Genomic DNA, 72,089 nt, shown 5'->3' with positions numbered 1-72,089 from the left:
TTTAGACAACGCTTTTGCAGAAGACATTGATCAAGATAGGATATATTCATAAATTGACATGTTGAAATGAAATCCTTTTGTACAATTAGTGAAAAATACTAACAGATGTAAATTTCATTTAAAAATATAATGTGACATGTAGAACATAGGATCAGAGCTCTGACTTTCAGAAACAAAATTGCCTCATTGTATGTGCTTATACTTAAACACATTGCCAATGTAACCAAATAAAACTGGAATGTTTTTTGAAATTTTGCCTCCACTAGTAGAGGAGAATTTCCTGTGTAAGTGCACATTTTTAATACCTCTGTAGAAAAGAGCCCATGCCAAATTGTGTTCAGACATTCAGAGCCCTGTTCAGAACCATGCTACATTCATGAAAAGCTTTGCAACGCAATAGGCTTATTCTTCTTTTTTATTCTGTTTGAAAGTGATCCAAGAAAACAGACTTGCATTGTGTAGTTATACATGGTTGGCCACGATAACACTAATGTTTGTTGAACATCATTGATAGGGTCACTTCAACAAAATCAACACAGCTGTTTTGGAAGCTTCTAGATTGGTCCATATTCATCATGAAAACAACCAAATCTGAGATATTTATATTTGTTACTCTATTACATAACATATTAAATGAAAGAAAACATTGAGCTGTTTAATCAATTATTTTGGTACATTAATTCTTGGCTATAGCATTCCAGTGGCTAGGTCTCTTATTACTGGACTTTTCTTCTCTTTCTATCTTTAGTTGTTTCCTCTTCCACTAATCCACACAATGACCTTCTACCTCTATTTAAATGATTATCATAGCTCCTCGGTGCTACTTATTGTTTTCCTATCTTTGTTTATCTAGTAATATATTATTGATGTTTAGGTAATCAGAGTGAGCCATAAGACCTTAAGATCTTTACTACTAATGTCTAGAAACAGTAAAAAGGGAATCTTTTGAAATATTCTTTTTTTATTGGAGGGGGGTCCGGTCGTGGGGCCTGAACTCTGGGCCTGGGCGCTGTCCCTCAGCAATTCAGCTCAAGGCTAGTGCTCTACCTTTTGAGCCACAGCACCACTTCTGGCTTTTTTTTTCTGCTTATGTGGTGCGGAGGAATTGAACCCAGGACTTCATGCATGCAAGGCAAGTGCTCTACCACTGAGCCACCTTCCCAGCCCCTCTTTTGAAATATTCTTAATGATGAATATTGGGGAAATATCTATGGATGAAAAAAGGATAAAATATTAAAGACAATTTGTTTCACTTAATTTGATGTTTGGCTGTGTATACATTCTCTTGTTTCATCCCAAGGTAAGCTAATTTTTGTAGCTCTTGTTCTGTAAGGTAAATTCTATAATGCTACTTTTTTGTTTAAATCCTTTCAAGGAGGTCATTTAAATTTAAATTGAGTTTTTGCATAGCTGTCTTTTAGTGCTTTGCTACAATAAAGCAAAACTTTAGTCTGATTTCTGTAATATTTATAAGTAATCTAAAACAAGTTTTAGAAGGAAGACACATAATCCATGAATTTCTTCACTAAACTCTTCATCCTTTCAAGGCATCCTTTCGAGTTTCTTGAGTGGGACGGTTAGATTTGACATGCTTAAATGCTATTTTATCACAAAATAGATGACATTATTCAATAGCATTGCTACCAATCCAATGAAAAGATGAATAATCTATCATTTAATTGGCCAAGTTTCTACCTGATATTGTCAAAGGCTCAGCCAGACTGATTGACGGAAAACTAATTACTTAAGGAATTACAACCTATCTGAAGCCTACTCTTTCTGAAATAAAGCCAGTGAATTCTTTCATACCTTTTATCGGAGTGCAACTTGTTACCTTAAATTTGAAATGAGTTAAAGAGACAGCTTTATATTGTTCTTTAAAAATTATCTTATTTTAAAGTTGCTATACAGAGGGATTACAGTTATATAAGTAAGGTAATAAGTACATTTCTTTTTGAACAGTGTTAACTCGTCCTTCATTTTCTCCTGTGTTCTGTTCCCCACCATAGTCTCCCCTTCCTTCAAATTGTAAAGTTCATTACCAACATTGTGTGCAGTGAGTGTCGCTGTTACATTGGTTTACCCTTTGTCCCACCACTTCTGTGGTTTTCCTTCCCTTCCCCAAATCAGATAAACATATACAAATCAAAGGTTACCAAAATAAGAAACAGTGACTACAGGGAATAATCCAGAGGAGAAAAAAAAGACAAAAAAAATAAATGCAACCAGTGCACTAAAAAATGGAAACAGAAAAGAAAGAAAGAAAAAAAAACAACCACACACACATACAAGAAACCTTTTATTTCCATATTATGGAGATCATTTTGGATTAGCATCATTTTATATGATCCAATGTACATAGCTATTGGAGTATTGTGAACTTCTACTTGGACTATCCTAGGCATATACTAATTATGAAGGAAACTAATTATGAAGGAAAAAATGAAGGAAACCATGGAGCCTATGTTTCTCTGGGTCAGGCTTACATCACTTAATATAAGTTTTTCCAAATCTTTCCATTTCTTTATGAATGATGCCATTCTTTCTGATGAAAGCATAGAATTCCATTGTGTATATATACCACATTTTGTTGATCCATTCATCTAGTGAGGGGCATCTGGGTTGGTTCCATATCTTAGCTATGGTAAATAATGCTGGAATGTGGTGGCAACATTAGTGTGGTTTTATTTGTGATTATTTGGGAAAATACCTAGAAGTGGGATTGCTGCATCATAAGGAAGCTCTATGTTTAGTCTTTTGAGGAACCTCCATACTGTTTAGCAGAGTGTTTGAACATGTTTATATTCCCACCAACAGTGTAGTAGCATTCCCTTCTGGCAAATCCCATCAGTCTCTATTTTTACTTTTTTGTTGTTGATAATGGCCATTCTAAGTGGGATGAGGGAGAATATTAATGTAGTTTTGATTGGCATTTCTTTTATGGCCAGAGATGTTGAATATTTTTTCATGAGTCTATTGGCTATTCTTATTTACTCTCCAAAGGGGTTTCTTTTTAATTCTTTAAGCCACTTATTAATAGCGTGGTTGTTCCTTTGAAGTTTTGTTGTTTGAGGTTTAATTCTTTGAGTTCTAAGTATATTTTTGATATGAGGCCCTTTTGTGAAGATCTTCTCCCAATAGGTCTGTTTATCTTGCTTAGCTATACCTTTTGTCATTCAGAAGCTCTGCAGCTTAATGCAATTCCATTAATTCAGTCCTTGTTTGATTTGTTGTGTTTCTGGATCTTTATATAGGAAGTTTCAACCTGTATACCAAGGAGCCTTAGTGTATCCCCTATCCCTTAATGTAAAATTTTCAGGGTCTCTGCTCTAACCTGGAGGTCTTTGATAATTTTGGAGTTGATTCTGGTTCAGAATAATATATAAGGTTCTAACTTCTGCATTGCCTAATCTTCTGTCAAGACTTTTTACTTTTTTTAAATTTCTTCCTTCTATTTTTAAAATAATTTTTATTGAGATTAAGTCATTACATAAATTTCACAGTATTGTGGGATTGTGATACTTAGTTAAAGTCACAAACACATTTTAACCTTCATAGGCCAGTTGTCATTATCATCTTCTATAATGTTCATGAATTCTATGAGCTGTGACAATACAACTTCTTCCACATCAGGTGATAAGTACATTTCTTTTGTTTTGCTTAGTATAAGCTGTTCACTCTTTACTTCTCATTCCCTCCCTCCCACCACTGCCCTTGAGTTGCTTAGTTTGTTATCATCAATGTCCAGTGCAGCTGATGGGCCCTTCTATTGTATATTTTCCCACTTCCTTTGGATTCTGTGCCCTCCTCCTGGCTTCCCTCAGATGCTCATATATATATGTGGTCAAGAGCATGGATTCAGTTAGAAATGATATGACAAATTGAGTGGAAGTCCTGTGTTTCTTGAGTCTTTTTTACTTTATCTTATCTCCTTGCATTTTGAATTTAACAACCACAGCAACCATTTGTCTCTCTGCTCTTGGATTTCCTTGCTCAAGATGATTCGTTCTAGTACTATTCATTTTTCTGCAAATACCATTATTTTATCCTTTCTAATGGCTGCATAATATCTCATTATATACAGGTACTATAATTTTTTGATCCATTCATTGGTAGTGGAGCATCTGGGTTATTTTCATATTGTGGCTATTGTGAACAGTGCTGCAATGAACATGGAGATGCATGTGTCCTTGTATCCTGGTTCCTGTTGCTCAGGGTATATGCCTAGGAGTTGTATGGCTGGGTCATAGGGGAAGTCTACATTTAGCTTTCTGAGGTACCTCCAGACTGCTTTCCAAAGTGGTTGTATCAGTGTACATTCCTACCAGCAGTGCAATAGGATTCTTTTTTCTTCACACTCTCACTAGCATTTGTTGTTGGTTGAATTTAGGACATGGGCCATTCTGATTTGGGAGGGATTAGTTTCTTGTATCCCCTGTATATAATGGATATTAGATATTATAATGGACTTGTCTTATATATTGCTGGTAAATATTTTTTTTCCAAATTTGTTGGCTGTCTTTTTAGTTTGGTAGCCCTGTTTTTAGCTGTGCAAAATCTTTTTATTTTAAGGTAGTCCTATTTGTCTAGTCTCTCTCCAATCTGTTGTGACCCTGGGATTCTGTTGAGGAAGTTCCTGTCTGTGCCTGTAAGTTCTAGTGTCTCTCCTACTCTGTCCTGCAGTAGTTTCAGGTTCTATGCTAACTTCCTTAATCCTTTTTGTGTTGATGTTAGTAGTGCATGATGATAGGCTGGGCTCCACTTTCAACTTTCTGCATGTGGCCGCCAAGATTTCCCAGAACAAATAGCTATGCTTTGTTACTGAGAATTAACTTGATTCCACTATGGTTGGATAGCATACAGGGATTATGTTGATCCTCTTGTATTTGCTTAAATTCTTTGTATGAACTATGATATGACCTGTTTTGGAGAAAGTTTCATGGGCTGCTGAAACAAATATGTACCGGAGTTTTTGGGGGTGTTAAACTCTGTATATGTCAATTATGTCCACTTGAGATATGACATTATTTAATTCAGAGGCTTCTTTGCTAATCTTCTGGTTGGTAGACCTGTCCTTTGGTGACAATGGAGTATTAAAGTCTCCTAGTATCCGGGTGCCAGTGGCTCATGCCTGTAATCCTAACTACTCAGGAGGCTGAGAGCTGAGGATCATGGTTCAAAGCCAGCCCAGGCAGAAAAGTCCTTGAGACTCTTCAATAAACTACTAGAAAACCGGAAGTGGTGCTGTGGCTCAAGCAGTAGAGTGCTTGCCTTGAAATGAAGAGCACAGGAACAGAGCCAAAGCCCAGAGTTCAAGCCCCAGGACCGACCAAAAATAATAATAATAAATAAAAATAAAGTCCCCTAGTATTATTTTCTTTGGATCTATTTTTTTTCCTGTAAGTCTGAGAGTATTTGCGTAACACATTTGTGTGCACTAATGTTTGGAGAGTATAACTTGATAATGGTGATATCCTGTCTTTGGATTGTTCCCTGTATTAATATGCAGTATCCTTCTTTTTTTATTCATTTTAATGAAAAGTTTATTTTGTCAGATATCAGGATGGCAGCTTTTACCTTCTTGCTGGGAGCATTTGCATGGTAGATTTTCTTCCACCCCTTCACTCAGAGTTTGTTTTTATCTTTGGCTTTGCGATGGGTGTCTTGAAGACAACAAATGGATAGATCTTGTTTTCTGATCCAATATGTAGTTCTCTTTCTTTTGATTGGTGAAGTGAGGCCATTAATATTTATAGTTATTTTACAGAGTTGCATTGTATTTCTTGTCATTTTCCTGCTTTCCTAAGTTTTTCTTCTTTCCTTTCCTCCTGTGCTTACTTAGTTGGTATTCTTGTGATGCCTGTTTCACGTGGATCCCTCAATCTTGATTGTTCTTTTTCAGATTGTAACCCTCCTCTTAATATTATTTGTAGTGTTAGCTTTTGTTTATGAATTCATTTCATTTTTATTTACTATTAAATTTTTTTGTTTCTCTGTGAAATATGAATGCTAGCTTCACTGGCTATACCAGTCTGGGTTGTCAGTTATTCATTCTCAGGGCTTGGATGGTACTTTCCCATTCTGATATTTTTTTTCCCATTGTAGTAGAGCTTCTTCTTTGTTTTACTTCATTCAAGATCATTTCTTTATTGTTAAAATCTAGCGTTTTTACTACAATTGTGTCTAGAAGAGTTCCTCCTGGGATCCTGTTTGCTAAGTGTTCTTCATGCTTCAGTTATTTGGGTAAGATTTTTTTTTATTTTAAGAATGGAGAAATTTTTGGTGATAATCTTATTGAATAAATGTTGCATCCCTTTATTCTGGTATTCCTCACCTTCATCTATACCTTATATGAAGGTTAAATTTCTTGGTACTGTCTGCTTATTCTTGGACTTCCCTTTGGGATATTTTAGTGCTTTTTTTCTATATCTGTGACTTTTTTTCCCAGTTACTGCATTTTGTCTTCAGTACCTGATATTCTATTTTCCATTTCATTCACTCTAATAACTATGGCTTCTATTGTGGTTTGCATGGAGGAAATTGAACCATTTATGATTTCTTTGTCAGTTGTCAAAGTATTAATTTTGTCTTTTAATGAGTTGTGTATTTTGAGTGCATCTCTTGTTTGAATAACTGGATCTCTTTTGATAATTCATTTCTTTGTTCTTTAAATTTCTGATCCATTTCTCACTTTAATTCTGGAGTTATTGCCTCTATCAATTCTTGGATGTAGCCTTTGTCTTCCGTTTCTTTTTCATTTTCATTGGAGTTCTTCTCTGGGTGTCTGCTGCCCTTTGGGGATGGTTTGCTGTCTTGGCTGTTGATGAATCTTGTAATTTTTTGCTGTGATTTTTGCATGAGGATTCAGGGATTATTGGAGACAAATCACAAACTCTAACTGGTTGGCTGCATTCACTTGGTTCTGGGTTGGTTCCTGGGGCAACTGTTGAAGACTGCTGTCAGCTCTGAACTGGCTGAGAGAGACTTTGCCTGGTCTCAGTTCTGTTGGGAGAGAGGCCGACCTCTGCTGCTAGTCTGACCCACATAGGGCTCACGCTTGTTAGATTCTGGTGGGCAGACATACTTCTCCCTCTGCTGAGGTGTGCCTTCAGTTTCTGACTTCAGTCAGGGACAGGCAGTTTAGACAGCTCAGGCTCCTGTCTGGAATACACTGGAGGGGCTCATTCAGTCACCTGCTGGAGCCCACCGACAGTTCCCAACTGTAGCCAAACACTGGAAGCCTACACTGCTTGCCCTCCCTAACAGGGGTACTCTTGGCAAAACCTGGTGGGATGGATGTATTCCACCAGTTGCTGGAGCCCACTAGAATTTCCAGAATTTAGCCAGGTACTGGCAGCTCAGCTGCCCAATCACTAGCCTGAGACACACAGATATGGCTCTTTCTGCCACTGGCTTCTGAGGCTTGAGGGTGTGGTTGCTGACTTCAGCCAGGGACTCACGGACCTAGACTGATGGGTCTCCTACCCAGGACACACAGGTCAGGCTCCTTCCTTCACTGTCTGCTGGGGCCTATGTGCATGGTTTCTGACTTCAGCCAGACACTGGCTATATTTAACCTCCTCTCTGGGGCGTTCTTGGTCAAGCCTGGCAGGCTGGGTGTGCTCCATGGATTGCTGAGGTCCTTGCACAATTCCAAGCTTCAGTGAGACTAGTAGCCCAGATGGTAGGGGGAGGGGGTCTGGGTTAAACTCTAGGGGTTACCACCAGTGTTGGTATCCTGTGGTGGGGGTTTGGGGGTGGGGCATGTTCCCTGTGTGATACTCACTTATCCTGGAACTGGTTGGGGGCGATCCAGTGGTGCTGTGGCAGATCTCTGTTTCTGTGCATTGAAGGTCACTGATTGTGGGCTGGGCCAGATGGTAGTGGGAGCTCCGGGACTGGGTTTTATAAAATCTTGTCTCTCGCTTCTGTCTCTGTTTACACTGTCTGTGTCTGTGGGAGTTTTATGAGCTGGCATTTAAGAACCACTGTGTCTCTGGGGCTGTGTCCCAGTCCCAGCTACTATGGCATCTTGGTGCATATTCCTGCTACCAGGGAGGGGTGGGAGAAGGGTCTTTGCTCTTTTCTATCTTTGTGTAGATTCTGAAGTTTTTTTTTTCCTTTCCTCACTTCCTGTATTTCTCTGGGTATGACCTTTTTGCTTTTGTTGGTCTCTTGGGGAAACTGAGTATTGGAACTCAAATTCTCTATTTGGTTACAGAGAGCTGTGGTGTTTGCCTACTTTCCCATAGCCATCTTGGGTCCCCTAAAAAATATGAGTTCTTATCTCATGTGAGGGTTAAGGAGGGCTCCCTGCAGGTCATGGAGGTGAGGGGCAATCAATTTCTTCCTTCTAATTGGACTTTTTTATGCTTTCAATTTCTTTGTTGACTCTTTGTTTTGGATCATGTGTAGACTTAATTGCTTTCCTCATTTGATTTTCATAATTCTCTTTCAAGTCTGTTAGCTGAGTTGCTATATTTTCATTGGACTCCCTTTCCCTGTTGGAATTCCTTCACCTTTCTGTTTGTGGATTCCATGAATTTCTCTATTAATCTTTGGCTAGCCTCATCATGCTCATACATAGCTTGGTGCAGGCTATCAATCTTTTCATTCAGCATGTTTGCCAGTAGTATTTGTAAAGCATTTTAAAAACTCTAAGTTTTTCATTAACTGCTCTATTGCCTGTTTATGTTGAGTGGTACTTGAGGTTCCTTGACGTCATTTTTCTGGTGTTTCTTTGGCTATTTCTGCCCATTTTGAAAAAAAGCAAATCCAATATCAAAACAGAACACAATGTTAAGATAAAAATCAACCCAAAACCCTGGAGTTGCACAGATTTTAGAGGTTCGCAATTATGGATAGGTATTTTCTCTCTACCTCTTCTCTTTGGATATAGGAGATCCAATACTACAACAGAACATAATTTTATGATGAAAACCAATCCTGAGCCTTGTAATTGCACTGACTTTAAAGTTTCACAATCATAGATATATATTTTAGCACTCGTTCTTTTGTTAGGGGAGGGGTATTATGGTTCAGGAAACAGGGTTATATATACTTGTCATCAATGAATAAATCTGTCAACATTTCTAAAGCAATCTGAACAAAAAGGATAACATGATGAGCCACTTTGAAACCATCAAAATGGATACAGGTATAGTCTAGATCAAAGCCAAACAAGTAGAAACAACAAAATAAAGAAAATGAAAAAGGAGCAAGGAGCAGAAATAAGGAAAACAGGTTAAGGTGAAATTAAAAGAAAGATTAAGAAATACCATAAAAAATAGAGGAGAAGAAAAGAAATCAGTTTGTTTGAGAAGACAGAAATAAGTTCTGTCTTACAAACTTGGAGTCTTTGTGTACAACCTCCTAGCCTAACTCACTGGGAGAAGGGAACCTGCTTTATGTGGTAACACAGGAAGGGGTTACTTGCTTTGCTTTATGTAGGTGGGAGTCTGTACAAACATGTTTCAGTGTGGGCGTGATTGTGATGTATGGAATCAGTGGCTTCTCCCACATAGGCTTGCTCCTGAAATTCTCTTTTGGCCCAGCCTTGAACTGCTCTTGCCTTTTGCTGACTAGCCAGTGTTTTTGTTTTGTTATCATTGTTGATGTTCTTCTTGTTTATTGTGTTTTGTGGGGTTTTTTTCAGTGAGATTTTACAGGTTTTTGACTTTTTAATTACTGTAGCCAGCTAACCTGCATATGACTAGAATATCTTCGTTTGCACCAGAGGATCAGGGCTGCCTCTTGCTGTGGCTGTCCTGGAAATGTTGTCTCTTCCAGGAAGGAGCTTCCTCCTTCTGGATGGGGCTATCTTCCCCTGGGAGTAGCTGTCTCTCACTAGCCAAATTGCTTTGCCCTCTAGAAAAATGGCACTGGAGTTGGTGGCCTTCAGGCTGGTTTTACCTGCTAGTTGCTCTAGCCAGCTATATGCCAGTATCAAAGATGGCATTCTTCTTAGATAAGGACAAACTTCTTTTTAGAAACTGCTCTCTATGTGGGATTTTATTTAAGCTACAGATTCTTACAATCACAGAACTGAAAAAAATAATGTCCAAGCCTAGATAATAAATGGGTAGGAAAGAAATATGAACATGCCATGATGATATGAAGTATTAGTCAGAAAATCACAGTGAAAAAACTATCAGGAATAATTTCAAGTCAAACTGAAAACTATCATACATCTAGAAAATTAAGAAAAAAATCTATGCTAGCCAATCCTATGCAATTTGATTACAACATATTTTTAATTGCAATATACCAGCCATATGTGGGGGTGATTATATTGTAACATCTTCATGCATGTAAACAGTGCATCTTAAACTTCCATCACACTTTGGCTGGGAAGGTGGCTCAGTGGTAGAGCATTTGCCTTGCGTGCCTGAGTCCCTGGGTTCGATTCCTCAGCACCACATAAGCAAAAAGAAAAAAGCCGGAAGTGGTGCTGTGGCTCAAGTGGTAGAGCGCTAGCCTTGAGCTGAAGAGCTGAGGGACAGTGCCTAAGCCCAGAGTTCAGTCCCCATGAATGGACCCAAAAAAAAGAAAGAAAGAAAGAAAGAAAGAAACTTCCATCACACTTTCTGAACTCTTTCTTCTAAGATATAGTATCTGCAACAAGGTTCCCTCTTTCATTTTCATAGTTTCCAACATTCTATTATTCTTCTCTCAGGCACCCTCTTTCTGCCCACAGTCTATTTCTCTTTCCTCTCACCCCTTATTGATCATTGGCTTTTTATCACATTTCTCTGTGATACTTATACTTATATATATATATATATATATATATATATTCTCTCTCTATATATAGAATGTTACACAATTTTACTAAACATCCTTCTGTTTCCATTCTTTATTTTCCCAATATTTCTTCTTCTTATTATTATTATTTATTGTAAAGATACTGTACAGTGGGTTTACAGTTACATGAGTAAGATAATGAGCACATTTCTCATTAAGCGTTGTTACATCCTCCTTTGTTTTTCTCCTACTATACCTTCCCTCCCCACCTCCCCAACTCCTCCCCACCACAAGTTGTAAAGTTTGTTTTCAACATAGTATCTTGTACGTCTCATTGTTACAATGGGTCATCCTTTATCCTCATTTCAGCTTTTTGTTATTTCCCTTCTCCTCCCCAAATTAGAAAAATGTATATACAAGATTCAGGGCACTATTTCTTTTCCAAACATTATAAACATCTTTTGGTGCTACAAATTATCCATGGTCATCCATGCCTGTATAAAAATTTTGGCCAGGATTCAGTACTGTGAACATGAACTCATATTATAAACTGGTGTCATATGCATTATGAAAACAGTAGAAAGTAAATTATTTTTCAAAACTTCACAACTTAATTGATTTCAACAAAACACAAAGAAGTATGTCATGAAATGAACTGACATTCTTCACTCACAATGGTTCAAATGAAATTTATTTGCAAAAATTTATTATTGTAAAAAATGTTTTTTGTTTATGGGTGCATCAAATCTAACAGTGTCATTTTATTAAACTTTGTATTCTCTTCCAACAGTTTGATTCCAACAGTTTGCAAATATTGACTCCTATTATAGAAAAAAATGCCTGTTGTAGTGCTTGAATTTGGGGCCTGGGATCTGTCTCTGAGCCTTGCCCTGTTCAAAACTAGCGCTCTTCCACTTGAGCTTCAGTGCCATTCCAGCTTTTTCTGAGATTATTGGAGATGAGTCTCACAGACTCTTCTGCCTGGGCTGGCTTTGAACTGTAATCCTCAGAACTCAGCCCCTGAGTAGCTACAATTATAGGCATTAGCCAACATGCCTGGCTGGAAAAATTCTTAATATGAGTTAGTGAAAAGAAGTTTTAAAGAAATTGTATCACCATAATATAACTAAAACCATTGCACAACTTGATAAAGATATCAGAACATTATTCCAAGTACCATAAATCTGAACAGAAGGAGAATTTTGTCAACTTATTGTCAAGTTATTTGATTTGAGTAATAGGAATTTTAAGAAATTTACTTAAGAATCATACATCTAACACCCTGCAGAATAAACCTTTAATCATAAATATTTTATTTGCCTTTCAACAACATTATTTTGTCCATTTTGAAAAGCCTACTGAGCATCTCAAAAGTCTGTATCCCTGGAGTGATGAACCAATCAAGCTCAATATACTCATCTCTTCTTTTACGTTCCTTCAAAACTAAAAAGTACCACAATATCCCAGGAGAACAACCTCCTATGGGAAAGCCAGCCTTGTGATAGTGGAGAAGACTCCCACTGGATCCTGTACAAACTATCTCATACAGAATTCATTTTTACCATTCATACATAAATGATTTTTATTTTTCCATGTTTGTGTCTTTGTTTCTTGTTGTTGCAAACATTCATCCAGTGAATTGAGCTATTGACACTGTCTTAAAGAAAACTACACACTGTGAGATTTAAAACTCAGAGGAGCTATTAATTTTCTGGCATATTTGTGCTTATTACTTTACCAGTCTAATTTTCCATTATTCATTTTTGTTTCAATCTTGATTTTCAAGAAAAATCATTTCGTTTTATGTTTAGAAAGTGGAATTGATAAAATACTCAGAATAAGGAGAAGGACTTTTTATTGAAAAGTGTGTGGTTATTATATTAAGGACATTGCTTAGAAAGTTAATTGTCTATTTCTCATTTTCTGGTCAAAGTTATGATTAAGAATAAGGACATCTAATGAGATTTAAGTTAACATTCCCTTCTAAACAATTATCAATTAAATTGGAAATATAACTTAATCAACCTTTGTTTTAGTTATCATCTTTACTCTGCTAATATTTATTATTAGCTGTGCTTTATTTCATGATATTTACAAATAATGTAATATGTGCTCAATTTCTTCCATCATTTATCATTGAACGAATAATATATTGTCAGATTCATTGTCCAACTAATACATATTCTATCAAAGGATTCCCCCTCTTATCAGAACATACAACTTCAGATAGTATATCCATACTGCTTCTTTAAAAAAAAAAAAGAAAGAACAAAACAAAGGCATAATGCTGGATACAGGTTGACCCATTGCAACAATGAGACGAACAAGACCTTAGATCAAAAAAGAACTTTACAATTTTGGTGAGAGGGGCAGGGAAAATAGACGGAGGGTGGGGTGGAGATTTGAAGGGATGGGAAGGGAAAACAAAGAAGGAGGCAACAATGCTTGATAAGAAATGTACTCATTACCTTGCCCATGTAATTCTATCCCCTCTGTATGGCATTTTAACAATAAAAATAAATAAATAAAAATAAAAATAAATAAATCTTGAAAGACCATTTAAATATCAATATTTTAAAATAAGTTACACATGGTAGTAAATAGGCCAAGCAGGGAATTTACATTCAAAACTAAGAAACGTGCTGAGTGCTGGTGGCTCATGCCTGTAATCCTAGCTAGTTAGGAGGCTGAGATCTGAGGGTCGTGGCTCAAAGCCAGCAGGAAAGTCCATGAGACTCTTATCTCCAATAAACCACTGGAAGTGGCACTATGGTTCAAGTGGTAGAGCACTGACCTTGAGCTGAAGAGTTCAGGGACAGAGCCCAAGCCCAGAGTTCAAGCCCCATGCACTGACCTAAATAAATAAATACTAACAAACATGTACTGTAACATGGTGTTTCTAAATTTTTATTAGATCCTTAAGTTCAAATGATTATTTCAGAACATATCTAGGAGATGTGAACCAAAGATTTATTTAGCAATTCTATTCTGGGATGACTTTTCATTTCTCTTTAAGCAAATATTTACAATAGCTTAAGATGAAATTTTCTCTACCCACTCAATGTGACTCAAATATTTACTACAGTATGGTAGTAATTCAAGATGAAGTAAGCATATTTCTTAGCATTATCTAGTTTATCATCCAGATCATTCATAAAATCTTCATAAGATATAAACATCAGAAGAAGATTCAAAACCTTATGAGGACATCCAACAGTATATGTCACTGAAATAATGATATATCTTAAATTTCCAATTTTCAATAGTCATTACAATGCACTTTTTAACTTTTTAAATATTATACTTAGTTGTACATATGTATTGAGATAAATATGCAGAGGTGAAAATGATAGGAAGAGTGACATTGATGAAGATGAATTGTACTCGCACCTTGTTGAATTGAAACCCCTTTGTAAAACTACATCAGGTCCAGATGTTCACAAGAAAATCCTTTAAAGTATGGAGGTGTGTCTTTTTCTTTGATTGTTATCTTGATTCTTTTTATAGGAAAATATAATACAGAAAGCTCTGTCAAACAATCCTTGTGTATGTAATTAGCAGCAGGAATATATAAACATTGTAACAAAGAGAAAACTTTTTACCAAATCAAGCATTATTCAGACACTTTCCTTTGCTTAAAATCTACATATTATAGTAGTCAGAATCTTGCTAGGAAACTAGTCAGTCAGAGAAAATGTGTCCATGTATATTTATTTTAAAAATACTGGAAGTATATTTGGTAAAGGAGACAAAGTGAAAGATTTGATGTTACCTTAAATGTATTATGTGTTTAGTTAGACTTGCAGTGTATGTTTGTTTGCCCTAGATTTTGATACCTCTTCTTTTTTTTATTTTTTATTGTAAAGATACTATACAGAGGGTTACAGTTACATGAGCAAGGTAATGAGTACACTTCCTATTGAGCATTATTACCCCCTCCATTTTTCCCCCTACCATCCCTTGCTTCCCTACCTTCCCCGAAGTTCATTTTTTTTAATTGTGATTAAGTGATTACATAATTTCCAAAATTTCACAGTATTGTGGAATAATGATGCTCATTTAAAGCCACAAGTTCATTCTAACTTTCCTGGAGCAAATTGTCTATCACAGTCTATAACATATAACGGTGTACACATATACACCATACATGTCATCAGCAGCATGGGGATATTTAGTAGTGGTTCGATCAGATGAGTGGGACTTCTTTGTTTCTTAAGTGCTGTTAATTTTGTCGTATGACCTAACATTTTGGATTTAGCATCCACTTATCAGGGAGACCATGTACCGTTTGTCTCTTTGTTCTTGGCTTACCTTGCTCAACATGATTCCTTCTAGCTCCATCAATTTCCCTGCAAATGGCATTATTTTGTCATTTCTAATGACTGCATAATATTCCATTGTGTATAGACACCACAATTTTTGGATCCATTCATCTGTGGTGGGGCATCTGGGTTGTTTCCATATCCTAGCTATTGTGAACAGTGCTGCAATAAACATGGAGGTGCACGTGTCCTTGTATATTGGTTCCTGTTGTTCAGGGTAGATGCCTAGAAGTGGTATGACTGGGTCGTAAGGGAGGTCAGTCTTTAGCTTTCTAAGGACCCTCTGACTGCTTTCCAAAGTGGTTGTATAAGTGTACATTCCCACCAGCAGTGTAATAGGGTTCCTCTTTCTCCACATCCCCTCCAGCATTTGTCGTTGGCTGATTTGTGGATATGGGACATTCTGACTGGGGTAAGGTGGTATCCCAGGGTTGTCTTTATTTGCATTTCCTTCACCACCAGGGATGATGAACATTTCCTCATGTGTTTCTTTGCCATTTTTATTTCTTCATCTGAGAAATCCATCTTTAGTTCCCTTGCCCATTTAGTAATTGGTTTGTTAGGTTTGGGAGGGATTAGTTTCTTGAGTTCCCTGTATATACAGGATGTTAACCCCTTGTCTGATATATTGCTGGTAAATATTTTTTCCCAATTAGTTAGCTGTCTTTCTAGCTTGGTTGCAATAGATTTAGCTGTGCAGAAGCTTTTTATTTTAAGGTAGTCCCATTTGTCGAGTCTCTCTCCAATTTGTTGTGACCCTGGGACTCTATTCAGGAAGTTCCTTCCTGTGCCTATTAGTTCAAGTGTCTCTCCTACTCTGTCCTGCAGTAGTTTCAGAGATTCAGGTTTAATGTTAAGGTCTTTAATCCATTTTGAGTTGATGTTGGTGCATGGTGATAGGCTGGGGTCCACTTTTAGTTTTCTACATGTGGCCGCCCAATTTTCCCAGCACCAGTGGTTGAAGAGGCTGTGTTTCTTCCATTGTATGTCTTTGGCTCCTTTGTTGAATATCAGCTGGCTGTAAGCCTGTGGATTTATTTCTGGATCTTCTCTTCTGTTCCATTGGTCTTCAGGTCTGTTTTTGTGCCCGTACCATGCTGTCTTTGTTATTATAGCTCTGTAGTAGACTTTGTAAGTTCGGCATGGATAGCCCTCCCATGTTGTCTTTATTCCCTAGAATTGTTTTGGCTATTCCAGGTCTTTTGTTGTTCCATATGAATTTTTGGACTGTTTTCTGCATTTCAGTGATGTAAGTCATTGGGATTTTAATAGGAATTGCATTGAATTTGTATATTAATTTTGGCAGTATTACCATCTTCACTATATTAAGTCGTCCTATCCAAGAGTATGGGAGGTCTTTCCATTTCCTAGTGTCTTCTGCAATTTCTTCCTTTAACTTTTTATAGTTTTCAATAAATGGTTCTTTTACATCTTTGGTTAGGTTAATTCCTAAATATTTTATTTTTTTGGAGGTTATTGTGAATGGGGTTGCTCCCTTTATTTCCCTCTCTTCTTGTACATTGTCAGTGTACAAGAAGGCAACTGTTTTTAGTGGGTTTATTTTGTATCCTGCTACTTTGCCGAAGTGATTTATGATTTCTAAGAGCTTGGGGATGGAGTTTTTGGGATTGTGAAGGTAAAGTATCATGTCGTCTGCAAAAAGGGATAGTTTAACTTCTTCTTTCCCTATACAGATCCCTTTAATGTCTTTTTCTTGACTTATTGCCCTTGCTAAGGTTTCCAGGACTATATTGAAGAGGAGTGGAGACAGTGGGCATCCTTGCCTTGTTCCTGATTTTAGGAGAATTGGTTGTGATGATACCTCTTCTTTATGAGTAAAAGTATGCACTATTTTCCACTGGAACATACTGGATACCACATTTTATTGGGAAACATCTTCTTGCCTTCTGCACCTATTGTATACCTGACTCTGAAATCTGGATACATTCTTGCCTCTGCTTTGTAATTACACTAATCCCTTCATAAATCTATTTGGCATCTTTGAGTAAGTTTATTTTACAACCCTGTTTCATAATTATGTGTTCAATTTTTGACCATGCCCAAATATATGCTCAAATATGTCATGCCTTCACATACATAATGAGAAAAATAATATGAACAAAATGCTTCATCTGAAATTTTACAATGTTGAATGGAGACCAATACTTCATATAATAATTATTCAATTAATACCATTAGTTGAAATATATAAACACAATTTTAAGAACAAGCTTAGAAAATTAAATCACAATATTGTTTATAATCAACACAGATTAACAACTAAATGCAAAGCTTTCTATCTGACACTCATAGTGGTAAATTCAGATCATAAACATGTCTTTATTATTCATGACTCTAAAGTCCTCAGGGATACTATAATTCCATAGTACATCATATTTTCCTCATCCTATCATATATATTAATGCAAAAACCAAAAGCAAATTGGGAAATTATTACTCTTTCAATTTCAACTCAAAAATACCTTAAGCTAGCAAACGTAAGACTCAGTCATGACTCACTTCATATAATTCAAAATTCAATTTCTTTTTTTACTGTAACAAATATACAACACTAATAATCAAATGACAGGAAAAGTCACTATTTGTTAAAATAATGTCTCTTAATTAATGTAAGTAATTTCCTTTTTTTACCACATTGTGTCTTTTATTTTTTTCTTTTTGCTATTTTATTGGTGTTTTATTTTGTTTATTCAATTGTTTTATATAACTATTGGCTCAGTAACTTTAGAAACGTTTTGGAAGGTTGCAGTGTACATCACCAAGAGGGAGACAACCCTATCAGTAAATTTTGTTCTACTTCAGTCCACATGGAAATTTAGTATTCAGTGTGCAAATTTTAGTTTTATCTGGAAAACTAAGAATTAAGTGTTTTTGAATCTGATAGTCATTTGAATCTGATAGTCATTTGAAGTATGTGGAATTGACACGAGTAACTTTGGACTTTGTGGAAATAAGTTCATTACTTCTTATGTCAAATTGCAAGGGTTGTCAAACTTAAAAGTAAAACTCATAAACATTGTTTGAAAGATGACTCAATGTCCATCAGATTAATTACAATCAATTATTTAGAAGAGCAATTGACCATCCTATTTAGAGAACATACTTTTGATCTAGGTTAATTCACATGTAACAAAATATGAGATGAGTTATTTGAGAATGAGTGCATTCAGAGAAATATTTATATGATAATTAATGAAGTGCATATTTACTTCATATAATCAGTTTTCTTCAGCCTACATGTGAAATTTAATTAGAGTTTCATTTGAAGGGCACAAATGCTTGTCTCTGACAAATTCTACTTTGAATCTCATTTCAGGTACTTAATAAAACCAGCTAACTAGATTTCTGTTCTTGATATTGATGTGTATATGCTTTACTCACAAATCTTAGGTATGGACATCTACTTGGAGACTTATTCGTATTTTAAGCAAATCATTTTATTTAACATTCCAGAATTTTCTCAGAGACATTAAATTTCCTTCTCAGTGTCATGTTAAACTTTCCTTACTGTTCTCAGGTAAAATATCTTGTTAAACTGGACAAGTACTTGTCATTTTTTATGATATGAACACTTTATTTTTAAAATTCTTACTAAGAAGTATCTGAAATTCAAAAACTCATGCCATTGTGCTTACTAGGCAGATGCCCTGCCAGTTAAATCAAACTATACAGCCTTTTGGATTTAGTTGTATTTTAGATCAAGACATTATTTTGCCTGGACAAACCTATCTCTCTACTTCGAGTGTAGCAGCTACATCCACAGGCATAAACCACTATGTTCAGTTTGTTTTTTAAAAATGTAGTCTTCCCTAAAAACTCTGCCTGAGTTCTTCTGGAACGGTGATCCTGTAAGTCTTACCTTTCAAGTAGTGGGAATAAGAAGGAATCATAAAGCACTTTATGAAGAACTTTAAAGCACTTTAAAGAAGAATTTTGTTCATTAATATATGAAGAACTTCTTCCAATTGTATTTCTCATTTAAAGAGCTGGCTTTCACACTCCTACTTCTCTTTCTTTGTTGGATCCTGTTTACTACATAATAAGTATTCAAAATCTAGTAACTTAAGAAATATTTCTTCTGTCTGTTTCTTTGCAGCAGTACTAAGATTTGATTTTCTGGTTGGCTTTACATCTGGACCTCTAACAAGGCTGCAGGCAATATGTCAGTCTGGGATGTAGTTCTGTGAAGTTTCCAAGATGGATTATTACCAAAGACATGGGCTGGAAGCCTTAGTTCTTCGGCTTTTATAGGGCTGCCAGAGTCTTCTTAAGATATGATAGCTCTCATCTCCCAGAGTGAGTGCAGTAAGAAAGAAAGCAAGAAGAAAGCTGCTATATCTTTATTATCTAGTGCAAAGACATCACCCTGAAACTAGCAATGTAGAAAAGTAATAGAGTTGATCCTTAACATGCAGAAAGCCCTGGGTTTAATTCTCAGTACTTCTGGGTTTAATACTCAGTGCTCTGCCAAAATATCAGAGAGAGCACAATAATTAATTAGATGCTAATTGTTCAGCAAATATGTGTACAAAAGTGAGGTAGGTAACTAACTTTGAAGATTAAGCCAATCATATTATGGGACTTATCTTAAACCACACACCCATCAACTAGTTGTTGCAGCCAATGACCCTACTTTTTCCAAGGGTCATTTTAAAGCTATACATTTGAATTTGTATCTTTGTAAAGTAGATATTCCAGGGCATTCAATGAATTAAAACAAGGGTGCCTTTCACTTGCACTGAAGCTTGAGTGACTGTGAGTCAATAAAAAGAGGCTTCATTTAACTTCGTATGAGTTTCATGAAATAATATGCATTAAATATTTCATATGATGAATACTCCACAAAAAAGGACTGATGAACATTAGTTCTGGTTGTTGGATGTGTTGTGATGGTCATCAAATGATGCCAAGAGGCACCTCTATTTATATACTTCTCTCACTCTTCTGAGCTCCTATCATTAAAGTACAAAGGGAAAACACAGGTTACATACATTCCCAAGCTCTTTTAACAAGCTTTATTATGTGTGTGTGTGTGTGTGTGAGAGAGAGAGAGAGCGAGAGAGAGAGAGAGAGAGAGAGAGAGAGAGAGAGAGACAGAGAGAGACAGAGAGAGACAGAGAGAGACAGAGAGAGAGAGAGAGAGAGAGAGAGAGAGAGAGAGAGAGAGAGAGAGAGAGAGAGAGAGAGAGAGAGAGTATCATGGGGAGAGCATGGGGAAATAATGATTTTTTCCAGTTTACTAACCCATGGGAAAATATATCCCTTATTCTGAATTTTCTATTTTGTGGTTCTCATGTATCAGAAGGAGAAAATTTTGAGCTTCTCATAAAATTTAGCAACATTGTGAAACAACAGTGCTTGATACTGAGAAATCCTCAGGTAAAGTGTACTGACCATCTTATTTGAATAAATAAATATAGTTTCAGGAAAATAATAAGATCCCAAATGAATATGTAGTATTGTATTCAGATTACAAAGCTTTTTTCTCCAATACACAGTGCTATGACTAGCAGAAACACACAGACAAAAGGAAAAGTTCACACTGAAATAATATTAAAATTAGATCACTGAAGTGAGCACTTACATTACATATTTTCAAAACACTCATTTAGTCTATATTTTCAGAGAAATGATTTTATTCTGTCTGGCCAATGTGGAACTATTTCTAGGATATAAAAAGAATAAAGACAAAAGGTAGTGAGTGAGCCAGGCGCCGGTGGCTCACACCTGTAATCCTAGCTACTCAGGAGGCTGAGATCTGAGAGTCGTGTTTCAAAGCCAGCCTGGGCAAGAAAGTCCGTGAGATACTTATCCCCAATTAACCACCAGAAAACCGGAAGTCGTGTTGTGGCTCAAGTGGTAGAGCGCTAGCTTTAAGCTGAAGAGCAGAGGGACAACACCCAGGCTCAGAGTCAGAGTTCAAGCGACAAACGACCGACAAACAAACAAACAAAAAAGGTAGTGAGTGCTCTCATTTTCATACACTTACTTTTACTAAATGTTAATTGAAAATGCATTTTCAGTTATACTTTTTTTTCCATTGGAGCAGTATTCCCACACATATTCATTTCCAAAAGTATCCTGAACACAATTTCTTAACCTGAATTTTTCAAAACCTGTGTAATTAAGTAATGAATAATTAAATTACAAGATATTAATTAAAGTGATATAATAGTCCACCCAGGGAGCCAAAGTATTTTTAACTGATGTGACATAGAAGCTGATGTTTAAAACTGGTCTCAGCAGTGTTATTTATATATTTTATTTAGACTTTACCTGAAGCAATAGAAAAAATTTAGAACAATATTAACTCAGAGTATATTCCTTTCCTGATATTTTCATCTCAGGATCAAACTTTCAGTAAGAGTTGGAGATTAGATATATATTATAAAGTGAACAAATCAAATTTTAATAAAAGAAAAGAAAGAACAAAACTGCTTAAATTAGATAAACTATATTTCCATATAATTTTGGACAATAAGTTTTCCATTGTCATTATATACATGTTCAATATTACAAGTCACAATGTGGTTTTTATTTGGAATATGTATCTGGTACTGGTTTTGGATTGGTTCCATATGAAATAATAGCAGAAGAAAGAATATTCAAAATATTTGAATATAGAGTAATAAGTCTTCTGACCTGCTTATGAGAAAACTAGGTTCTTTGTTGATCTATCCTCTGTCCTCTTCTGATTCTCATTCCACTCATCCAAGGTATTATGTCAAGACAAAAAAATAAAACATCTATGTTCTTCGTGGTATAAAATATGGACATTTGTGAGCAACATACTTCAAAGTTCCAAGGAAATTCTATAAGACCCACAAGTCATGTTTGGACTCTTGTTTTTGAGTCATGACTCATATACTCTCAGTAAAAGTATCATAGCCAAAATGCCTCCACTGTAAATTTCTTTTATTTAATCCATTCCACATCATGAGTATATAAAAACCTACTGCATTTTGTTATCAAATCAATTTGATTTATAAAATAGTAGGAAGATACAGTACCTGTGGTTGATATGGCTCATGTGTTTACAAGGGAACTACACAAAATGTACATATCTTTGTAGATATGGACATTGTAGTTATAAACATTATGAAAATGTCAAATGGAAATAGTATAAGTAAAAGAAAAACAATAATGAAAAGATACATGAAGAATATTGCTACAGATTCAATACTTTGTCTTCTCATAATTGACATACTAAAGAATAATCATCGTTGACTTATGATTACATTAAAATACCAATATATGAAACAAAGGAAATAGTTCTATGAAAAGTAATCTAAATATATAACCACATTTGCTCATGAAAATAGTATCACACACAATTACATATATTTATAAATAAGAGTTAATAAAAGTTAAAGCCTTCAACTCTGAGGAAGAGACAATATAACAATAAAAGCCAGAATAAAGGAGACATACAGTAAAAATTTCCGAAGTAGAAATATCTGTAAGGTTTCACTTAAATCTGGCCTTTCATAACTAGTGGCATTTTTCAGTCTCTATCTACAGCATAGGCTGAATTATCTGAATTGTCTCATATATTTTGCATTCTATAACACTAAATATTATAATAATCTTATTATGGGAAAAGATCTCAAGGAAAGAAATGAGAATAGAAGAAAGATAAATTTTTGCTATGAAAATTCCAAGGTAATTACTTGTTATATTTGACCTTTATAAATAATTTACTAACAAAATGTATTTTTCATTCCAGGTGTAAGAAAAAAATATATATCATCCTCTGCTTTAGGATCTAGATTTATAGATCTTGATCATTCTAGCAAATATTCTTTCTCAAAGAATAATATATCTGAATATCAATACTAGTTGATTTTTATATATTTTGAATTACCACTCTCTAATGTGTCCTATATTTTCTACTTGAACATTCTTCTAGTTTTAAACAAAAAAAATTAATATCATCTAAATACAGTATCTTTGAAATTGGCTTTCCTTGAGGTTTAGAATTGTTCCATAATATGTTATGTCAAAAATTCCATTTTTTTCATAATCCGGAGTTGGTACGTTTTAATATGAAGTATTTTTTCTGGAGAATAAGTAACAAGTATTATGACCTCAGTAGTAAGATTTTTAAAACATATAATTTAATTTTATTGTAAAGGTGATGTACAGAGGGGTTACATTTTCATAAGTAAAATAATGAGTACACTTTTTGTCAGATATTGTTACCTTCTCCCTGGTTTTTCTTCCACATTCTCTCAGTAGTGGGTTTTGAAATGCCTGTATTTAGTTTGTTTGATTTAGCTAACTGGTAAAGAGAAATGAGAAATGCAACATAATTTATGAGTTTGGGTAGGTACAATGTAGTTTCTTTCATTTGTGAATCCCTAGCTCATTTACAGATAATTGTCAGAAATTATAATCATAAAACAAAATGATAGAAACGATAGCAATAAAACAAAACACAGTTAAGCAATTAAAATGTTACATATGAAAGCTTATTTAATAATATTTTAAACCATCCCAAGGCTTGTACTGATAATTGTTAAAAGGAAACAACGCATAGAGTTAAATGCTAATGTATTTATGATGCTGTGTATTCTTTTGAATATCTAATGGATGTAGAGTGTCTATTAACAGTTTGTGAATCTTTAGTATCACATCATTTTTTCATTTGAAATTGGATGATCTCTAAAAGCTTAGCTTTATAAAAAGTAAACAAATGGTAATTTATTGCTTTAAGTAGTATTTCGTTTGGTTTAGCAGGGTTTATAGTTTAGCTATCATTCAAAAAATTGTATTCCCAAATCTCATTACATAATCACTCTATTGGAGCTGAAATGATGGTCGGTCATTATTTTCTTAGTCAGGTGGAACATAATAACAAAATTGAAGAAAGGATTTAATATTTTTTGGTAGAAGCAAACTGAGTTTAGACTAAATAACCATTCTTAACATGCAATGTACATTATTTCTGTTTTTAATTTTATTTTTATTTATAAGAAGTTATGATGAGTTTTCATTAAATAAAATAGTATATGAATGCAAAGAATCTTGGTCATCATTTTCCCCATCTCTATTAATGATCTCAAGTTAAACATTGCTTTAATTAAGTTTATGCAATTTACAATCTCATCACTGTTCTGCATTTTAAAGTGTAATTTTAATTGATTTCTTTAGTTTTGTAGATGTTTATAAATACTTTCTCCTTTGCCCTTTCCTTTAGTTCTCTCCAAATGAGTTCCACCATTTTACAAATATGCCCTCAACTATTTTTTGTCAGATATTGATTCCATACAAGAAAGAGCATGCCAATTTTGTTCCTTTTGTCTAGATAATTTTAATTAACATGATGATCTTTATTTCTGTCTCATTATCTTGCAAATAAGATAGTTTCCTACTTACTTTTGGAACGAATAATACAACACCATGGAAATACGCCACATTTTAAATGCATTTATCTAAACATTTGTCTAGGACTTCTTTATCAGTTCCTAAATTAGTTACTTCGGTTTGGGCTTTGAAAAAAAAGACACTTGTTTTGTGCCTATGGAGCTACATAAAATGAAGGAAAGAAGTTATAGATATTATGCATTATTGAATATACAAGAGAGTAAGGAAAGAGACTTGAAGATGGATAAAATACAGAAAACTAACCTAATATAGATTATTTTTCATAAAATTATTCATTTTATTGGCAATGGAATAAGATGCCTAAGTAGGTGTTAAATTAAATGTATTGTACTGGAATAATTGTTGGTCAATACAATCTGAGATTAAAAAAACATAAGAGTTAAGAAAGTAAAACCTCAGTATTACTAGCATATAACTATAGTGATGTGGTAGAAGATGAAAGAGAAGAAAAGGGTGACTTTTAGGATATATTAAATTTGTGTCTGATGAAGACACAGAGATATGAAAGGACTTGAAGGTATAAATAGTATTATATATATATATTAATTAATTAATTAATTAATTTATTTATTTATTTATTTATTTTGCCGGTCATGGGGCCTCAACTCTGGGTCTGGGCACTGCCCCTCAGCTTTTCAGCTCAAGGCTAGTGCTCTAGCACTTGAGCCACAGTACCACTTCTGGCTTTTTCTGCTTAAGTGGTGTTTAGGAATCAAATCCAGGGCCTCATGCATACAAGGCAAGCACTCTACCACTGAGCCACCTTCCCAGCCCCTATATTTATATTTGATTAAAGACTCTGGTAGCATTAGGGGAAATTGTGAAGTTTTCTGAAGGTTATCTGATGCTCTCCCATGAACATAGGCCTGAGTGCTAGTGGAAGAAATGACTCCAAAAACCATGTCTGACCCAGTGACTGATCTTGAAAAGGAATGGCTTGTGGAAAAAAACAATGTGGTTCACAGATTTTGACTTGAGCAACCAAATGGATGTTTGTTCCATGGACACTCTGAAGAAAGAAAACAACAAGTAATGCATAGTGTATTACTCAATTAGCCACAGAGCTCAGAATAGAACTTTGCATAGAAAAAAAAAAATAAAAGAAGCCATTAGTCTTTGTGTGCATGGTGATGTAAGATGTATGACTAGATAAAGTACAAGAATGAGGGTGGGTGATAAAAATCTCAGAGGTCTAAATAAGTATACAAGGAACATCAACATTTAAATACTGCTGTCCAATACATTGATGGTAACCTAGATCAATCATGCACTGGTCTGTAAATGATATTGTGAAGTCAAGCAATTAAAAAACTTAGGAACTTTGGAAGAAAATATCTGATGTGGGTAATAGAAATGGATACAAATTGGGATGATTTAAAGAGAATTCAAGTTATCGAAATAAAGGAAATGTGAAAATCCCACAGCAGTTAAACTATGAAGTGATAATGGAATGACTTGACTAAGTATAGCAATATTTTAATCAGACTTCCCCCAGCTGTGATGAATCCCTCAGAGACAAAACTTTACTTACTAATACTAAAGTGCATTATTTTCATTTATATAGATGAGCTGAAAATGTTTCACGAATTTTGCCTGCTGAAAAAGACACATTTCAAAATAAATAACATGAGGGCATAATTTCCCTTACTCTCTCCTTCCCTCCCTCTCTTCTTTCCTTCCTTCCTTCTTTCCTTCCTCCCTCTCTTCTTTCCTTCCTTCCTTCTTTCTTCCTTCCTTCCTTCCTTCCTTCCTTCCTTCCTTCCTTCCTTCCTTCCTTCCTTCCTTCCTTCTTTCTTTCCTTCCTTTTCTTTCTTTCATTTGACAATACTGTGACTTGAAGATCTCATGCTTGCCAGGCAATAATCTTCTGACCTTTTGGCCTTAGATATCTTTCATATATGGTCTTATGGATGAGAATATCACAGTAAAACCCCTCATATTATGAATACACACAAATTATTAAAAAGCCTACTTTCATATAATATACAAAATTTTTCTTATAAAGATTTGTAACATCATGCTCATGTCAGACTTATTCCTTATGCTTCAAAAATGCACCTCTGTTCTAATTTATATCATGATATCAAATTTCTCTCCTAACTAAATTCATATACTAAAATTTTTCATTATTCTAGGCTTTCCAGAGGGAGGAAGCAAACCAACAAATATTCATATGCATTGTGTGTATGTATGAATATGTGAAGATATGTTCATGTGTACCAAGGAAGGGAAACAATGCAACAAATTGTCTCTTTTGTTCTTACTCTCTCTGCTGGAGTCCAAGGGGAAGTTATAGTGTGAGTACAAATGTAATATACTGAAATAATTCCTTGTTATTTGTAAATCTTTGTTCAGTTTTAACATTGAAACAATTGGATGAGAAATAACTCTTTTATGGAGGTTTTTGTTCTTTATTCAAAGGCACTGCCTTTAGTTTCCACCACATCTGAAGACATTGTGACAGAAAAGTCAAACAATGCTTTGTAATATTTGTGGAAATTGTGGTTCAGTCTAGTTACAGCATGATACTCATCATATAATTTGTTATAGAAGTGTATTTTGCTTAAGACTGCCAATAAACACTCCTTTAGGAGTTATGAACACACAAGAAAAGATGGAATTTTAGTAGTTGCACTGGTTTTTGTTTTTGTTTTTTTTAATATACCTGATCCTAAAACTAGGAATATATTAGCAGTGCCATCCTTGAAATTTGTGACATAATGGCTCTTGCTAAAATATGTAAATAAATAAGAATCCTTTTCTTATTGAAAAACTGTAGTAACCTTTCAGTAGTAACCTTATATAGTAGGTTTTCCTTGATAAATGAATGAAAATATCATCAGTGATTTAAGTTTGCAGAGATATAGACCATTTTTATATGAAAAATTCACTTATGGATGCTTATATAATTTTAGTATGTTCCAAAGGGTGAATAAATATTAGGTACAGAATTTAAGTGGAAATTTACAATAAAAAGTACTTTTAATTGTTATTTTGTTGTTGTTGTTGTTGTTGGTCGTAGGGCTTGAACTCTGGGCTTGGGCACTGTCCCTGTGCTCTTCAGCTCAAGGCGAGCGCTCTACCTCTTGAGCTATAGCGCCACTTCCGGTTTTGTAGTGGTTTATTGGAAATAAGAGTCTCACAGACTTTCCTGCCTGGGCTGGCTTTGAACCATGATCCTCAGATCTCAGCCTCCTGAGTAGCTTGGATTACAGGCTTGAGCCACCACTGGTGCCTGGCTTAATTGTTATTCTTTAAAATATAAACATAGCAAGTTAAGCTAAACAATCTCTAATCACAGATTTCCACAGTGGTCATCTGAGGAGTTAGCTAACTAATAGTCAATTCTTATTTTAGCTATACAATGTCTGAAAAAATTTTAAAGCACAAATAAATTTAGAGTATTTTATAATCAACTCCTTAAAACGTTCTTTCATGTTGCTTCATTGAAATGAATCTTTGAAAGTGCTTAATAAACATTACCATACATGTTGAACAAAGCTAAAGTGTATCTTTCTGGCCCAGATAATCATTACTATAAATTATATCAGGCTTTTCTTCTTTGTTCACAATAAAACATTCAATGTAATGATCACTGTAATTAATTTGAATGAGCTCAGGAAAGTAAGTGAAAATATATGAAATGAGACGGCTAAACTACAGAGAGTATAAAAGTCTTAAAACATCTGCCAGTAAAGTGTTCATTATTGATTAAAATTTTATGGGACTAGGAAGTATTTCTTATGTAGGGCATGAGGAGCTTTTTGCTGTCATCTTCACAGTCAAGGTCAAGTAGTGTAGTTGGAATGTAATTGATTTTTTTCCTGACTTCAGCAAAAAAGCATGAAATAGCTCCATAAATGTAAAAGTGCCTTCAGGAGCATATTCTGTTAATGTGCTATTTTGGATTTGGATTTACATCTAAGATTCTAGATTTTCTTTACTTGTGCTATTTAATGAAAACTTAATAGGGACATAAAACCAGGATGCTGATCAGTAAACATTTTTAAAAGTGGAAATGACAGATTGGGCATAGTGGCTCAATCGTCTTATCCTAGCTACTTGGAAAGTGTAGATTGCAATAAATAGTCATTGAAATCCCACTTGATCCAGTAAGTTCAATATAGGGGCATGGTGGCAAATAACTCTGATTTCAACTATGAGAATAAGTAGGAGAATCTCAGTCTAAGGCCAGTGCTAGGAAACACAAAAGACTGTAGCCAGAAAATTACAAAGCATAAAAGGACAAAGCAAAAAAAGACATTGTTCAAGTGGTGGAATGCCTGTTTGAAAAGCATGAGGTGAAATAGATAAAATCCAATAGTAGCAGAAACATGGAAATATACCTAAGACCACTTGTACAGCTATTTTCATGATCACAACAGCAGTATTAATCATTCTTACTCTACAAACACCATCATGTTCTGTTTAAAAGTGAATGAGGTCGATTTTATAATTATGATTAAACAAAAGGCAAACCATCCATCATCTACCAGATACTTAGATAATGTGGCACTGATTTGCTTCTACTTTTTATCTTGAGAAACATTCTTCTGACTGTCTTTCCATCAGTCCCATGAATTTCATTCAGCTCTCTGTATTTACTGGGTTTGCTTCCACTGGCTTTACAAAGCCTCCTTTTTCTGCCTTTTTCCTTTTTCCATCTTTATTATATTATTTCCTACTCATAAATAATCTCATATCTAAAATTAGCATCCTTCATGTCTCTCACTTATACTCTCTTACAATTAGAGTTTACACACACACACACACACACACACACACACACACACACACACACACACACATAAATCTAAGCATTGTCTGGCTTACAGTAAACTATACATTGCAGGTAGAAAACTTTCTCATACTTTAAGTTTTATGTTCAAATCCATATTGCAATTAAACTTTGTTGTTGCTAATATTCAAAAATTATTTGTGAAATGATTAAATGAACACATCTGTGGGAACTTGAGAGGGGGGAAAAGGTCTGGAGGATGAGATACAGAATTAATTTTTTCTAATGTATTAAGTGCTCAGACAACCAACCTGAAAAATATACAAAAAGGTAAAATTTCACACTCCTGAGAACGCAATCTGGACAGTACGCAACAGGTTATGCATGCACAGACACACACATAATCATACATGCATGTGTATATATTCATATTCATCTATACATATACATATGTTAGTGAATTTTGCAATGTATGTGTTATTATTTGAAACTGTGTGCTGCATGTTCAGGCAATGTCTGTACTCATAGTTTATCCTACAATGCATGTGGACATATATATAGGTATTTAATCTCATCTATTCATGCTAAAATTTTCATTTAAATTTAGTAATAAAATTAGCTCCAGGCTTATACAATGAAATCTGAATAATTGCCTGGTGTTCAAAAAGTTTAGATAAAGTGAGTATATAATATTATATGTATAGTAATACCTATATCATTTTAGAAAGTAAATTATTATTTTATAGTCCAGAGGTTCCATTTTTTATTTCTTCTGTGATATACATATATATATATATATATATCCAACATAATACAGTTGCTTCCCATATAACTTAGAATCATATTAAAAAACTCCTAATTTTCTTGTTTCAAAATTTTTCATGCTGAAATTGTGATTGCCATTATTACTATTATCAAGACCCTGACTTATCCTTTTTAAAATGAATACATACTTTTTCTGTAAAGAAACTCAAATTCCTCCAATTTTTTTACTTAGATCTCCTTATTTCCTCCTACTTCTAACTAAAACATAGATAAATAGATACATTTTATTTATTAACTTTTTGCTACTTCTACAACAATTTGCAGACACCTAGCAGGTAACAGCGATATTCATTTGTCACACAGTTAAAATTGGAGAAAATCTGGCTCAGATTCACCCATGTGATGGTAGTTATCTGGAAATCAAGGCTGTCTTTCAAGCGCACCATTTAAATTGTTAATGGAATTTGATTCTTTATAGTTGTAGGACTAGAAAACCCAATCTTCAGCACATAAACTTATGTTTTAGGATAGCAAATTGCATTACATTTTCCTCATGCTTTTAATCCTCTTTTGCTCCCCATCTATTTTTATTGTCATGTGATCACCGGGCTCATCAAACAATTCAGCATTTTCAGCATAACTAACTGCTACATCTGCACCCTCCCTTTTACCATTTAAAAGAACATATCCGTGAATAATATCAGATAACATAAACCATGGCAGCCAAAGTCAGCCTCTTATTTTTAATCGTGTTTATTTCCTTGAATAATATAAATATCCATATCCTCAATAATAATGAGACAATGTCTTTTGGTTTTATGTCCAAATTCTTACCTCTAATCTTAACATTTGCCCATTATTTACTCATAGCCTTAATATACCAAAGAATTGAGCCATTTGCTAACATGTAACAAGTGCATGCTTTACTAAAAGTAGTAATATTTTAAAAATATTTTTACTATAAAGGTACTGTACAGAGGGGTTACAGTTACATGAGTAAGGTAATAAGCGCATTTCCTATGGAGCATTGTTACCCCCTCCTTTATTTTTCCCCTACTGTCCCTTCCCTCTCTACCTTCCCACCTCCTTCCTTCCCCCTCCCAAGCTGTTAGTTTTCAACATAGTATCTTATATGTCTCATTGTTACAATGGGTCAACCTGTATCCTTGTTTTAGCATTTTGTTTATTTCCCTTCCCCTCCCCAAATTAGAAAAATATATACAAAAGACTTCTAAAATTCTGTAAAAATCTTTGCATATTTGCAGATAAAAACTCTTTGATGCAAGTTATCATGTTTTATTTAATATTTTTTCCATGAGTGTTTTGTTATTTACTAAAGCTTTAAAATAAGACTTTTCAAAATGAAAATAGTTGAAAGCAATAAAACTGCATGAACATTTACAATATATTTTATACTGTCTTGAAAAATCATATTCAATAAATTTATAAAACTAATATAGTCATTTAATTACAGCAGATGAGCAGAATAGCTCAATTGCTATGTACATATCTAAGATAGTGCTAAGTGAAATGAACTCCAACATATGGAAACAAGAGAGTTTTCTGGGTTGTTGCTGTTTTTATTGTACTCTGTGAAGTTATTTCTTTTTTCATTCATTATTGTTTTTTCCCTTTGGTTTGTCCCTTGTTGTCACTGTATTTGATTTTGGCTCCTTGTGTCTTGTATATTTGTTTATCTGATTTGGGGAAGGGAAGGGGAACAACAAACTGGTGAGACAAAGGATGAATGAGTAAACCAATACAGCAGTGATACTCACAAGACACTATGTTGGAAATGAACTTTATAACTTGGGGGAGGATAATTTGAAGGGGAGGGAAATTGGTAGAAAAATAAGGGATGGGGTAACAGTGTTCTACAAGAAATGAGCTCATTACTTATCTAACTGTAACTGTACAACACCTGATAACAAATAAAATTAAGAAAAATAGACAAGGGGGAATAAAGGAAGAATTTTCCTGCATTGAGGAAAAATCTTGTGAGTAAAATACTTAGACATTTCCCCAAAGCATGGTATTACAGGGAGAAAAGTGTATATGACTAATATTCTTTTATTACTAAAGAGTTACTATGTTCTTTTCCTCAACCAACCTTAATATATGCTCATATATTGAATTTGAAGACAGTATCCAATATTTTGGCATAAGTATCAAGTAAAATCAGAATAAGTATTGACTTATTGTCCTCATTTAGTATAAAGGTGTACTAATAGATGTCATTTGAATTTATAAATAGTGTGTATTTTACAATAACACATAAAATCTCTTAAAAATAAATGTAAGTTATTTATTTGGGATATAAGATATTTTCCCCAAAATTTTAATTATCCACATTACACTCCACTGGATTTCGGGATATCTAGTAGCATGAAAAAATAAATAATGTGCCCCATACTTTTAGATCAGATCAGCCCAATAAATATTTTTCAGTGTAATAAATATCTTCTATTTATAGCCTGATAAGGCTTTTAATGACTGAAATGTACCTACTATAATGAAAGAATTAATACTTTTGTTTAGCTTTAATTAATATGTGACTTTTCACATGTCCTTAGGTAGTGTAATTACAATGCTTGATAAGAAATGTACTCATTATCTTGCCCATGTAATTGTAACCCCTCTGTACAGTATTTTCACAATAAAAAAAGAGTTGTTGTTTAATTTCTTAGTTTTATCATGATTTTTGTTAAATATAGGCATGATTTTATAGGATTTACAAAATGAAATATAGGTATGATTTTTATGTAATCCTTGTTAAATATTGATAGAAATTTTATGGAATTTTACAGTGTGTCTAAATACCTAACTGTAAACCTAATTATAGTTAAACCATAAGTATAGATAAAGCATTTAAGATGTATAAATTAAAAGCTATTCTGAGACATACCTTACTTTATAATGTGAGCTCAGTTGTTCTTTTCTTTCTACTTTTCCTGTTTTTATCTGTTCTGAAGTTACAGGTAGGAGGTTCCTAACCCTGCCACCACAGGAGTTCTTTCTTATCATTATTCATGATATCTTATATTCTTCTCTACTCTAGACTTCCTCGAGTACTTTTAAAGTTTAACAAACACACACAGAGCTTTCTCCTTCATTTCCCTCTCATGTTTTGTTTCACAGCAAGCAGTTAGTAAATAAATTTATCTTATTTACCTGTTTCTATGTTTATTATCTTCCTGGCTACATATGTGAGAATAATAAAATCAGTTATAAGAAGCCATGTTAAAAACACAGTCCTGTATGAACTATGTTCCCTGCAAAAAAAGAAAAAAAATATATCTTAAAATATCTGAATAGCAATGCAAATATAGGTTCAAAAATAATTGAAAGGTACATTTCCAGAAGACCATGTATAGTAGTAAGCTTACTATATATCCTAGAAATTCAGTTTAATCACAAATAACTCGATATTAGTTTATAAGTGATGTTTTATTTTCTGTTCCTTCACACACAAAAAATAAAAATTTTGTCTTCAATTCTACATATAAGGAGAGACTAACTAATAAGGCTCAATTTTGGTAATTAGCTTAAATGTCTGTTGATTATTCATAATGCAAAAATCCATTGATTTTACTGCAGCATATTCCTTCAATGTATCCTTTAAAATATTTGAAAGACACTACAGATATACCATAAATTTTCCTGGACTATATTATCTGGTTTAAAGAGAATGTCTTACAGGGAGCCCGTGGATTATACCTGTAATCCCAGCTACTCAAGGGGCTGAGATCTGAAGATAGCGATTCAAGTCAGCCCGGGCAGGCACGTCCATGACTCATCTCCAATTAATGACCAGAAAACTGGAAGTGGCCCTGTGGCTCAAGTGGTAGAGCACTCACCTTAAGCTGAAGAGCCCAAGGACAGTGCCCAGGCCCAGAGTTAAAGCCCCACAACCGACCAAAAAAGAAAAGTCTCAAAGGGGACTTGAAAGACTAATGACAACTTCAGAAATAAAAGCATCGCAGTTTCAAATACATGAAGTGGTTCTAGGATATTAACAAAATAGAGTTTATATTTAATAAAATCTATCTTGCACTTCAGCCTACCATCATTCATTTCATAAAAGTTAAATGATCAAGGCAAAATTTCTTCAGTTTTAGTGAGTTCTTTATGTGTAAAAGGAAACATTAAACATTTAAAACTTTTCATCAGAATTTTAGATTTATGCTATTTATATAGCTTGTTTGGGTCATGGGAAGAAGACTTCAGAAATCATGAAACTTTTTGCAAACAATTAACACACTACAGAAGTCCTCGGTTTCTCATGACTTAGCAGGTTTCTGGAGCAGAAATCATGGGGAAATAATTGTGATCTAAAGAGATTGTGATGGTTTCTAAGCAATCCATAAGGGTCTGAATGACAACCACAATCACAACCTACTTGTCAAAGTATTCAGTCCTCACAGTGGCAAGGTAACCCAGTAAATCTCATAAACATAATCATGAAGTTTTAACGGAAGGTCAAATTGGTATAAAGTCTGCACAATTATTATTATTCACTAACTTCTTTGCTTTAAAAAAATACCTGCTAGATACCATATGCAATCCACAACAAAAGATACGTTATCCATAACTTCAGGATTTGAAAATAATGAGAATACAAAGTAAATGTTATTTCTTAAATGCTCTTACCAAAATACCTCTGATAATTTTACATTCTCTGTGACAAAAATATTTTTAAAATGCTCTTTCACAAAATATGATAAAGGAAATATAATAAAACCTGTGTAATATGCCTTAACCATATCTCCACAGTTCAAGTACTTGGGAAAAATCATGTGGTTCTGTTAGGTACCAAATTATTGTATGACTCAAAGCTTGAATCTTGTACAGTTAAGCTGAAACTACTTTGGTAAATGTAGTACCACCATACAATTTTGAAAAAAAAAACAGTTAATTTAAGTTTTAAGATAAAAGAATTCTTTAGTAAAATTATCAGATAATAATTGTGGCCATTCACATGTACAAGCCACTATGCTTTGATAGTGAGATACCCTGAAATATGAAACAATAAATAGTTATTGTTTTATTTCAAATAAGGAAAACAATAAAAATGAAACAGATTAATACAAAAAAATGCAACTCATACTAATTAACTGCTTACATTATTCCAGGGTTATGCAAAAGGCAATCGTTAGACATGTAGATTGGGAGGTAAATAGATGATGATAGATTGATAGGTGGATAGATGATGGCAGATAGATAATTTAAAAAACAGGTAGGATGATAGATAGATGGTAAATTGATGCTAGCAGACAGACAAACAGGTGACACAAACAGTCATAGTCATGCTTTTGGCCACTATGACAAATGGATGAGAAAAACAGTTTTAGGAAGAAAACTTTTTTTTTTGTAATTAAACATTTAATGGATTTGATTTATTCATATTTGACTACATTAAATGACAGTATTTTCACTGAAATAAAACTTTAATCACGATTGAATTTTCAATAACTAATAAAATACAATGATTTAATAGCAAAAGACAATTTTTACAGAATATAGCTATAGATGTGCACATCTAATACTAAGGCCTATAAAGTTGAGTACCTTTTACTCCTTTCTTTACCTATTTAAGCTATAATCCCTTTACATTAATTGGCTGACAAATATTTATTAGTTTTTGTGGGCTTTTCATTTTTCTTTTATCTCTCTCTGTGTGTGTGTGTGTGTGTGTGTGTGTGTGTGTGTGTGTGTGTGTGTGTTTGTGTTGGTCCTGAGGCTTGAACTCAGGGCCGAAGTGCTGTCTCTGAGATTTTGACCCACTCATGAAGCAAAATCTTTGAAAGTCTCATCCCAGCTAACCAACAGAAAGCCAGAAGTAGAAGTATGGCTCACACGGTACAGCACTAGCATTGAGCAAAACAAAAACAAAAACAAAAGCAAAAAAAACAAAAAAATTCACGTTTATATACATGATTTGGATATTGGGATACCTAGAAAATTGTCTGAAATTCTATTTATGACAGTAAATCACAAATCAGATTTCATCTCTGCAGAACTCTCTGCTGCACTTCAGGCTAAACACCAAACACATTCTGTATATTTTTACCATAATGACAATTAGGTCACATTCATTGCAATTTCCACATGAAACAATGATTCATATTTGTTATATCAAAATCAAATACAAAATCATCCATGTGAAATTCTTTCCCAGTGTGTTTTCCAAGTGTGTGTATTTTAAATTGGTATTTGAATGCACTGATTTAATATATAAGCTTTGGAATAGTATCACTGTATTTAAAATTTTAACTGTATTTCCATATTTGATATTTAATTATTATTTTGTTTTATCTTAGCAGGTGTGGTTGCTCACACTCAGCAGGTGGGGCAGGAGGATTTAGAACTTATTTTCAAGGTCAGCATGTGCATGTGTGTCTGTGTATATACACATAGAGATACAGATTTTCACTCTGCCTTTCTTTAACTTATCCAACTTGACTTCAATACCATAGTTGTGAGTAAAAAATGAAGTTTATGTGTTGTGTGAGTCCATGTCTCCTTTGTACAGTTTTGAACAGTGCAACACATAATGTACAAAATGCTCCCAGGAGCTGGTTGCTCACACCTGTAATCCTAGCTACTCAGGACACTGAGATCTTAGGATCAAAGACAGCCCAGGCAGGAAAGGTGTGGAGACCCTTATCTACAATTAACTACTAGAAAAGCAGAAGTGGTGCAGTGACTCAAGTAGTAGAATGCTAGCCTTGAACAAAAGAACTCATAGACAGTTCCCAGATCCTGAGTTCAAACCCCACAACCAACAAAAAGTGCTATTACACTGCTAAATATTAAATTTGTAAGTTTTGAAAATATTAATTTAAAATATTATTTTGAAAATATTATTATTACTTGGCCTTCTTAATATGTTTTTGTAACATTCCAGATTTTTTATTTATTTTTAGTAGTACTCAGTCTGAATTCAGGATCTGTCTTTTTTTTTTTTTTTTTTTTTTGGTCCGGTCATGGGGTCTGAACTCTGGGCCTGGGTGATATCCCTCAGCTCTTCAGCTCAAAGCTAGCGCTCTACCACTTGAGCCACAGCTCCACTTCCGTTTTTTTCTTTTTGCTTATGTGGTGCTGAGGAATCGAATCCAGGGCCTCATGCATGCAAGGCAAGAGTTCTACCACTGAGCCACCTTCCCAGCCCAAAGGATCTGTCTATTTTTTAATCAAGTGCTTTATCTCTTGAGCCATAGCCTCAGCCTTTTTTCTTCATTTTTTTTCCCAATAATGTCTTGCATGACTGCTTGGAACAGCCTAGACCACGGTTCACACATTTACTCTTCCATTTTAGCTACAATAACCAGTGTATCACTGTACAGCTATTGATTGAGAAGGGATCTCAACTTTATGCCCAGACTAGGCTCAAACCATGATCCTCTAGTTCTGCTTCCTGAGTAGCCAGGACTACATTCTTACCTGTCTCACATTTGATCACACAACTGTAAAGGTCTTCATTATCACAACTGACATAGTATAATATATATTAATGTATTTTTGCTTGTGTCAATCTAAGTTCTCTGGGATAAACCTTAGAACTTCTGGCCAGAAACTTCTGATAAACTGAGACAGGGTCGCAGGAACAAAGGATGTAATTTATGGTAAAATTTATGGTAAAATGTATGATAAACAGCTCCTTTACCACTGAGTTTAATCCCATATAATTATATAATATATAACCACATATAGCTATATAATAAGTATTTAATTTAATTAATATATTGATACATATAAGTATGCATATACAATGTGATAAGCATACAACTGTTGTTTCACATTGATTGTAATTGTAAATCCTCAAGGAGATAAATCTTTGTCTGCAATATACATCATCTTTCTCATAAAAGGAAAGATATAAAAAATAATAAATAGACATGATGAATTCCTAAAAGTTGTGCAAATCAGAGAGGCACCTTTACCAATATAGCAGGGAGATATGTAGCAAACATTGTACAAAGGAAGTGTCCAGAAGTTCCCACGAATGGTCATGTCCCAATGTTCTATTCTGCTTAGTCATGGCTTGAAATCTTACCAGGGTGGTAAGAATAGCACTATGGGTTGTGTGCTGGGGCTTCTAGCAAAGTAACTGGAACTGGAAACTTTTATTATAGTAGTCTTTCAAACAATACATTCTTTAATGAAATGCTATCTATGCTGGTTCCTGCTATTTTCCTTAAATACTGCAACACACTAATGCTACCCTCAAAATAATTTGAGGATTAAATGGTATATTTTGAAATTTCAAAAACAGTTATGACATTTAAAATACAATAAACTATAAGCTAAAATATAAAATGTAAATAAAGACATCTATTTGTTTGTATGCCCTTACCTGCCAACATGCTTTATGTTTTCACTAGAGTTAAAGCAATGATATAATGTCTTAATATTATTTATATTTGGTATTTTTCTTCTCGTGCCCATCCCCCTGAGTGCTCTTTATTGATTAATATTCATTTCACATATAATTTACTTCAATAGCTTTGCCTCCATAACACCAGATTGCATTAGTCACCCTCCTCAGACATCCCATTGTGCACTATGGATGTTAATGGATAGAAGGAAAATAAGTCCATTAGAAGCCATTTCATGTTGTGAAAATCTCATGTGTCTTGAAATCAAGGTCATTATTACTGAGCAGAAGATGTTCAGATGTGATGTCTGAAAGCGAAATGTGAAGCAGAAAAGTATAGAAATAACAATTACATGAAAACATAAGAATTTTTTCTGAAGACTACAGGATAATAATCCTGTCTTCAGATTGGTACAATTTTGTTAAAATAATCAAGATTCATAGAGATATCCTTCTATTTTCATCCACATAGTAACAAGAAATTTTTAAAAAGAAGTTTTTACTAAGATCAATTCTGTTTTTGTGGCATTGTATTGGATGAGAATTCTTAGCAGTCCAGGGTTTGGTAGTAGGACTTTGTGGTGGAACATCTTGCTTCTTTTCTCAGCTTAACTAAGTGTACCATGTACCAGGTACTTAACTAAGTGTACGTAAGGGTACACTTAATTAAGTGTACCATGCCCCCAGCAAAGAATTGATTTATGAATCCTATCCTAGGCATTTGTAATCTATTCATCTCCAACTAATTTCTAATTTTCAGTAGTATGTGGGAGAGTGTGGGAGAATTCTTGTTCTGATGAAAAAAAGGACTTTTGTATATGTGTGCCGTAGTAGAACACTGCATAAACACTACATCTTAGTCACAGCAATAATTGTATCCTGATTGCCTATTCAAATGGTCCTTAGGATCCACACTTAATCATGAAGATTTCATCCTTATGAACAACTGATAATGTATAGTAAGAGAGGCCCAAGAATGAATTTCCAGTCCCATCACAGCATCTGACAGCTTTGGTGTGAAGAAACAGCAAGCAGAAAAGGTATCGACTTGGGGCTTGTGGTGGGAAATCCATGACTGAGAAATCCAAGGTGTTGCTATCATTTTCCCTATAATTTATTTCATCTCCTATATCAAGACATATATATATATATATATATTATATGTACATATATTCATATATCATGTACTTACATCAATTATATAATTATATATGTATCTAATATAATTAATATAATATTGATACACATCACTACATATATACAATACACATCAGTACACATATACAATGCAGTAGAAACACACATATATATCATCTATCACATTTATTGAAAGAACACACTCAAATACATTCTAATGTGAAGTTCAGAAATAACTTGTATGTCTCCAACACAGTCTAAGCAGCTGCAAAGCTGGAAATGTACACGACCCTGAATCATGCCCTCTAGCATCTGTCTGTTCTTAGGTGACTTCTGAAGAAGAGCTGGGACAAGAAGGTAGAGCACCAGCTGCTCTACTTCGTCTAGGCATGAGGCCTTCAACAATGCTACTGTTCCATCACTTTGAAAATGTTACTGCACCAGTGCACAAATTTATAAGCCTTTATCAATTCTTATATGTCAGTCATCATTTATATATGATATATTTCTAAATTAGATCATTTGCTAAAATTCAGAAGCCCTAAATCAATATTCAAGCATTTCAAAGGTGGTTCAGAGTAGCATACTTTTGAGTCATATTCCCATGTGAGTTAGAAACTGTCTTCTTGCTTGAGATCTCCTCAGTAGCAAGTTTCATAGTCAGGTATAAATAGATTATGCTTGAAATTCTAGATATCAGGATGTTGAAATCCAGAGGATTACAATTTAAGGTCACAGCAGGCAGAAAATTCCCATCAGCTACTATTGCCAAAATAAGATATGGAAAGCTGGGATGATGTTATAGCTTCAGTGGTAGAGTATAGCTGTGGGCAATCTAGCCAATCCATCTGGAAACCCTGAGTTTAAAGACCCAGTAGCTACAAAAAATAAACTATGAAAAGAAATCTTTGCAATTTTTTCTTTGTTGTCACATTTTTTCAAGTTTGCGGGCTTTACCATTGATTTTATTATACCAAGTAGACTTCAAGAAGAACGTTGAAGTGTCATAAATTGTTTCATTGCAGGGAAACTTAAATATGCTTTATGGAAAATTCTTATGTTAGATAAACTTTGTTGAAAACTTAACCATAGTATTGTTCACTGAGTTCAACGTTAATGGTAAATGCTGAAAGAGTAAGAGGAAATTCAAAACTAGGTATAGAGGCAGCTATGGAAAGTGCTTAAGAAATATATCAGCATGATGAGGCTCACGGAAAGATGAAAATGTGGTTGAACTTGTGGATTCATGAAATGGTGAGTATTAAAATTCCAATGGACAATGTCATTATGTGACTGAAGAGTCACTGGATCCACAAATGAACAAAAATGGCCAGAGCCACTCCAGTTTCATGATGTTGTTTTCTGCAACATGGATCCTTATTTTCTAGTATCTTTTTGGGAGCTTCAAAACTGTTCTTCTCAAGTCTCTAAGAACATGAAAGGTGCAACATCTCTCATATTTGAAATTGAAACAAAATGATTCCTATCACTGTATATTGGTCAAAGTGAGTCTGATACTCAGTTCAGTTTCAAGAATGTGAGTTGTTATTTTTTGATAACTGGTATGTTACTACGCCGTGTGGACATAGAAAGATATTATTCACTGAGGGCTTTGATGATAGTCACTTATCTAAGTAGGTGTTCTTTTATACATATGAGCTATGAAGAGGATGTAATTATTTCCTGTCTTATGTAAAACCTGATGCAGGTAGCCCAAGGCAGCATTATGTAGATGGTGTGCATTTAATACACCTTCTGTAAAATCAATCTCCACCAAGTTTCCCATTTAATTCAAAATATGAAGTATTATCTGACTTACTCAAATATTCCATGTTATGATGAAAAAAATTTTCTCTCTGTCACTCTTCATAGCAAATGTTATGCTCACAAAAATGTTAATACTGACCTCACAACATAACCACAAAACAAGTCTAATGACCAAAGTAATGAATCTCATGGTTAAAAATCTGCTGACAAATGATGATACTCCTACACGAATTTTTAAACAAAATCCTTTAAATAGCATTCAGAGCAAAAGAAGGAAAGTCCCTAATCTGTTTCATGAGAACTGTCATCATTATATGAAAATCATTAAAAATTACAATAATAAAAATAAAACTAATTGCATATATAAATATTGAGGCAAAATCAGATTTAAAATATTCTATATATGAATATAATAGCATAGGAAACATTTTTTCCAGAACAGTGAAATTTATTATATAACAATGAGTTTTCTTTTGCATGAAAATACCTATAAACACTTCACCTATTAAAATATTAAGGAGAAGCATTGGAGAAAAGTTCACTTAGTATAGTTAATATTTATAACTTGAAAAAAATAAGTCTTCAGTGAACTAGTTACATAAAAGGATGCTGTATGTCTCACAAGAAGTAACTTAAATTGGATAAAATACATAATTTAAAATATGAAAAAACTAAATTTTACTAGATAAATCCATTTAACTGTAGCAACATAAATGCATTCCATGAAACAAAAGTTCTTATGTAGTATTTTATTATTGTCATAAATTTTCTCCAAAGTCATTGTCAATAGTAGATAGAAACAAGATGTGGTCTTGGAGGAAATACATGAAAGACTTATTTAAATATACAATAAAATATTTTGTTACCAGAATTTGAACTCAGGAGCTAGTGCTCTACCACTTGTGCCACAGCTTAGCCTCAGTCTATGCCAGTTAATTTTGGAGATGGAATCTAGTGAAGTTTTCTCCCTGGACTGGCTGAGACCTATTTATTCTCCAGATCTCAACCTCCTGAGTAACTGAAATTACAAGCATGAACTACTGTATAGGACCAAAGAAATCTTTAACAGAGAAGTGAAATACTGTTTTATAATGCTATACCGTTAGATTTATACAATGGCATCATTGTCAATTCCTCATGAGACTGACTGCACAAATATTAAGTTTAAAAGTAAGTGAGTTTAAAATGATCATTTAAGATGTTTCCTAGGAGTAAATGCAGAAATTGCAAAACATGTATTTAACAACTTCTCTGAAAAGGGAGGCAAAAATATGCTGGCTTAAATAACTATGTAACTGAATTGACTATGTGAAAAGAAAAGAAATTGCCTATAAACACTGTTATCTATTTGACAATGCTTTTACAGGAATACAAGATTAACACATTCTGATAGTGTTACTTGTAGATAGGAGTTATACAAATAAATGGATGGCAGAGGAATGGAACAAATTTTAGGATTGTTGAGTGTATATTTACACAATATAATGACACATAGATTACGGCTTGAGAATACACTATGAATTTATGCAAAAATATTGATTGGTATATACATAGACATGAAATGGCACCACGCATATATATCTATGCCATACCAGTTGAATGGGCCTAGCAGAAAATAAAACTTGCAAACAATGATCATAATTATCATTTAGACCACGGTTGCTGATACTGATCTCCAACACACATAAAAAGGGATTTTTTTGAAAAGAAGGTTGATTGTTAAGACAGGGAGAAAAAAAATATGCAAAACAAATGCCACATATGCATTCAGTGGAGTGTCACTCAGCCTTCAAATAGAAGAGAATTCTGACCCAAGATATCATACATATGAGCTTGAGGACATCAAGCCAATGAAGCAAACCAGTTGCCAAAGATATATTTTGCATGTTTTCAGTTATATTTGGTAAGGGAGTTAGAAGAAGGATACAATTGAAATTGTTTAATGGATATATATTTTCAGATTTGTAGATAAGTTGAGATCTGGAAGTTGATTACATAATATTGTGTATATACTAGACAACAGTGAACATAAAATGATCAACTGGTAAATTTCATTAAGAGGGTTTCATCACAATTAAACACATTATATTGGAGCTGAATCTATCTATCTATGCTTACCTGTTAAAATATTGAAATATATTAAAGAACACATCATATATGGAAATGGGTATTAGTTTGGAGGAGTATTATAAATTGTATTTTGCATAAAACTGGGGCTACATTTAAATTTTCTGCATGGTAAGGACAAAGCTACTAAACTAGAAAGACAACCAACCTATTGGGAAAAGATTTTCATCAGCAATAAATCAGACAAAAGCCTAATAAACATTATATACAAGGAGCTCAAGAACCTAACCCCTCCCAAATTAGTACACCAATTACTAAATGGGCAAGCTCAGAGCTAAGGAAAGACTTCTCAGAAGACAACATAAGGATGACAAAGAAACATATGAGGAAATACTAATCATTCCTGACTATAAAGGAAATGAAAATCAAAAGAACTCTGAGCTTTCATCTAACCCCAGATACATTGGCCAACGTTTTGAATTGGAACAACAAAAATGCTGGAAGGATGTGGGGAAAAAGGAATTCTACTGCCTTGCTTGTGGGAATGTAAACTAGTTTAACCTTTCTGGAAAGCAGTGGAAGTTCCTCAAAAACTAAACATGGACCTTCCCTATGACCTAGCCATACCATTCCTAGGCATCTACCCTGATCATCAAGAACCAAGACATGATAAGGATACCTGAACATTCATGTCCATCATCTCACTATTCACAACACGCAAGACATAGAAATGATCCAGATGGGATCCCTGGACATTTTCAAGGAAGAAGGAGAAGCTGTACTGAGCACATTCCACAGGAACCTGGCCTGCTGTGCAGTGGTGTCATGTAGAGTTCCTCGCCCTGCCCAGTGAGAGAGTACAAGACCCAGAAATGTTTGTAGAGATCTGCTTCTGAGGCCTGTCCATGTGACCTTGACCGGACTTCATCCTGAGGGCATTGCTGAGCCAACTCACAACCCAGGGAGGTTGATGGAGGAAGGAAACTCTGCTGATCTGGTGTGAAGATCTCTCAGTTCCTGGTCTTTGCTGAGGCCACCAGGACTTCCTGGGCTATAGTTCTTGGGATCACCATGCTTTCCCTTCTCCCAGAGATTCCTTCATATAACCTTTCTCTGATGCCAACCACTTCTGCTTCAACCTAAGCTCCTTTACTCCAGATGTGATGTCTGTTCTGTGCCTTCAGTGGCAGGAGGAAGTATGGGCAGGGAGTCATTCATTGGTTTGGCTTTGGGCATTCAGATGTCAATCCTGCTTGGTGTTACTTTAGGTCAGGAGGCTTTTGTCTAGGTACTTGTCTCCATGAGATGTTGGTATTCTTTCTCAGCTTCTTCCCTCTTTCCCTTGGTGGACTGTTCTTCATTTCTTCCTCTGGTCCTGGGGAAGAAATGCATATTCCTTTTTTCCCTGACTCTGCTGGGAAAAGAACTTGGCTCTCAGACACTCAAAATGGTACTTTGATTTCTCGCTACCAGCTTCCCCCTATTTCTTCTTGGAGTCCACTTTGATTTGCTGCCTGGAGAGATCTAACTATCTAATTTTTCTTGGGGAACAAGGACTTGCTTGTTCATGAACCATCTTTCAGCTATATTCCACAGGAAGAAGCAAAATGGTCAGAGAAATTAGTCTCCAAGTATAATAGATAAGGACTTTATTTTACTGTATATTTTTATTGTAAAGACACTCTACAGAGGGGTTATAGTTACATGAGTAAGGTAATGAGTACATTTCCTATAGAGCATTGTTACCTCCTCCTTTTTTTCCCCCTACCATCCCTTCCCTCCCCACCTCCCTAACCCTTCCCCCTGACCAGGATGTTGTAAAGTTAGTTTTAAACATAGTGTTTTGTACATCTCATTGTTACAGTGGATCAACCTGTATTAGATTAGGACTTTTGGATAGAATTTTTTTTGAAAAATCTGAACTAAAATTGGTTACAAAGTAGAAGGGGGACTATTTGGGAAGAGGGATAAGACCAGTGGGAGGGGAGAAGAAGAAACACAAAAGAGTAAAGGACATTTGAAAATGATTAAAACACATTATATACAAGTAAGAGAGTGTCATAATAAAACCATGGTTTTGTATGATTAGTATAAACTAACAAAAATGAATGAAAAAAAGAAATGGTCCAGATGCTCTACAATAGAAGAGTGAATCCAAAAAATGTGGTACCTCTATATAATGGAATTTTACACTGCCATTAGGAAGAATAAATAATGTCTTTTGCAGGTAAATGGATGAAATTAGAAAAACTCATGTTAAGTGAGGTAATCATTCAGAGAAACAAGTAGCTCCTTTTCTCTCTGATGTGCATAAGTTAGATCTAAAACACACTGGGATATGACAAATTACACAGGAATCTAGATACTCACATACAGTGGGCCAAAAGTCTTAAGAATCACAAAGGTGCAATGCCTAAGCACCTCTTCATGTTTATATATAAAATAACATATGTGTGTATATATATATATGTGTGTGTGTGTGTGTGTGTATGTATATATATATGTGTATGTATATATATACTGTGTGTGTGTATATATATATATATATATATATATATATATATATTTACTGAAACTGACTCCAAAGATATGGAAACAAAATTTTTTTAATTTGTTTTTTTTTTGTTTCATTTTCTGGTGATTCTGTGTTTTACTATATATAGGGTGTATTCACATTCATATCTGTGGGAAGGTGGGAGAAGGGTACAGAATGAGAGGAAAAAGGTTGAAAACTGAGACAGTGGAGAACACTGGACATTGATGAAAGTGAACTATGCAACTTGTGGGTGGTTATGGGAAGGAGGGAATAGGAGGAAATGAAGGAACAGATGACACTATATGAAAGGAAATATACTCATTACCTGATGCATGTAAATGTAACCCTTCTATCTACTCTAAAATAGCAATAAAGTAATTTAAAAAATATTCCATATTGCAATACTATCTATCTACAGTTGGTAAGTACACACAAAGAAAACATTATTCAAGGGCACCCACAGTGAAATTATTTTTCAGAAGCAATCATATGCACAATCACAGCTGGATTTCCTCTGGGTTAGAGGGCAGGAAAAAATGAAGGATGTTATTAGATGAAAGGCCCTAGTAATTGTTCCACTTTGTAAGCTGTTGACATGTTACCAGGTATGCATTCTAAGTAAAGAACATCTTAAATAAATAAAAGAAATGCAAACCAATTCATCAAAGATGTATGGCTTTGTTGCAATTACTATTGCCATAGAAAAACTGGCTTTGGAATTTCAAATAGTGAGTGTTAAGAAGAAATTCTATACTTAATATGCTTAGGTAGAAAATCTAGCATATAAATTAGTATTCCTGATAGGGAAAACATATCATGGGCTGTCTCCTCCTGACTCTAGCTGGACAATTTAGTGGCTGTGAGTCTATGATATATTCCAGTTCCTTTTACTCCTCCCTTTTCTCACCTTATCACCAAGTAGAAGTCGACTATTTGAAGGCCTGCTTCAGCTGACTTTATTAGCAACCCACTTAATATCAACTTCTTTGGTGCATGACCAGCCAAAGGCTGGTGTCCTCAAATTTCATTGCCAGTGTCGTGGTTCCATTCTGCACTTTTATGCTCTCATACATCATATTGAGTACAACTATTTTATTTAAATTTTATCTAGAAGTAAGTTTATAGTTTAAGATGTAGATAGTAGATAGTAGATAGTAGAGTCTATATCTTAAACATGGACCAGAGGATTCAGTACAACATCCTGATAAAATCATTTCAAAATTGGCTTTTGAGTCTCTAAAAAGGCAGTTAAGTTAAATAACAAATTTATTCAGCTCTGATGAATATTTGATTGACTTTCAGAAATAATTGTCCTCTAACAGGGTCATGAAAATTACTCATTATCTTCTCAGTGAGAATTGGAAAGAAATCTCTATTAAAGTCATTGAAGGAGCTTTTCAATTAAATAACTTTGCATGCCATTGATATTTTATAATAATTTAAAATGTCTCTTCATTTTACTTTAGATGAGGATTATGAAGACACATTTTTCCTATTTATACAAAGTCATATCATATACAAAATAACTTATTTTATATACTTCTTTCTTGCAAATAAAAATGGGGTGATTAATTGTATTTTCATTATCAGTTATTATTTGTTCCTATTTAGAGTTTATGCCTATTTTTTGTTGTCAGAAAAATGAAATGTTTTAGGAAATTTGATAAGAAACTAATTAATACAATTTAAAATTCTTTTCTGGAAAAGACATGGAAAATATAGCTGAATAAATAGACAAGACCATAACAACCTCAATATTCCTGTTTCAGCTAATCTGGAAATATGAAAACTGTAATGCTGCTATCACCAGTAATACTAACATTGTAGAGCTATAGAGATACTCATAAAATATGAGCAAAAAATCTTCAACTAATTCACACAGGTGTAAAGATTCAAGGTTCTAAGGTCTCGAGATACATGTGTTTAGTGTCTTCTTATAAGTATGAAAATAGGTTAGTAGAGGTGAAGAGGAAGATGTCAGAGGAGAAGCTGGGGGCTAAACAAGCTCTCGCATAGAATGCAGTTTTAGTGTTCCAGTGAAAAGTTCTAGGCTACAGAGTCACACCAAGTGTGCCATCATTGTACAGAGAGTTTGACCAGAGAAGAAAAATCCAGGCAGCTTTGTTAAGGAGACAGATTTGAGCACTTGCTGGTGTCTATGATGGTGGCAGTGGCTGCAGTGGCTACTGCCATGGCCAACATATTAGCAGAGGAGGGACAAAGGAACAAGAGGCACTGGACGAGCAGATTCTACTCACCACCAGTAAGAATTGACAAAGAGTGGGAATTTTCATTGTGCTGACCACAGACAGTTGCAAAATGTGGATGGTCTAGAAATCAAGGGATAGGCATGTGTACCCCAAGACCTCCTCACTCCTTCTCACGTAGCAGAGATGGGAAGGTAGCCATTCTCCCCAACACTGGAGAAAAGCTCCATCTTGATACTGACAAAGTCTCAGGCAGAGCAGCTAACAACCAACTCAGGCCATGGAAAAAGATAATAGGAGCCATTCAACAGGTAACAGGAACCTGACCTGCCCAGCTCAGTTCTACTCAGGGGAAACTTGCCCTTCCCAGTCAAAGAAAGCTCTGCGTATGGAAGAGTGATTTTCTTCACTGGGTAAACAGAGCCAGAGATTATCCATCCACACTGTAGCCTAGACAGCAGACCCAGCAGCAGAAGGGATCAAAGAAAACCAATTGAAAATCAGTAAACATAAATCCTGAGAATAGCTCCAAGCTGTCTCAGGAGCTAGCCCCTCAAAGAAAAGCTACTGATTGCTGATAGGCTTCGACCCCACTTACAACCTAGCACCAGCACAGCAACTCCAAGCTAGAGGAAACAGTGATCTCCCTCTTTTGTGATACTCTAAGCAGATCTCCCTCCCATTGAACTAGCCTGGAAGGAGAATCATGAAGTCCCAGGTAAGGCAGAGCTCTTTCTGCCTGCTCAAACAAACTGACTTAAGAAACCAATCAAGGCACAGGAAAACCAAACACCACAAGCAATCCAGAGACTATACCAGGAGAATGGTTACACACAGCACAGGGGAGACACCGATCTCCCTCCCCCCCAAAAAAATTGAAGAGCTCTTTTTTCTCTACCTAATTTTTACATTTTTCTTAAATTTTTAAAATCATTTTTATTTTAGGTGTGTGTGTTTTGTTAAACTCTTTTTACTCTTTTCCCTTTCGGTCTTATTTGGGTTATTTTAGTGTGACTTAATTGTCGTTCTGCTCATCCCCAGATATATACCTGTCCTCAATTATTAGACCTTATCTTTCATTGTATGCATACCTAATTCAGAAATTGATTACTCAACTCACAAACTCTCAGCCTTAACTCCTTTAATAGTAGTATTATTTCTTTATACTAATATAATTTTTAAGTGGTTCATTTTTAAATTTTAATTTTTTAATTTTCCTTTTTTCCTTATCTCTCTCCTTTCCTTCTATCTTGTACCTCCATCAGGATGATTTCTTTATGCTTACACAATTTTTAAGTGTTTCATTTTTTAATTTTTAATTTTTATTTTATCATTCTTCTTATTTCTTCATTTCTCTACTTCTTTCCTTCTGTTTCCTCTCTGAATTTAGGTCTTGGTTAAATTTTCTCTCTCCTTTTCCCTCCTCACATTCCTCTAATCTGATTTTCTCCCCACAATTGTCCCAAAAGCTATTAATTCCTGGTCCATTGACTCCTTCTTTGATATTCTTAGTCTACTAATTGACAGTTGTTTGTTGTTGAACTAGATTATATTTGTTGAACTACATTTTATCTGTACTCATTTTGAGTACATCAAACAATCTGTACAACTACAGGGTTCTGGTTAATCCTTGCATTAATATAGTGTTCTAGTGCGAAATTGGTTTTGCTTTCATATCAAATGGGCAGAACAAGCTGGAGAAACACAAGAAAAATGACAAGTCTGGGTATCTCAACTCCCACTCAGGATATATTAGGCAACTGAGCAGTTAATGACTAATCCAGAGGAGAATTCCCAAAATGCTCTACAAACACTACTGGTAAACATGCTAAATGAAAAGATTGAAAGCCTGAAAACAACTCTGTGTGAGCATGATAGGGAAATGCATGAGCAGGATAAAGAAAAGCATGAGCATGATGAGGCTAACCAAAGATTAATACAGGAATTTCATGATGAAGAAGAAGATTATAAAAGACTAACACAGGAAGGGGTGAGTGAGCAGGATGAAAATAGATTAATATAGGAATTTCATGAGCATGAGGAGGCTAATCAAAGATTAATACAGGAATTGCATGAGTGGGATGACAATAAACAAAGATTAATGAAAGAGTTCATGGAATCCACAGCCAGCTGAAGGAATGCAGAGAGACCACAAAGGGAATGCTCAATGGAACCGATCAGAAGGAAAGGGAGTCCAATGAAACCATAACCAATCAACTAAGGGATTTGAGAATGAACACTGAAAAACAAATTAAGGAAGTAAAGAAGTCCATACAAGATCTAAAACAAAGCTCCAACAAAGAATTTGAAGCCATCAAAGCTGACCAATTAGAAGGAAAGGAAAAAAAAAGAAAAAAAGAAAAAGAAACACAGTAGAAAGCCTTGACAGTAGGTTAGATCATGCAGAAGATTGAATCTCTGGGATTGAAGACAGCCTAGGTATTATAGGGAAAGAACACACAACCCTTCAAGACAAATCAAGAAATATGATAGATGTATTCAACATTAAGAAGACACCATCAGAAGGCCTAATCTGAGGATAATGGGAGTAAAGGAATACCTAGAGACAGAAGTTAATGATCTAGGAAATTTATTTAACAGGATCCTAGCAGAGAACTTCCCAAACATGCAAAAAGACAGGCCTATTCAGATAAAAGAAGCATTTAGAACCCCAAATAGACCAGACCAGAACAGGACATCCCACTGTCACATTATAATCCTCAAGGATCAATTGAAACAAAGGAAAGAATCCTTAAAGCTGTGAAGGAGAAAAGATTAATCATCTATAAAGGGAAACCAACCAGAATAACTTCAGATTTCTCAGCAGAGACAATCAAAGCAAGAAAAGCCTGGAATGATGTATGCCATACCCTAAAGACCAACAACTAAGAATACTGTACCCAGCTAAACTCTCCTTCATAATGGAAAGTCAAATGAAAACCTTCCATTGCAAAGAAAATCTACAACAATATATCTCCTCCAAACCAGACCTACAAAAGATAATTAAAAATGTCCTACACATAGAAAACCAACAAGAACCAAATAAAGGCCAAGAAAGATCTCCCAAACAGAGAATACAAGAATCATAGGAAAAGCTCAGTTGTTGCAGCCCACGAGAAGGTGGATAACATGGCAGAAATGAACAAACACCTCTCAGTCCAAACTCCCAATATTAATGGCCTTTATAATTAAGTGACAGACATAGGCTGTCTACTAGGATCAAAAAGCAAGATCCCTCTAACTGCTGGCTTCAAGAGACACACCTTGCCCACAAAACCAACATATTCTGATAGTAAAAGGCTGGAATAAAATCTTCCAAGCACATGGCCCCCAAATAGGCAGGAGTTGCAAAACTAGTATCAGCTAAAATAGACTTCAAATTAAAATTAGTGGGGCTGGAAATTGGTTCAGTGTTAGAGTGCTTGCCTCACATGCATGAGGCCCTGGGTTCAATTCCTTAGGGCCACATAAGCAGAAAAAAGCTGGAAATGGCACTGTGGCTCAAGTGGTAGAGTGTTAGCCTTGAGCTGAAATGCTGAGGGACAGCGCCCTGGCCTAGAGTTCAGACCCCATGACCAGACCCCCCCAAATTTTTTTAAATTAAAATTAGTGAGAAGAGATATAGAAGGTAATTACATAATAATTAAGGGATCTAACCTTCAGGAGTATATTACAATTCTAAATATCTATTCACCAAACAATGGAGCACCCAGATTTACCCAAGAAACTCTTCTTTCCCTCAAAACTCACATAAATCCAAAGACATTAATTATTGGGACTTTAACACACCACTATCCCCAATGAATTGATCAACCCAGAAAAACTCAACGGAGAAACTTCAGATCTAAACAATTACAAATATCAACTAGAGTTAACAGATATCTACTGAATAATTAACCCAACAGCATCAGAATACAGTTTCTTCTCAGCAACACATAGAAATTCTCCAAAATAGACCACATTTAGTCACAAAGCAAATTTGTCCATTTTGAGAAACATTGAAATAATTCCCTGTATTCTCTCAGACCAGAAGAGAATAAAAGTAGAACTCAAAACCAAAATCCACCAAAGAAAGTCCTGTAAAACATGGAGGCTGAACAACATACTCTTGAAGAGATTAGAGGGGAATTATAAATGTTCATGAATTCAACAAAAATGAACACACAAATTACCAACTCCTCTGGAACACAGCAAAGGCAGTACACAGAGGCAAGGTTATAACTCTATGTTCCTATGTCAACAAATTGGATAGGTCTGAAATCAGCATTTTAATGAGACACCTGAAGCTCCTTGACAAAGAGCAGAAGCTAAACTCCAATCCAGTAGATGGAAAGAAATAATTAAAATTAAATCAGAATTAAATTAATTAGAATTCAAAAAACCCATAGGAAGAATTTAAAAATATTTGTTTCTTTGAAAAACTAAACAAAATTGACAGACCCTTAATAAATTTATCAAAAATTAAAGAAGAGAACCTACCCAAATAAACAATCCCAGAGATGAGAATGGAAACATCACCACAGAAACAACCAAGATTCAGAATACTATAAGGGAATACTTCTCAAACCCTTACACTAATAAGTTTGAGAATCTAGAAGAAATGGACAATTTCCTAGCAATTATCAACATGCCAAAACTAAACCAAGATGAGTTAAACCAACTTAACAGACCCATATCAAGGATCGCAATTGAAACAGCAATAAGAGACCTCCCATCTAAGAAAAGACTAGGAACGGATGGATTTACAATTGAATTTTACAAGGCCATCAAAGCAGAACTCAAACCAATCCTCCTCTTCCTCCTCTAACACTTCAATGAAATTGAAAGTAATAGTTCACTAAAAAACCCTTTCTATGAAGCCATCATAACTCTCAACCCAAAACTAGGCAAGGTTTCATCAAAGAAAGAGAACTATGGATCCATTTCTTTGATGAACATTGATGCAAAATTCCTCAACAAAATTTAAAAACTCATCAAAAAAATCATACACCATGATCAAACAGGATTAATTTCAGGGATGCAAATCTGGTTCAATACATGTAAATCAATTAATAATGATTCAATAACAATTAATATTTCATCACAAAATCAACAAGAGAAAAAATAAGAATCACATGACTATCTCAATAGATGCAGAAAAAGCATTTCACAAGATCTAGCGCCACTTTATGATGAAAGCTCTGGAAAAACAAAGAATTCATGGAACATTTCTCAATATAATAAAGGAAGAGTATGACAAACCTACAGCCAGCATTATACTTAATGGTAAAAAGTTAAAGCCATTTCCTCCAAGCTTAGGAACAAGACAAGGATGTACACTATCCACATCTCTTCAATTTAGTATTAGAATGCCTAGCCACAGCAATAAGAAAAGATGCAAATACGAAGGGGATCAAAATAGGGAAAGATGAAGTAAAACTCTCCCACTGGGAAGAAGATATGATCTTGTATTTAAAGAATCCCATGGACTCTACTCCCCAAATTACTTGAGCTGATTTGAAACTGTTTCAAAGTCATTGGGTGTAAAATTAACCCTCAAAAATCAATGGTTTTTCTGTATGCCAACAATGAGGAGAATATGGTTTAAATCAGGAAAGCAACTCCTTTGGTATTGCCCCACAAAAAATAAAATGCCTAGGAGTTAACTTAAATAAAGAAGTGAAGGACATCTACAATGAAAACTTAAAAAACCTAAAAAAAGAAATGATAGCAGAATTTAGGAAATGGACAAACATCCCTTGCTCCTGGATTAGGAGGATTAACATCATGAAAATGGCAATATTGCCAAAGGTTAGCAACAAATTCAATGTGATACCTATCAATATTCCAACCTCATTCTTCAATGAAATATCAGCAACACCGATTAGCAAAAATAATCCATAACAGAAACAACAATGCTGGACGAATACCAATACCAAATTTCAAACTTTACTATAAAGCCATGGTAATCAAAAGAGCTTAGTACTGGCACAAGAACAGACCTGAGGACCAATAGAACAGAACTGAAGACCCAGAAATGAACCCACAGACCTATAGTGACTTAGTTTTCAATAAGGGAACTAAAAAATTAGAATGAAAGAAAGACAGCCTCTTAAGTAAATAATGCTGGCAAAAGTGGTAAAACACCTGTAGAAACTAAAGCTACATCCTTATATATCACCCTGCACCAGAATCAACTCCAAATGGATCAAAGACCTTGCAGTGAAAGCAGACACCTTGAAAACGTTACAGGAAAGAATAGGAGGAACTCTAGGGCTCCTTGACACAGGCTGAAATTTCCTTAATAGAGACCCCGAAACACAACAATCAAAGAAAGGTTGGACAAATGGGATTACATGAACCTGCAGAGCTTCTGCATGGCAAAGGACATAGCTAGCAAGATCCATAGAAAATCTACAGACTGGGAGAAGATCTTCACTAGCTATATAACAGATAAGGTCCACATATTTAAATATACTTGGAACTCAAAAAATCAAGCCACCTAAAAATATATTCTCAATGAAATAACTGCCCAATAAATAAGTGGGCTAAAGACTTAAAGAGAGACTTCTCTGAAAAGGAAATAAAATGGCCAATAGACACATGAAGAAATGCTCAACCTCTCTAGCCATAAAAGAAATGCAAATCAAAACAACATTGAGATTCCACCACACCCCCGTTAGAATGGCTATTTTCAAGAAATCTAATAACAACAGATGCTGGAGGGGATGTGGCCAGAAGGGAACTCTACTGCATTGTTGGTGGGAATGTAAACTGTTTCAATTGGATGTAATTTTTTTTTTTGTCGGTCGTGGGGCTTGAACTCTGGGCCTGGGCGCTGTCCCTCAGCTCTTCAGCTCAAGGCGAGCGCTCTACCACTTGAGCTACAGCGCCACTTGTTTCAGCCACTCTGGAAAGCATTATGGAGGTTCCTCAATAGACTACACATAGAGCTCCCCTATGAAATAACAATTCTGCTTCTGGGCTTTTTCCCAAAAGATCACAAACAAGGCCACACTAAAGCTACCAGCACAACTATGTTTTTGCATCATTATTTACCATATCCAAGGTATAGAACCAATCAAGATGCCACTCAAAAGATGAATGATCAAGAAAATTATAAAATAGAGGCTGAGATCTGAGGACCACAGTTCAAAGCCAGCCCTGGAAGGAAAGTACCTGAGACTCTTATCTCCAGTAAACCTCCAGAAAACTGGAAGTGGTGCTGTGGCTCAAGCAATAGAGCCCTCGCCTTGAGCTGAAGAGTTGAGGGATAGGGACCAAGCCCAGCGTTCAAGTCCCACTTGACTTTTAGGATATAGCTTAAATAACCCCAATTCTATTCTCCTAAGCAATTACAGCCTTATCGAATTGTTGTCTTACTTTGTTCTGTCTACAGTTTCATACAGCATTACCAATTATAACCATGAATCTGAAATGTCTTCAAAATATCTGTGTATTAAGCACTTGGCTCCAGCTCTGGAGCTATTAGGAGATGGTAGAAACTTACAAACAGTGGGGAATGTCCTGATGTGTGGACCTGCCAAATTTGATACCTGAATGGTTCTCTTCTTTTCAGCTGCTGGCTATATTTGTACATGAAAGATGTTATAAATATACAAGTGAATTCAGGTACCAGTGGCTAAGGCCTACAATACTAGCTACTCAGAGGTTCAGATCAGAGGATTGCAGTTCAAATGCAGCCTAAGTAGACAATTCCAACCAGACTTTCTCTCCAACTAACAAGCAAAAAGTCAGCAGTGGAAGTGTAGGTCAAGTGGTAGAGCATCACACTTGAACAAAACCCAACAAGAGCATGAGGCCCTGAAATCATGTCCCAGTACTGGAAAGCATGTGCATGGGCTTCTGTACACACACACCACACACACTCACACACACACACACACACACACACACACACACACACACACACACACACACACACACACACACACACTATCTAAATGGACTTTGGCAGAAAAGAGTTTTCCCACCTTCCCTGCTCCAGAAAAGGCCTTCTTGGAAAAAATGAGGTCATTGGGGAAAGGTCCTTGAAGAAAATCCTGGCTGCTTCTTAACTCTGTCTTCGCATCCAGCCGCTATAAGGTGAGAAAATGCGTGATGAGCTGCCTAAAGACAAGCAAAAGCTATGGATATAAAACTATGGCATCATGACCTTAAACAAACCCTTTGTCCTTGTAAATTGATTAAGTCAGTTATTTAGTCACAATTTTGAATATATAATTAACAGGCAGGACCATACTGGTGTACCACAAATGTTATGTGTGCAATATCAAGAAAGTAAAAATGAATTTCAAAATATCCAGTGCATATTTTATCCTTTTCAATCCAAACATCAATTAAAACAAACTTCATTAAATCTATATTTGAATTTAAGGTTTTGAAATCACAAGGTAATAATATAATTGTTGCATCTATAATGTATGAATTTTAATATATTCTTGTATCTATGCCATATTAATATCTCTCCTACCTCTTTCTTGTTTACTTTGAGATGAGTAACAACAATTTTCAAAGGTAGGTAATAATGAAAATTTAATGATTGGTTTTACTAATCAGATTAACAGTAATGATCAAATTAATAGCATGACACTGTCTTTGAGGAAATGTTCTTTTATGTAATAATTTCCTGATATTGGTAGATATTTTGAAATAATATTGTCCAGAGTTGGTAAAATATTCAGAAACTTAGCCAAACAGGCCTTTACCTTGAGACTGGCCTGGAATTTTTTCTAAGATACATATTGAAAATTTGAATATAAATGATTCTTATTTTTCTACTGCTCTCACGATTTTATCACCATAAAAAAGTATGTCTTTCAGAAATTTATTTCAGAAGTAGTAAAATTTGGAAGCCTATTTACATATGCAATTCATACTAAGAATTTATAAGACAATATATATCATTTAGCAAAATTGCATTTGGAGATAAAACAGTGAGAGTTAAACATGCTATGACTGTATTTTTTAAAATACCTCTATGATTAATAATGTATACTCTTTCCCTTCATTTGTATGTGTAATACAGTGTCAGCCAAATCAGGTCTAAGCATTCTGTGGCTTTTGTCCATATGACTATTACAAATTTCCCCATTCCAGGTAATTCCTTCCATCCATAAACAGAATAGTTATGGATTAATTGTTTATAAGGAGTATATATCTTTCATGGTCAAGAACTGTCCCTACTTGATTATGGAATAGGCTGACCTCATTAGTTTTAATGATAATTTATTTTTATAAAAACAATAAAATTTGCCTAATATTTAATTAGTGAACATCTATGAAGAGGGATAAGTAATTATAATATTTTTTAGCTAACAGAATTGGAAATGTAATTCAGAGACTAATTAGGATCTTTTACTTAGAAGGAATTATTCAATTTTATTGCCTATAAAAACATCAGTACTCTGTCATTTGTTTTTAATTCTGACTATCAAATTTAATCCCAGTTAGTTAGATACTGAGTTATGACAAACATTTTCTGACTTAACACTTAACAGCTGCTGAGTTAAAATGGAGTGTTTATATGTTGACATTCCATAGTCTTGATATTAATCACAGTACATTATAGTTTGTAGAAATTGGGTGTTTTCTTTTTTGACACACTAACTCAATCTTAAAGTTTATCTTGCAGTTTGGTGAATCTATGTAACTATAGTGATAAATAATATTGGAAGTAACGCTCAGACAATCTCTCTCAATGATCTTGATTCTCTAGTTCTCTTCCAGCAGTATAGAAGGGAGGCAGCTTCTAAAATAAACTCAGCAACTTGAGGTGAATGAAAATGAAAATTCCACAATGGAAGGAACTGGATCCATGTGTGCAGAGAGTGAGGGATATTTTCTTCACTGAAACACTTACTTGGGATTTTGGGGGAAGGGACAAAGAAGGGACTAAACATATAATTTTGCTGATTTATTTACTCTTATCAGTAGTTAAATTTAAATAATATAGGGTAGTTGGTGAATAAAGCCCCAAACAGGATCAGATGATTTCATTGTTTAGTAGTAATTAGCTTTGCTTTTAGTAATACTGCAAATTTATGAACTAGACTTTAGATTCTTTGTATATGTGGGGTGGTATATGTCTGCATGTAAATATATACATATGTATATTTACTTAAAGGTACAATATTACCTTTTGTTCTAATTTTATAACTTCACTTTCAGTTGGTGTTGGTCATGTGGCTTGAACACTAGGCCTGGGTGCTGACACTGAGCTCTTAAGCTCAAAGCTAGCACTCTACCACTTGAACTACACTGCTCTTCCTATATCTTCACTCATGTGAGAAGTTCTGCAATTAATTTGATATACAATTAATGACTTCCCAATAAATTGTTTTTTTATGGTGAAAATACCATACAATTACATGTGCAAGGTAATGAGTACATTTCTTACCAAGAATTGTTGCCTCCTCCTTTGTTTTCCCTTCCTCCCTCCACTTTTTCACCCCCTCACCTCCCCCACCAAAGTTGTAAAGTTCATTTTTCGACATAATGTCTTATACATCTCATTGTTCCAATGGGTCCATCTGTATCCCTATTTAAACAATTGGTTTTTTCACTTCCCCGCCACAAATTATACCAACATCAAATACAGTGAAAACAGGGGTTCTACCATGGGGGGGGACATAAAAAGCAACAAAGAAATCATCTTATAAATATGTTAGAAACAATAACAAGAAAGAAAAACCATTTGAATCCTAATCTTTGGGTTCATTTCACTAGACATCACTTATCTGACATTTCTGCTTGTCTCAGACATATACTAGTTATTGCAAATAAGGGAAACCATGGGACTTATGTTTCTTTGGGCCTGACTTACTTCACTTAATATAATTTTTTCTAAGTTTTTCCATTTCCTAACACATGGGGCAATGTCATTCTTTCTGATGGAGACATAGAATTCCATTGTGTATATATACCACATTTTCTTGATCTATTCATCTGCTGAGGGGCATCTGGGTTGGTTCCATATCTTAGCTAGGGTAAATAATGCTGCAATAAACATAGTTGTGCTGATAGCTTTAGTATGGTCTTGTTTGTGATCATTTGTGTAAATGCCCAAAAGTGGGATTGTTAGTTCATAGGGGAGCTCTATGTGGAGTCTTTTGAGGAACTTCCATAGTACTTTTTAAAGTTGTTGAACAAGTTTACACTCCCATCAACAATTCAGTAGGGTTCCCTTCTGTCCACATCCCCTCCAGCATCTGTGGTTATTGGAGTTCTTGATTATAGCCATTCTAACTGGGGTGAGGTGGTATGTCAATCAAATAATTTTTCATTAGTGCAGAACTTTTATGATATCATTTTTTCTTGAAAACTCCCTGACACCTTACTAGGCATTTCTTAACCCCGTCAAGTTGGCAAGATGTTACCATTACCAAGATCAAGATGAGAAATAATGCTCATAGAAAATGAGTCTGAAATTTAGAGGACAGGCAAGTATTGAAGTTTGACAATCATGATGGTCAGATGTGCTAATACAGCTATTAGAGAAATAGGCTTGAGAATTAAGTTTGTTCTTTCATATATAGAATAGATGATATAAAAAAATAAAGGACACTTGAAAAAAATAAAGGACACTTGAAAGAATTGATGTTTGGTTAAAGAAGATAGAAAAGAAAAAGAAAGTAGATGGAAAATTTCATCAGTCTAATATTCACTTATTTTTACATGAGAAGAATAATGTAATATTAATCTATAAGTCCCATTATAAATATACTCAGTTTAGAGTAATAGATCATAATACATGAAATAATTCTCAATTAGTTGCCAACAATTATTATTGACATATTGAAAGATCTTACATCTAATCCTCAATAAACATCAACTTTAGAATGAAAATTGCATTTTAAAAATAGATTAATTTTATAGCTAAGTATATCATAATTATGAAATATCATAGTCTGTATATGAATAATTATAAATATTGAATGGCATAAAATGAGTTTCCATATACTTGATAATATTTCAAGAAAACTAAATGAAGAATGAACTACATAATAATGGATTGCACTATTAAATATGAAGGAAAGCCAGGCACTGTTGGCTCACACCTGTAATCCTAGCTACTCAGAGGATTGATATCTGAGAATCATGGTCCAATGCGAGCCCAGGCAGGAAAGTCTTTGAGATTTTTATCTCCAATTAATAACCAAAAAGCCAGAAGAAAAGTTATGATTTGCTTGGAGATCATTAGTCTAGAGAGACAAATCTAATAGCCATGCCAAGGACCAAAAATAAGTGAACAAATAAATTGAATTTTAAGTAATTTGAAAGGAAAGAAAAGAAGGAAGGGGAAGAAAGATATGATTGATATAGACCTAAGGAAATCTCAGTAAGATCTATTAGAAAAACAAGAACACGGTGCTGAGGGTCCACCAAATCTACTCTTCCTGGAGGAGCTGCATGGGAGTGCATTTTGGGCTCTTGATTAGAAAGTTTCAAGGTACTGTACTCCTGTTTCTCAGTTACATCTGATCACTGCATCTTTACATCTCACATAGAAATTTCTAAACACTTAGGACCTGCTGTTATAATTTCTCATATTTCGCCCCCCCAAAAAAATCAAGTTCTACTTACAAGAAGATTTATAAGGACTAGTGAATTACAATAATCAAAGTACTTTCCATCAGGAGGAGACACAAGTAGACAACTGCATTATGCTAAATTAATACCAAAAGAGACTACTCAATAAAACAGATAAAGATGCCATGTCAACAATGTAAATTAAAAGTTAAAGCCTTGAACATAAATAATAAATAGAGCAGAATACTGTGCCTATTGTGACATGGAGAGTTTATGTCAATTCTATTACCGTATGATTCCAGCACAGAAACAACCAATGCTTAACGAAATACATGTATTTGTATCTCCTTTAATATAAGGAAAGGAGGAATCTATGATTTCATGATTGGCCAGTGCCAATAAAAGTATGTTAGAGTTACTTATAGTTACCAGAGAATAGTGGGAAAAATTATTCATAACATTAGAGAAATCATAGCTGAGGATTTCCATTTTGGATATTAGGATAACATAATTATATTGACATCTCTCTATATACACACACATACAAATAGACAGAAAGACATACAGACAGATAGATAAATGCACATATCAATATTTTGTATAGGTGAAAAATCAAGCCTTGACTAAAAATAACAAGGCAGGAATAGAAAATGACAAGCCTGATGAAGAAATGGAAGTTTGAAAGTATATTTGTAATTTGCATTTCTTTTATGGCTAGGGAGGTTGAGCATTTCTTCATGTATCTATTGACCATTCTTCTTTCTTCTACAGAGAAGTTTCTCTTTAAGTCTTTAGCCCACTTATTTTTTGGGTTGTTGTTTATTTGAGGATTTGTAGTTGGGAGATTTAATTTTTTGAGTTCCAGGTATATTTTAATATTATTTTATTTTTTTTTTTATTTTTTAATTTTTTTTTTTTGACCCTGACCCTGACCCTGACCCTGACCCTGACCCTGACCCTGACCCTGACCCTGACCCTGACCCTGAGTTCCAGGTATATTTTAGATATGAGACCTTTGTCCGTTGTATGGTTAGTGAAGATCTTCTCCCAATGCATGGACTTTCTATTGATTTTGCTAAGCTATGTCCTTTGCCATGCAGAATCTCTGCAACTTCATGCAATCCCATTTGTCCAACCTTTCTTTGATTTGTTGTGTTTCCGGGTCTCTATTCAAAAAATTTCGGCCTGAGCCAAGGAGACCTAGGGTTTCTCCTATTCCATCCTGTAATGTTTTCAGAGTGTCTGCTTTGACTCCGAGGTCTTTGATCCATTTGGAGTTGATTCTGGTGCAGGGTGATATATAAGAATCTAGCTTTAGTTTTCTACAAGTAGATAACCAATTTTGCCAGCACTATTTACTGAAGAGGCTGTCTTTCTTCCATTCTATTGTTTTAGATCCCTTATGGAAGGTTAGATGGCTATAGGTCTGTTGGTTCATTTCTGGGTTTTCAATTCTATTCCATTGGTCCTGAGGTCTGTTCTTGTGCCAGTATCAAGCTGTTTTGATTACTATGGCTTTATAGTAGAGTTTGAAATTTGGTATTGATATTCCTCCAGCAGTGTTCTTTCCGTTGAGGAGCGTTTTTGCTATTCGGGGTCTTTTATTGTTCCATATGAATTTTTGGATTGCATCTTCTATTTCCTTGAACAATGAGGTTGGAATTTTGATAGGTATCGCATTGAATTTGTAGATAGCCTTGGGAAGTATTGCCATTTTCATGATGTTAATCTTTCCAATCCAGGAGCATGGGAGGTTTTGCCATTTTCTAAGTTCTGTTTTGATTTCCTTTTTCAAGATTTTAAAGTTTTCATCATAGAGGTCCTTCTCTTCCTTAGTTAAGTTAATTCCTAGGTATTTTATTTTTTGTGGGGATATACCACCTCGCCCCAGTTAGAATGGCAAAAATCAAGATCTCTAACAACAACAGATGCTGGAGGGGATGTGGACAGAAGGGAACCTTACTTCATTGTTGGTGGGAATGTAAACTTGTTCAACCACTTTGGAAAGCAGTATGGAGGTTCCTCAAAAGACTTCACATAGAGCTCCCCTATGACCCAGCAATCCCACTTTTGGGCATTTACCCAAATGTTTACAAACAAGACCACACTAAAGCTACCAGCACAACTATGTTTATTGCAGCATTATTTACCATAGCTAAGATATGGAACCAACCCAGATGCCCCTCAGTAGATGAATGGATCAAGAAAATGTGGTATATATACACAGTGGAATTCTATGCCTCCATCAGAAAGAATGACATTGCCCCATTTGTTAGGAAATGGAAAGGCTTGGAAAAAATTATATTAAGTGAAGTAAGCCAAGCCCAAAGAAACATAAGTCCAATGGTTTCCCTTATTTGCAATATCTAGTATAGGTATGAGTCAAGCAGAAAAGTTCAGATAGGGAGTTCCGGGAAGATGGCGGAGGAGAAGCTGGAATCTGAACAAGCTCTCCCATAGAAAGCAGTTTTAGAGTTCCAGTGAACAGTCCTAAGCCAGAGAATCACACCAAGAGTGCCAACACAGGACAGAGAGTTAGACAAGAGATGGGAAGCCAAGGCAAAAAAGACACATCTGAGCGCCTGCCCGCCGCTGCCGCGGTGGCGGCGGCAGGGTCGCAGCGGAGTCCGCAGCCTGGGCCATAAGTGAGCGCTCACACAGACAGTCTGGGATGAAGGAGCCAGAGGCAGCGGGCGAGTGGATTCTACTCAACAGCAGCAAGAACCGACAAGGAGCGGACATCTTCATCCTGCAGTTCACAGACCAGAGACGACCCAGGATACAAGACTCGAAGTGAGTAGAAGCCCAATGTCCTCACTCCTTCTCAGGGAGCAGAGGAGGGAAGGCCACCCATCCCCCCCCCAGCACCAGTGATCTCCATCTTGTATACGGACAAAGCTCGGAGGAGCTGCCAGCTCCACCCCAGGCCTTGGAATAAAACGAGTCATTTAGCAGGTCACAAGAACTTAACGGCGGCAAAGTGACTTGCCAGACTCGGCTCCATCCAGGGAAAAGTCACCCAGCTCAGGCACCAGCCATTGGAGTGGCTTTCCTCACTGGGTAACCAGAGCTAGAGGCTGCCCCTCCCTCTAGCAGCCTCCACAATCAATTGAAAAACAGAAACCCGGAGAACGGCTCCAGGCTGGGCTCTGTGTTAGCCCCAAGAAAAAGCTACTGATTGTTGAAAGGCCTCAACCCTACCAAGAACCTAGCCTCACCACTGCATCCCCCTCTTTTGTGATTCTCAAAGCAGATCACCCTCCCAGTAAACTAATCTGGGAGGGGGATCTCAAAATCTTGGGTAAAGCAGAGCATTTTTCTGCCTGTTTGAACAAACTGACTTAAGAAACCAATCAAGCCACAGGACCTCAAGCTAACCAGAGACTCCAACAAGAGACTGGTTACAGACAAAAGAGAGATACAAGATTCTTCCCACCCCTCCCAAAAAAAATCAAAATAAAATCAAAGAACTTTTTTTTTCTTCCTCTTCTTTTCTTTTTTTTTCTTTTTTTCTTTTTTTTGGTACCTTATATATATATAAAAATTTTTTCCTTTTCTAAAAATTTTATTAATCTTTAATTTTTGCCTTTTTTGAAAAAATAATTGTTTTCCAGTAACGTTTTTTTCCTCTTATAATTTTTATTTTAGGAACACATGAATGTGCTTTTTCCTTTCTTTTCTTGTCTTCTTTCTCTTTTTCTTTCTTTCTTAACTATCTTTTTGTTTTTTTTGTCTAGCTCTACTAAAATTCTGATCTTTTTTCTCCCTTTCTAATCCTTTTCACCTTTTCTTCTCTTTTGATCTTCTGTATGTGACTTAACTCTTGTCCTGCACATCCTCAGATAAACCCATAGTTAACTAGTAGACCCTATCCCCCATTGTGTACACACTTAATCCACAAATTTATTACTCAATTCAAAACCTCTGAGACTTAAATTCCTTAATAGCAGTACTACCTCTTTATCCCTATATAATATTTTAAGCATTTTTTTTAAGTTTTTCACTTCTCCTCTATGTCCCTACCCTTCTATTAATATACTCACATTCCTCTCTAAATAGATGGTCTTTTAATCTCCAGAGTAATATTAATTTTTACGTTTCTATTTTTTTCTGGTCTCTTTTCATTTCCCTTTCCCATTCTTCTTTTTTTCTCTCTCTCTACATGCATCCTACCCAACCTATTTCCTGCATTGGGATTAGGACATAGTAAACTCTCCCTGTGCCTCACCACACCAATCTATTCCTATTTTTTACCCACATCTCTCCCTAACCCTAATGATTTCTGGTTTTCCAAATTCTTCTCTGCGGTTCGAAGCCCATTAACATATACTTGTTTGAAATTGAATAGATGTATCTGTTGAACTAGATTGTATCTGTAGACTATTGACTGTACAAATGCAAACTTTGATTGATGGTTGCCTTAAGATAGTGTTCTAGTACAAAACTGGTGCTATTTTCATCTCAAATGGTCAGAGTAAGCCGAAAAAACACTAGAAAAATGGCAAATCCGGATATCTCAAGTCCCAATCTTTAAAATCAGGGGTCAGAACAGATAATGAATAATCCAGTGGAGAGCTCCCAAATAGCTCTACTTTGTAAGTTTGACAACTTACAAAGGACTCTGTATGAGCGTGAAAGGGAGAGAGAAGAGGCAACCCAAAAGCTTATACAGGAATATCATAAGCGTGAGGAAGCTACTCAAAAACTGATACAGAATTTGCCTGAACAACTTGAGAATACTCAAAGAGAAAGGGAGGAATGGCGTGAGCACGCTGAGAACACTCAAAGAGAACTGAAGGAATCCCAAGAATGAGAGGAAAGAGAACTACAGGAATCCCATGAACAGGAAGAACCTAATCAAAGAGTAATACAGGAATTGAGAGACCAGGTAGAGAATACACAAAGATGACTAAAGGCATTCATGGAATCCATTAACAAAGAGCTGAAGGAAGTTAGGGAGACCACAAAGGGAATGCTGAATGGAACCCAACAGAAGGAATGGGAGTCCAAAGAAACCATAACCAATCAACTAAGTGATTTGAGAACAAACACTGAACACCAAATTAAGGAAGTAAAGAAATTCATACAAGACCCAAAACAGAGCTTCAACAAAGAATTTGAAGCCATCAAAGCTGACCAACTAGAAGGTAAAGAGATAAAAAACAAAGTAGAGAGTCTTGACAGCAGGTTAGACCATGCAGAAGATCGAATCTCAGGGATTGAAGACAGCCTAGATATTATAGAGAAAGAACATACAACCATCCAAGACAAGTCTAAGAAATATGATAGATCTATCTAACACCTGGAAGACACCATCAGAAGGCCTAATCTAAGGATAATGGGTGTAGAGGAGCACCTAGAAACAGAAGTTAATGGTCTAGGAAATTTGTTTAACAGGATCCTAGCAGAGAACTTCCCAAACATACAAAAAGATAGGCCTATTCAGATACAAGAAGCTTTTAGAACCCCAAATAGACCAGACCAGAATAGGACATCCCACCTTCATGTCACATTATAATCCACACAGGATCAACCCAGACCAAGGAAAAGATCCTTAAAGCTGTCAAGGAGAAAAGGATAATCACCTATAAAGGGCAACCAATTAGAATCACCTCAGATTTCTCAGCAGAGACAATCAAAGCAAGAAGAGCCTGGAATGATGTATGCCATGCCCTAAAAACAAACAACTATCAACCAAGAATACTGTACCCAGCTAAACTCTCCTTCATAACTGAAGGCCAAATAAAAACCTTCCATAGCAAAGAAAAATTGAAACAATACATCTCCACCAAACCAGCCCTACAAAAGATTCTTAAAGATGTCCTACACATAGAAAACCAACAAGACCACAACAAAGGCCAAGAAACTGCACCCAAACTGAGAATCCAAGAACCATAGGAAGAACCCAGTTTTTGCAGTCCCCAAAAAGGTGGATAACATGGCAGGAACTCCCAAATACCTCTCAGTCCTATCTCTTAACGTTAACGGACTGAACTCTCCAATTAAGCCACATAGACTGTCTAGTTGGATTAAAAAACAAGACCCTTCTATCTGCTGCCTGCAGGAGTCACATCTTGCCCGTAAAAACAAACACATTTTCAAAGTTAAAGGCTGGAACAAAATCTACCAAGCAAACGGCCCCCATAAACAGGCGGGAGTTGCAATCCTAATATCAGATAAAATAGACTTCAAATTAAAATTTGTGAGAAGAGATAAAGAAGGTCGCTACATACTAATTAAAGGATCTCTCCTTCAGGAGGATATTACAATTCTAAATATCTATTCGCCAAACAATGGAGCACCCAAATTTATCAAAGAAACACTACTTTCCCTCAAATCCCATATAGATCCAAAGACATTAATTGTTGGGCATTTTAACACACCACTCTCCCCACTAGATAGATCAACTCAGCAAAAACTCAACAGGGAAACCGCAGATCTAAACAACTGCATAGATGAACTAGACTTAACAGACATCTACCGAACATTTCACCCAGCAGCATCAGAATACACGTTTCTCTCAGCAGCACATGGAACGTTTTCTAAAATAGACCACATTTTAGGCAACAAAGCAAACTTGTCTAAACTCAGAAACATTGAAGATATACCTTGCATTCTCTCTGACCATAAGGGAATAAAATTAGAATTCAATACCAAAAGCCACCAAAGAAAGTCCGGTATCACATGGAGGCTGAACAACACACTGCTGAATCATGAGTGGGTCATGGAAGAGATTAGAATGGAAATTCAAATGTTCAGGCTTTTCAACAAAAATGAACACACAAATTACCAGCTCCTCTGGGACACAGCAAAGGCAGTACTCAGAGGCAAGTTTATAGCTCTGAGCTCCTACATCAACAAATTGGAGAGATCTGAATCTAGCAATTTAATGACACATCTAAACCTCCTTGAAAAAGAGCAGCAAGATAAACCCCAATCCAGTAGATGGAAAGAAATAATCAAAATTAAATGAATTAGAATCCAAAAAAACTATAGAAAGAATCAACAAAACAAAGAGTTGGTTCTTCGAAAAACTTATCAAAATTGACAGACCCTTAGCAAATCTTATCAGAAAAAGAAGAGAACACACCCAAATTAATAAACTTTGAGATGAGAATGGAAACATCACCAAAGAAGCAACCAAGATTCAGAACATTATAAGGGAATACTTCTCAAAACTTTATGCTAATACGTTTGAGAACTTGACAGAAATGGACCTCTTCCTAGCAAATATTGACATGCCAAAACTAAACCAAGATGAGTTAAACTATCTTAACAGGCCCATATCAAGCACTGAAATAGAAACAGCAATAAGAGACCTCCAGGACCAGATGGTTTTGCAGCGGAATTTTACAAGGCCTTCAAAGCAGAGCTCACACCAATACTCCTCCAACTCTTCAATGAAATTGAAAGAGAAAGCTCACTACCAAACACATTCTATGAAGCCATCATAACCCTCATCCCAAAACCAGGCAGGGACTCATCAAAGAAAGAGAACTATAGACCCATTTCTTTGATGAACATTGATGCAAAACTTCTCAACAAAATTTTGGCCAATCCACTTCAACAATTCATCCAAAAAATCGTACACCATGAACAAACAGGATTCATTTCAGGCATGCAAAGATGGTTCAATATACGCAAATCAATTAATATTATTCATCACATCAACAGGAGCAAGAATAAGAACCACATGGTTATCTCAATAGATGCAGAAAAAGCATTCGACAAGATACAACACCCCTTCATGATGAAGGTTTTGGAAAAATTAGGAATCCATGGAACATTCCTCAATACAATAAAGGCTGTATATGACAAACTTACAGCCAGCATTATACTCAATGGTGAAAAACTAAAGCCATTTCCTCTTAAATCAGGAACAAGACAAGGATGCCCACTCTCTCCACTTCTCTTCAATCTAGTATTAGAATGCCTAGCTACAGCAATAAGACAAGATGCAGACATAATGGGGATCCAAATAGGGAAAGAAGAAATAAAACTCTCCCTCTTTGCAGATGACATGACCTTGTACTTAAAGAATCCCATAGACTCCACTCCCAAATTGCTCAAGGTGATTCAAAACTTTGGCAAAGTAGCAGGTTATAAAATTAACCCCCAAAAATCAATGGCTTTTCTGTATGCCAACAATGAGAAAAGTGTGGCTGAAATTAGGAAAGCAACTCCATTTGTAATAGCCCCACAAAAAATAAAATACCTAGGAATTAACTTAACTAAAGAAGAGAAGGACCTCTATGATGAAAACTTTAAAATTTTGAAAAAGGAAATAAACACAGAACTAAAAAAATGGCAAAGCCTCCCTTGCTCCTGGATTGGAAAGATTAACATCGTGCAAATGGCAATACTTCCCAACGCTATCTACAAATTCAACGCAATACCTATCAAAATTCCACCGTCATTCTTCAAGGAAATAGAAGAGGCAATCCAAAAATTCATATGGAACAATAAAAGACCCCGAATAACAAAGACGCTCCTCAACGGAAAGATCACTGCTGGAGGAATATCAATACCAAATTTCAAACTCTACTATAAAGCCATAGTAATTAAAACAGCTTGGTATTGGCATAAGAACAGACCTCAGGACCAATGGAATAGAATTGAAAACCCAGAAATGAACCTACAGACCTATAGCCATATAATCTTCGATAAGGGAGCTAAAACAATAGAATGGAAGAAAGACAGCCTCTTCAGTAAATGGTGCTGGCAAAATTGGTTGACTACATGTAGAAAACTAAAGCTAGATCCTTATATATCACCCTGCACCAGAATCAACTCCAAATGGATCAAAGAACTTGAAGTACAAGCAGACACTCTGAAAACATTACAGGATGGAATAGGAGAAACCCTAGGTCTCCTTGGCTCAGGTCGAAATTTTCTGAATAGAGACCCGGAAACACAACAAACCAAAGAAAGGTTGGACAAATGGGATTGCATAAAGTTGCAGAGCTTCTGCAGGACAAATGACATAGCTAGCAAGATCAATAGAAAGCCCACGGATTGGGAGAAGATCTTTACTAGCCATACAACGGACAAGGGTCTCATATCTAAAATATACTTGGAACTCAAAAAATTAAACCCCCCAATAACAAATCCTCAAAGAAACAACTGCCCAATAAATAAGTGGGCGAAGACTTAAAGAGAAACATCTCTGAAGAAGAAAGAAGGATGGCCAATAGACACATGAAGAAATGTTCAACATCCCTAGCCATAAAAGAAATGCAAATCAAAACAACATTGTGATATCACCTCACCCCAGTTAGAACGGCAAAAATCAAGAACTCTAACAACAACAGATGCTGGAGGGGATTTGGACAGAAAGGAACCTTACTTCATTGTTGGTGGGAATGTAAACTTGTTCAACCACTTTGGAAAGCAGTATGGAGGTTCCTCAAAAGACTTCACATAGAACTCCCCTAGGAGCCACCAATCCCACTTTTGGGCATTTACCTAAATGTTTACAAACAAGACCACACTAAAGCTAACAGCACAACTATGTTTATTGCAGCATTATTTACCATAGCTAAGATATGGAACCAACCCAGATGCCTCTCAGTAGATGAATGGATCAAGAAAATGTGGTATATATACACAGTGGAATTCTATGCCTCCATCAGAAAGAATGACATTGCCCCATTTGTTAGGAAATGGAAAAACTTGGAAAAAATTATATTAAGTGAAGTAAGCCAGGCCCAAAGAAACATAGGTCCCATGGTTTCCCTTATTTGCAATATCTAGTATATGCATGAGTCAAGCGGAAAAGGTCAGATTATGTGATGTCAGGGAAATGAATCCTTAGATATGTATTTTAGTGTTTTTTTTTCTTTCATGCCTGTGTTTCTAAGCATTTATATGATTATCTCTTTTTTGCATTGTATGTCCCTCCCCCACAATATAACCCCTGCTTTCACTATATTTGATGTCAGTATAACTTTAGGAGGAGATGGGGAATAACCAGTTGTTTAAGGATACAGGTGGACCTGTTGCAACAATGAGAAGTACAAGTTGTCATGTCCAAAACGAGCTTTACAACGTCAGTGCTGGGTGGGGGGTGGGGGGGAATGGGGGGGAAGGAGAAGGATTGGGATTGGGGGGGAGCATGGAGGCTGGGAAGGGACCTGAAGGGTAAACAAAAGGAGGAGGCTGCAATTCTTGGTAAGAAATGTTCGCTTTATCCTGCCCATGTAATTGTAACCTCTCTGTACAGTATGTTCACAAATAAAATAAAATAAAATAAAATAAAAGAATTTTCATCTTCAGAATATCTTAACTGAGCGCCTCCTCTACCCACAAGAGTCATTGTTGACAATTTATATTAATAAAGTCATTTAATTCTTGCTGGTCAAAAAAAAAAAAAGAAAAGAAAAGAAAAGAAAAGTTCAGATAATGTGATGTTAGGAAAATGAACCCTTAGATATGTATGTAAATTTTTTTTCTTTCTTGCATTTGTTTCTAATGCATTTATAAGCTTATTTCTTTGTTGCTTTGTATGTCCCTCCCCCACAGTATAACACCTACTTTCACTATATTTGATGTCCGTATAATTTGTGGAGGAGATGGGGAAAAACAAGTTGTTTAAGGGTACAGGTGGACTCGTTGCAACAATGAGAAATACAAGTTGTCATGTCGAAAACGAACTTTACAAATTTGGTGGGGGTGGGGGGAGGATTGGGTAGGGGAGCAAGGGGAGGCTGGGAAGGGATGTGAAGGGTAAACAAAGGAGAAGGCTGCAATGCTTGATAAGAAATGTACTCATTATCTTGCCCATGTAATTGTAACCCCTCTGTATAGTATGTTTACAAAAAAATAAGTTTAAAAAAAGAAAGTATATTTTTATAGAAAATGCAAATGAAGGCATATAATCTTTTTCATACAAGTATGAATTACAGAATCAAAGAACATCCTTTCAAACTAAATCCACTATTATCTACTGTGAAACATGAAAGATGAATAATGTAACTTTTGAGATCATTAGTTATGTGGAAATGATGTTGAAAACCATGTGGAAATTAATGAGCACTTAACTATTGATTATACTATTATCCCTATTTGCAATATTGTTTTTGCAAGTGCATGAGAAAATTTTGTTGCAGGTAGAAAACAGTTTTGCATTTTTTAAAGAAAATATATTTAATAAAGCATATGTGAGTATACACTAAAATCTATAGATATAGTACAAAAAAACTATAGCTTGGCTTCCACTATTCCATTAACTGTTACTTGCCTTTGTATAAATTATACTAAATGGAAGCTTTGGTTGACCTTTAAAACTTATACCAAATGTAAATACAATTTCTAGATTATTACATATATTTAAACATAAAAAGATGAAAGAAAATATGATCATTTCATACCTCAGAACTGAAGATATAGCTCAGTGGTGGGACACTGTGTAGCCACTACAAGATCCTTTTGTTTCTTTCTTCTTGAGCATGAAACAAATTTAACCCATATCAAGAATTACAGTCAATATCAAA

This window comes from Dipodomys merriami, unplaced genomic scaffold, assembly GCF_024711535.1.
Source record: "Dipodomys merriami isolate MVZ:Mamm:240054 unplaced genomic scaffold, mDipMer1.0.p SCAF_1, whole genome shotgun sequence".
In the NCBI taxonomy this organism is placed as follows: Eukaryota; Metazoa; Chordata; class Mammalia; order Rodentia; family Heteromyidae; genus Dipodomys; species Dipodomys merriami.
This window is presented reverse-complemented; position numbering follows the sequence as displayed.